Source organism: Benincasa hispida, chromosome 8 (assembly GCF_027475165.1).
Source record: "Benincasa hispida cultivar pf3 chromosome 8, pf3_genome.v1.1, whole genome shotgun sequence".
NCBI classification, from domain to species: domain Eukaryota; kingdom Viridiplantae; phylum Streptophyta; class Magnoliopsida; order Cucurbitales; family Cucurbitaceae; genus Benincasa; species Benincasa hispida.
Window position 1 is genome coordinate 16903083 of NC_143485.1, and position 72089 is coordinate 16975171.

At 32.1% G+C, this 72089-nt stretch overlaps 5 protein-coding genes and 2 long non-coding RNA genes across 9 annotated transcripts; 2 read left to right on the plus strand and 5 right to left on the minus strand.

Moving 5' to 3' along the window:
* The first annotated feature begins 1701 nt into the window (after nucleotides 1-1701).
* On the plus strand, nucleotides 1702-2164 carry LOC120084241 (uncharacterized). Its single transcript, XR_005483598.2, has 2 exons — nucleotides 1702-1778; nucleotides 1887-2164. It is a non-coding gene; the product is annotated as an uncharacterized LOC120084241 (long non-coding RNA).
* Nucleotides 2165-2587: 423 nt separating this feature from the next.
* On the minus strand, nucleotides 2588-6406 carry LOC120084240 (CHUP1-like protein). The gene is made up of 5 exons (XM_039040141.2): nucleotides 5677-6406; nucleotides 5058-5374; nucleotides 4842-4953; nucleotides 3240-3371; nucleotides 2588-3163 (listed from the first exon to the last, which is right to left on the minus strand). Exons 1-5 carry the CDS (start codon nucleotides 6238-6240, stop codon nucleotides 3083-3085), a joined length of 1206 nt encoding a protein of 401 aa, XP_038896069.1. The 5' UTR covers nucleotides 6241-6406; the 3' UTR covers nucleotides 2588-3082.
* Nucleotides 6407-11212: 4806 nt separating this feature from the next.
* Nucleotides 11213-15104, minus strand: LOC120083537 (pyruvate decarboxylase 2-like). The gene is made up of 6 exons (XM_039039332.2): nucleotides 14562-15104; nucleotides 13810-13973; nucleotides 12862-13512; nucleotides 12609-12726; nucleotides 11781-11969; nucleotides 11213-11652 (listed from the first exon to the last, which is right to left on the minus strand). The coding sequence occupies exons 1-6, from the start codon at nucleotides 15069-15071 to the stop codon at nucleotides 11482-11484; spliced, it is 1803 nt and encodes a 600-aa protein (XP_038895260.2). The 5' UTR covers nucleotides 15072-15104; the 3' UTR covers nucleotides 11213-11481.
* A 3085-nt stretch (nucleotides 15105-18189) lies between these two features.
* On the minus strand, nucleotides 18190-24261 carry LOC120083038 (potassium transporter 1). Of its 3 annotated transcripts, XM_039038538.2 has the most exons (10): nucleotides 24049-24261; nucleotides 22973-23025; nucleotides 21461-21704; nucleotides 20689-20934; nucleotides 20433-20483; nucleotides 20086-20346; nucleotides 19944-19996; nucleotides 19736-19850; nucleotides 19398-19652; nucleotides 18190-19309 (listed from the first exon to the last, which is right to left on the minus strand). In XM_039038538.2, the coding sequence occupies exons 2-10, from the start codon at nucleotides 23021-23023 to the stop codon at nucleotides 18312-18314; spliced, it is 2274 nt and encodes a 757-aa protein (XP_038894466.2). In that variant the 5' UTR covers nucleotides 23024-23025; nucleotides 24049-24261; the 3' UTR covers nucleotides 18190-18311. The 3 variants fall into 3 exon arrangements, with proteins under 3 accessions (XP_038894466.2, XP_038894465.2, XP_038894469.2); XM_039038537.2 differs by lacking the exon at nucleotides 24049-24261 and having other exon boundaries at nucleotides 22973-23218; XM_039038541.2 differs by lacking the exon at nucleotides 24049-24261 and having other exon boundaries at nucleotides 20689-20830; nucleotides 22973-23091.
* LOC120083039 (uncharacterized) lies at nucleotides 24025-25505 on the plus strand. The gene is made up of 3 exons (XR_005483358.2): nucleotides 24025-24285; nucleotides 24514-24581; nucleotides 24887-25505. It is a non-coding gene; the product is annotated as an uncharacterized LOC120083039 (long non-coding RNA).
* Nucleotides 25506-52714: 27209 nt separating this feature from the next.
* LOC120083297 (Pleckstrin homology (PH) domain superfamily protein) lies at nucleotides 52715-56144 on the minus strand. The gene is made up of 4 exons (XM_039038984.2): nucleotides 55829-56144; nucleotides 55568-55719; nucleotides 55351-55476; nucleotides 52715-53439 (listed from the first exon to the last, which is right to left on the minus strand). Exons 1-4 carry the CDS (start codon nucleotides 55975-55977, stop codon nucleotides 53213-53215), a joined length of 654 nt encoding a protein of 217 aa, XP_038894912.2. The 5' UTR covers nucleotides 55978-56144; the 3' UTR covers nucleotides 52715-53212.
* Nucleotides 56145-59974: 3830 nt separating this feature from the next.
* On the minus strand, nucleotides 59975-63475 carry SIRANBP (Pleckstrin homology (PH) domain superfamily protein). Its single transcript, XM_039038948.2, has 4 exons — nucleotides 63085-63475; nucleotides 62839-62990; nucleotides 62581-62706; nucleotides 59975-60685 (listed from the first exon to the last, which is right to left on the minus strand). Exons 1-4 carry the CDS (start codon nucleotides 63231-63233, stop codon nucleotides 60468-60470), a joined length of 645 nt encoding a protein of 214 aa, XP_038894876.1. The 5' UTR covers nucleotides 63234-63475; the 3' UTR covers nucleotides 59975-60467.
* Between the last annotated feature and the right edge of the window lie 8614 nt (nucleotides 63476-72089).

The window sequence follows — 72089 nt, forward strand, 5'->3', positions numbered from 1 at the left end:
ATCTATTCGAAAAAATATAATTGGTAAATTCATTTAGAAATTTAGAAATTCATATAATGATGAAACAAAAATTGACTTAAATTTACATAAGAATTGAATATATTATTCGGTAAAGATAACCGAATTTGGAGAAAATTTGAAAATATATAAGATTTGGATAAATTGTCTAATATTTGAAAAAAAATTACTAAAATATGGATGTCGATGTACACCCAAAGAGTAAAAATAATCGATAAGTTAGAAAAAGTAAAATTTTTAAAATCTGGGTGGTCGATCTCGTTCGCGATCCAACTAGTTTAACGATTTTTCAAAAAAGCGTGTTAATTTTGAAAGATGAAAAGTTGAATGTGTTATTTCTGACAATTTTATATTAAAACTCAATAAAGAAATTAAAGACCAAAAACTCGAGAGACAATGAATTCTAGGTTCCTTAGAAATACAATTAGTTAAGAAATTGGGACTTGTATGAGCGACGAACCAAACTTCCTCGAAAGAGCTCGCCATATCCCAAATCTCCGTCGACCAGCTCAAACTTTTATTAAGTGAAGAAGAGACTTTGTTACTACATTTATCGCTTTTTCCAAGCATTCTAATTCAAAGATAACCTTCGTGAGCTGAATGTTTTTGCTATACGAATTCACTCCTTTAAAGCCAATTTTAGCTAGTGTCGGGATCATGAGACAACCGCCAAAAGGGGAACAATTTTTTTTGTTCGTTTTTCCACCATTAAAGAATTTGAATAAAACTTCTTGGAATTCATAATTTCAGCTTCCTAACCATGAATTCATCGATTTTAAGCGTTTTGACGAGGTGTCTTTTGATCCTTACGATCCTTCTTCTGAGGAGGAAGGTCGTGGCGTCTGTTGGAATGTTGTTTACTTTAGTTGGGTATCCTCTATTTTTCATGGAGATTTTTTTTTTTGTGGCTGCTTTCTAACTTTAATGATGTTTGTTTGTTTGTTTTTCTTTTTAATCTTAAATATTCTAATGTACTTCTTCAAATCCTTTAGTTTGTATGGAAGAAAATTCAGGAGAGAAAATTAAGAAATTCTATTCATCACATGTTTCTCCATAACTCCAAGGAAAACATAAAAGAAAGGCCCACAACTGGGAAGCTTCTTATGTCACCCCAACATGTGCACATATAGTGTAAAATTATACAAACAAACAATAAAGAAATTGCAAATGTAGACAAAAAATGGACTCAGAACTTAGGACATATTAGTGTCACGTCGGTCAATAGACTATGAATCGACCACAATGATATAAATGAAAAGAAACCAATATTAATTTCTTATAAACAAAAAAAACAGATACGAGATAAGTTCATAAGGGCACGCACTCTTGACCCCAACATAGATCCGCCCCTTTAAATTAAGTAAAAAATAAATAAAAAATTAAAACAATTATCAAATGAAAATTCAAGAATCAAAACTTAGTTATCTTATATTTTAAAAGTTTGGTGAATAAAATGAGCTTTAATCTTATAATTTGTCCAAATTAGTACCAAATTTTTACAATAAATTGTCTTGCTAGTAGCTAAATATCTCAATAGTGAATAATATTTACTAAACACTTAATGGGCCGGATTCTTCAATCTGTTTGCAATTTTCGGCCCAATTAGATTTAGGGTTTGCATATAAATATAGCATTATCTCATTTCATAAGTTGATTCTACTGTCTCCAGCTTCTTCCCTCTGCCGTTCGTCTGAATTTGGAGACGCTCACTTGACAGAGAGCACTCGAACTTTTTTCGCAGCGTCGCCATGAGAGCTAAGGTAATTGTTGTCAAGATTCATTAATAGATTCAGCTTGTTTTCAGCTTCAACATCTTTTTCGAGATGCTTCATTGGCTCTAACATTTTGGGATTTTCGTTTTCTGTCAGTGGAAGAAGAAGAGAATGAGGAGGTTGAAGAGAAAGCGCCGAAAGATGAGGCAGAGATCTAAGTAGTGGCCGTTTTCTGAGGGATGGTTTCGGACCTAGGGTTTTGGTTACTGTTTAGATTTCTTTATGTTATCTTAGTTATTTTTCTTGCGTAACCGTTTTGAATTGTTTCTAAATTGCTCTGTGATCGATACATTTTGTTGTCTTTAATCCAGAACTGGTTTTCCAGCTTTACAGTTTTTATCTAGTGATTTTTATATGCTATATATTTGTTCTAATGATGGCCATGTCAAAGCATTCATTCATTAAATTCTGCTGCAATAGTCTGATTAATTAGCTTTTGCCTTCCTGAATGAATACCGTTGCTTAGCTTTCTCGGTTATCTTTAAACCTGAGCCATTGTTCATCTTCTGGATGTGTTTAAATTTAGAAGTGTAGTTGGTGATTAGGAGCTGTATGACAGATAAACTTCCCATTAATAAACCTTCTAGATGGGTTTCCTTTTCTCAATGATTCTTTATTGCATCGCCCTGCATTTTGATTCTAATATTTTCTTTTGTGATTTTGTGGAAACATCAAGTTGATTTACCTAGCTTTTCTTGTTTTCGAGAAAGGAATCGTTGCCCAACTATTAAATTCTCGAGACCCAATTTGTTTGTGGTCATGATTATTAAGAATCAAGATTATGATAAGAGGGCAGGGAGTGAAAAAGAGGGTTGGATTCAAAACATAGGGGAATGTAATAGTGATTACATGAAAACCAGGCCCAAAGCCCCCTCAATCTAAACGTAGGCTTGGAATTACAACTCATTACAAACCCATTACAGCCTTCCAAACAGATCCTAAAAGAAAATAGGCATTAGGATGCTTGGATATTTGGGGGTTGAATCCCAATACCACATTATAGAATAATCTAGAACTTTGTTCTAATGAAAACTTGCCTCTTCATGTTTTGGTTAGGACCCATTGAATGGTTTCTCTAGGTGTTTAATTACTTCTTTTTGATAGAGCCAAGTCTAGTTATGCCGATCCGCCCTGTCCTTGCTATGGTTTATATAAACTGCAATAGAATTGATGATTATGTATATATAGAACACCCATTCAAGCATTTGTATTACATCATCTAGCTGAATGTGCTCCATTGGAGTTGGCAACAGCTGATAAAAGATTCATTCTCTATAATTTATCATAAGATCCTATTTTCTTTGACTGCTCAGCCCAGCTTTCTTCAGTTCTTCAAAAACCACTGTAGCCTCCGAATCGAAACCACCTGCAAACTGAATTTGGTTCGGGTGGTTAGTCATGGTCGAATAGTTATGTGACCAGCAGGTTAAGTTTATCATTCTGCTTTACCTGATGGACCCTGTAAGCGAAGCGAACCCCTTGAAGGAAAAGGTTTTCTGCTTGTGGGGTTTCGATTGATCGAATTTCTCTTGTTATCCTTAGCATGCATTCCTTTCCCAGCCTCAATGAGCTCAACTTCATCTGCAACAACGCCGAGTTGGGCCTTTTTATTGGTCTCATATATTACAATATAGGTTACTGATGTTGTGTTTTGAATTTTTACCCTAAATGAGTGTAATCTTTTGGTGTATTGATGATTTTTCAGATATTGTATTAGCTTTATTATTAATTTAATATTGAAATTTGATAATTGGCTTTTATTTTAAGAAAATTCAATTAGTTTTTATGGTTACCACTCACTATCAATCTGGTGGTTGCCCCGATTAGTCCAAAATTGACTTTAATTTCAATTTAGTTTGAATTTTGGAGTTTTTTTTATGCCTTTAAGCTTAATAATTAAAAAAAAAAAAATTTCGTTGCGTCTAGTTTAAGATTTGAACCCTTAATTTAATTTTTTGGTTAAAATAGATATTTGTATCTATTTCATTTTTTTTTGTACTTTGGGTTGAACAATTTGATTTTGTCTTGAAAGGTTTTGGCGATTGTGAAAATTTTAAAAATGAACTGATGCATTATTTATAATTTTAAATTGTATATCTAAGCTTTTATTGACCAAAATGACACAAATTTCAACTATTGAATTTATAATTTAGACTTCTTTCTGCTCTAGCTTTTAAAATAATCATCGGTAATTATTCTTTTAGTAAAATTAACTGAATCAGTGTTTGGTAAATTAGCGTACAAGACAACAGGTTGGTTATTTTACATATGTTAACTAAAATGGACTTATTATATAATTTATAATTCTTAAAATTTGATTAAAATAGATTCATGAAATAAATTTTAACTTAAATTCATAAATTTAGAAATTAAAATGTATTAAATATTGTATATACTTTTAAGGGTGAAACATGTGATTTAGAAGTGATTCTGGTGGAAATGAAAATGGTTAAATTTTGTTACAAATGTCGGCTTTAATTGTAGACAAAGATTAAAGGGTTGATAATTAGTGTTTTATTCCATGGGTTATGTTCGTGTACTCATTAATATATATAACATAAACAATAATGTTGGTTGTTTAAAAAATATAAAATAATCATTTATTAATATGAATTTTTACTTTTTATAATTTTTTTTAAAAAAATACTATTTAAATCTAGTTTATGTTTGGTCACTAAGTTTTAAAATGGTAAACATTTGGTTCTTAAGCTTTTAGTCATATTTCAATTTAAAGTTTCAAAAAGTTATATAATTTCATTATTGATATCTGAGCTTTGTTTCAATCTGGTCCCAAAACTTCAAAATTTTACATTTTTAACTTAAATTTTTCATTAAATGCCCACTTTCAATCATTAACATGAAGTTTTATAATTAAAAATAATAAAGAAGTGAAATTCTAAATTTAATTTTAAAAGTGAAACTAAATTAATTATAATTCTTTTATTAACATAAATTAAGAATAAAGATGGAAAAGAATATTTAGTGTATAATGGAAATTAAGAATGTAAATGTTAAAACATATGGATGAAAGGGAAAGATTTTGTGGCGTACCTGAGCCGGCAAAGCGGAATCAAACATCCATTGTGAGGGGATTTGAAAACGTTGATACTTCTTAGAATTGAACTCCCTGGTCTTCTCCAGGTTGCTCACACTCTGCTCCACCCTGCACAATTTCAATAAAAAAAAAAGGAACCTTCTCATAATAATTTATCATTCAAACCAACTTACTAAAACAAATAATACAACACATTGATTGTACATTCTCGCCTGTCTTGCAATGCTTGAGCTCTCTTCAACACAACATTCACCTCCTCCTTTGCATTGTCTCTAAACATACACACTTCATTCTCCAGCCTCTTCAGGTCTCTATAGCTGAATGCCGCCTCCCGCAATGCATCCGCTTTCGCCTCTGGCCACCGCGGGAAGTGCTTCAACACTGCCCTCTCGTCCACCAGCGACCCCAACTTCACGTCCACCCACTTCACAAACCTCTCCACCTCTGATATGTCTCTTGGTGCTGCAGCTTCTACTTCTTTGATCAACCAGTTCACAAACTCTCCATGTGTTTCCACTTCTGATTTTATCTGTCATTTGTTTTGTCTCTAATCTTTTACTCACTTCTCATTTTTTGGTCTTTGATCTTAATTTTCGATCAAGTCTTTTAATTAAAACTTTAACTAAAGATAAAACTCTTCTAAATTTGAACCACCTGAACTTTTAAGTTATTAAAATTTTCGTTAAACTTCAAGTTATGTCTCTATTTATAAAATCATACACCAATAATATATACCTACACCAGTACAACTCTATGAAATATAAAATTCAATTTGCTATTTAGATTTTTTGTATGTCATACCATAAACATCCCTAAATTATAAATGCATACCGCCGATAGATAGGCTGATCGGTTTTCGATTTCGCCAATCATGTTTTTGGTGAACGCCACCGTCGGAACTCCGCCGTGTGTGGCCTTATTTTCCTTCTGTGCATCCCTTTTCGTCAGCGTACGGTACAACTCCAACACTTCCGGAACTCGCCTCACTGCCTTTGATCCTCCGAGCAGCTTCGTCGGAAGTGGCGGCGGAGGCGGCGGCGCCAATGCCGGTGCCACCATCATTCTCTGATTCTCTTTCACATCACCCCAACTACTCTGTTTCTGCGATTTGGTCGTCTCCCGTTTCTCTCCCGCCGCCGCTGCCGGACTAGGCGGCCGCGAGTCAGCTCCGGCGACGGCGACGTCCATGGAAGAATGAAATTTCTTCCAGAGAATGGATTTTCTCTCATTGTTGTGAGCTTTCAAAGACTGAATCTGGGATTTCAATCGACCCAATTCTTGTCTGAGTTCTTGATTTTCATTCTCGAGAAAATTTGATTTTTGTAGAGAAATTTCCAATTCTTTTTTCAAGTAATTGATCTCCATAGCCAATTCTTCATCTTCTTCCTTTGGCATTCTCCTTTGATTTTGAGATTTTTTTAATAAATGGGCTAAAGGAGAAGCCAAAGCTATTACAAATTGCTCGATTTTTTGGGCTCATTTATTATTTCAAGTTCTTCTTCTTGCTTACATTGTAAGAATGGCATATATATATATTCCATGTACTGCCCTTTAGTAAAATGTTTTACTCAAAGTTTAATATGTAGATATATTAGTAGAAATCTCAATACAAATATTATGGAAACAACTTACATACAAAAATTCAAATAGTAATAATACTATAATAAACAAACCTTGTTTATTTTCTATGTTTAATGTATTTTTCTTACCAATGAAATGGCGATTCACTTCTTGTGTTAATGACATTTGTAATCATTTGTCAAATTTACTGAAATATAGAAATATCAATGAAAATGTTAATATTTTGATAGAAATAATACGTTAGTATTATTTTTTATCACAATTTACCGTCAAGGAAAAGAGAGATTTTTTTAAAAAATTATTATTATTATTATTTTCTTTTTTTATGAGAGTGTTTTCGACATTGTAAATCTATGTTTAATCATGGCTATTTACCCCTTCATGATTTGGTTACGTTAGAAAGAATCCTCTTTTAAAGGTTTTTTAAGTACTGAAATGTAGGAGATCAAATCCCTGCCCTCAAGAGAGAAGCATTATATCAATTACGATTGAGTTAAACTTATTTTAACGTCTAGAAAATTTATTCCAATTGAAATTTTGTACACATAGATAGATAACAAAGGGAAGTCTATATAAACTTTAATCCTTTATGTATAAGCATCTAATAATATGATCTATGAGTTTTATTTTTGTGTATAATAAAATAAAAAAAAACTAAATTTAAGGATATATGAGAAACTTTAAAATCATTTGATAAAACCCCGAAACTTTAAAGCTTGTAATCTAAAATTAAGAATTCAAGGTAACTGAAAATCTAATAGGTATCTTTCTTTTTTTCTTTCTTTTTTCTTTTTTAATAGAATAGGTATCTCATTATTTTTTAATCTTTTTGTTAATAGGTTTTTAAACCAAATATTGTTTAATAAATCTTACATGCTTTTTAAAAGTTTAAGATTTTTCTTTAGTTCAATCATATATAGAGTGAAAAAAATCTAAGAATCGAAAATATATGTACGTATTTTGAAAATTTATATATGGTACTTTTACTTTTGGACGTGTTAATTAAAAATAGTAATTTAAACAAATAATTACCACATAGTTGTAATAGTTTTATGAAGATAATAAACATAAAAAAAAAAAAACCTATGCTACCTAATCAAATTTCCTAGGAGCCCCGAAGGCTAAGTTAGAACAAATGTGTTATAAAATTTGTGTTTTTAAGAAATGTTAACAAAATAAGATTTTTTATTTACCCTCAAGATAAATTATCCTAAGAGTTATTTCTCAAGAATAGACAGTTTATCTTAAATTGAGAAATAGAAATAATAATAATAATAATATATATATTAAAAAAACTCTAATTTTGAAGTTTCAATGCATGGGCATTGTAGGTGACAAGTTCCCTACCCTTTATGGCATGCCATAAAAGTGATGGTTGTCTTTAACAAGACATGTTAAGTTAGGTACAACATTTATAACATTTTAACCTATGTTTTCATTTACCCTAAAATTACTCAAGTTCCTCCCTCAAGTCTAATATATCTTTCGTCGCATTCGTTGATGAGTTGCGTGGATGGTTAGAAATATTCAGGAAAAAAACGTTTTGAAGACTTCGTTAAAGATAGTTGCAAGTAATTGAAAGTTTGTATTTAAAGTGCAGTTTAGAAAATATTATAATATAGGTATAAAGGTGCGAATTTGAGGGAATAGATATGGGTATGCTTATAAGATTACTTAGTCGTATTTGGGGCAAAGAGTGTAGCTATGACGTATGGAGAATTTTGACGTTGTGGGGCCTATAGAGTCAATAAAACATAAAATTGATGTTTGTTAATCGTGAGGTTCACACATTCTTTAGACCAAACAAGGAGTGGAGCTGACAACCTTACTCAACCTTACTCTGACAACTTTTTGACTCCGACCACTTGGGATAAACAATCCTATAAATTTATCTTACAAACTTTTGGTGACAAATTTATATGTAGAACAAACATACATGAATGTTTAAATGCCATTTAAAGTAGTTTTGAAATGCTTATAAACATATATAAAGTATATAATATATATTATATATATATATATATATATATATATATATATATATAGGAAATTTGGTCGGTTTTGTAGGTCATGTTTGAGGCACTTTATGAAATTGAGTTTTTTGAAGATTTTTATTTTATTTTTAAGCAAAGGGGAAAAAGGAAGAAAGTAAGAGAACAAAGTTTGAATGGCACATAAATTGTTGATAGTGAAATATCAATGTAAAAGAAAAGGATTTGGGATAATTACATGTCACCAAAATAATTAATTCAACTCCTTAATTCACATTTTCTTATTAAACCTTTTTTTCCCCAAAATGGTTTGATATTCAAAAAGTTAAATGTTGTGTTTCCTCACATCTCAAGTTGTATACACAATTAATAAGATATATATTTATTTACACAAACTCAAATTTATATTTATATGCATACTCTTGACAAACTATAAATCTAGTGATCAAATTATATGATACACAAATCTTTTGTTGTTTTCTCGAGTAAAAGAAAAGTAGTATGTCTTTTATATCTATCGCTTACTCGAATGGTGTAGTTTAATTCTCTTGATAATTCATATGATATATATATTTTTCTCGCCATAGGGTTTTTGTTAAAAAAATTAAATTGCATATAGTTATTTTATATCTAATGAATAATCTAGAACAAACAAAATATAAATTAAATCGAAAACCTATAAAATTATAAACAATTCTTAAAAAATTGAAAATTATTATAAAAATAGCCATGAAAATTTGATGTTCTCCTTACTTTAGTTATTAGAACTAAGATCATAACAATTTAATATTCATTTATCAAATAAGGTAAAGTGCTTTATTTTTATTATTTTTAAGTTTGTCCAAGGCTAGTTTACTTAATATTAACCGTTTTTTTTTCTAAAATATATTTACCATAAATTATTTTAAAAAGTACATCCATTTCTAATTTATGTCTTACTTTAATTGTTTTTTTTTTAATATACATAATTTTTATGGAAAAAGAAAGACATAAATTCAAACTTTACTAATATATACCAGTGAATAATTTTTTTTGAATAGACAGGAGATTGAACTTTAGACTTTTAGAAAAGGAGATTATATCGATTAATATTGTGATAAACTCATTTTAACCAGAATAAATAGTTGAACGATTATTAAAAAAGAAAGATTTATTTTGAGACATATCATAATTTAATTAATTTGGTGCCATGGGCTTAAATGGCTTTTGAAGAAGCTAGTTGAGCATAGATATTGTTGTAGAGAGGTTGCTTTGCTTTGTTGGAGGGCACATGGGCATTGAAAGTGCCATTTTTTTGGGTCTTGGTTTGATTTCCCCATCAATTAGGGAAAGCTCATAATCATTAAATGTTGAAGGTTTATTTTTAATAATAATACATTTTTGAAGGTTGTGATGTATGAATAATCAAACCAAGAAAATCAACAAAATTTTATTGGTGGGTGGTGTTACATTTATTCTAGTATGTCCCATAAACATAACAAACCTCACACAATATTATATTTCATATATTAAATAATTGAATTAGCTACTTTTCTACATGAACCACTTATTTATTTATTTATTTTTATGTATTCTATTTTATTGAATTACAAATGGCTAAATATATCAAATACTCCATATACTTTATGGTAATTTTCAATCTAGTCTTTAATCTTTAAACAACTAAAGTATATATTGATTTTTTTTTTTAATAAAAAAATTAACAACTAATGTATATTTAAATTATTATTTTGTTAATGTATTTGAACATGTGGACATACATGCTTAGAAGAGATGAATTTTGATGATGTACTAGTTCTTTTTCATGTAGCATGAGAATAACATATCCATATGTCAAATATGTTATTAAAGCAATAATTCAATAATCTATCAACCTTTTGATAACAAGTTAAAATAAACATAATTCAAATGACTTATAATATTATGGGTTAGTGACCCAGAAGTGTTAGAATCCCTCATTCTTATTATTTTTGTTTTTTTTTGTTTTGTTTTTTTTTAAGACATGTACTTTCGTTTTTGTAAGAGTTCCAAACACAATCTAAATTTTTAGACCTCTTTTAATGATTATTTAGGTTTCGTTTGATAATCATTTTATTTTTTTGAAAATTAATCTTATTTCCTCTCTATTTCTTAGAATGATTTACATATTTCTTAATTACAATGGTTGAATTCTTAGTCAAATTAAAAAACAAAACAAATTTTTAAAACATATTTTTTTAGTTTTCAAATTTTGACTTGGTTGTTTAAACTATTGGGAAAGAGTAGATAACAAATGAAGAAATTTGAAGGTGAAAGTAGTGTATACAAGCTTAGTTAAAAAAAAAAAAATTCAAATTGTACTAAACAGGGCTTTAGTTTTTCTAAATTAAATTTATATACATTACTTCTATCTATCAACTTCTTTATTTATTTATTATTTATTTTATAAGAACGTTTTTAAAAATCAAGTCAAGTTTTGAAATTAAAAATACTTTTTAGAAACTTATTTGTCTTTAAAATTTGACTAAGAATACTAATTATTAGGGAAAAAAAAATGAAAATCACAGAAAATAAATTGTAAAATAAAAAGAAGTCTATTTTTCAAAAATCAAATAGTATCCAACATGATGTTAATTTTTTTTCTCTTCTATTTATGGGAGAATTTATCTCTTAGTTGGCTTTCTCCTTTTATTTTTGGGAGATCCTGGGCTGTGCCTTTTGGGCATATCTTATTTCTAGTTTTGTTTGTTTTTTTAATAAAAAAAATATTGTTGTAATGATACTTTTATTAGTCTTTCACCACAATAAATAAAAGATGCATAAAAATAAATATATTGCATGTAATTATATAAATAAGACAATGTAAAAATGTTACATATTACTAACCACATAATCACTTTCAATTATATTAATTAACTTTCATAACATAAACTTCACCAAATTTTTCCGATTAAATTGAATGAGTAAACTCATTAAAAAAAAAAAAAAACAGAAAAAACTCATTCAAATTCACTTATATTTCTTTAATCTTAATCCATTATTATTCAATTTCTTCACTAGGACTCTCATTATCTAGGCTTATCATTCATTGAGGATTTGGAAGACGACTGTTTGCAGCACAAACTCTTGATCCCCACTCGAGCAACTCTTTACTTGTATCATCTTTATGAACAACAACTTCAATAAAACACAAAGAATCACTCTTCTTTTCCGTCGCAATACTGATCGCTTCAATGAGTTCTTCCTCAGTACGCACCTAATAATCAAAGGGCATGAATGAAAAAATTGAAAAGTTTAGAGACGTACTAAACACTTTTTAAAGTTTAGAGATTAAATAGATAAAAATTTAAAAAGTTGAAGGAGTAAAGTTGTAAATTCAATTACGTTTGTAGTCCAACATTTGCCTTCACCATTGTGGATTGCATCGACTAAGGCAGTGTAATTCCAATTCTTGATAACGTTGTAAGGTCCATCATGAATTTCGACTTCAATAGTGTAACCTCCATTGTTGATTAAGAAGATTATGGTCTTTTGTTGACACCTAATCATGGTTGATACATCTTGTGCTGTCACCTAAATACCCAAATTTAACGCCAATTAATATAAGTGAAGGTTTTGAATAAGTTTTTCAACAAAAGCTATAAATATGTAAATAAAAATGGTTAATCCATGGCTAAATTATAAAAAAAAGAAAAAAAAGTGATTTTTCTATAAATATGTAAATAAAGATTGTTAATCCTAATTTTTCTCGATGTTACGTACTCTTTTCTTGAGAATACACAATAGATATACACTATTGGAGAAACACTTTTTCCGACGTTAACTTTTAAAAGCATCGGGTTTTCAGTGCTTTTGAACCTATAGCTTCAACGATTCTCTATTTTCATATGGTGTACTCGTATTCTGTCAAAAGTTTGTAATTATCCTTGATAGACTTTATTTTGTAAAACTACATTTAAAGTAGATATCAATTAGAATGTTGGACAAAAATTAAGACTTGAAATATAAATTGGAGACCCAAACACGAGTATTATATTATTCATGATCATTTTCACATTATTTTTAGGTTTCGATTTTACTTTAAAATTCTAAAGGATTTTTAGAGTGGTTTTGAAACTTTAGGACAAAGGTGACATGCCTAAACTTTTGAATTCATATCTAGTTGAGAAGGTATAAATTTAAGCATAGAGGATAGCTAAAGGTGTAGAAAACCTGAAAGCTTCCATCGCCAATGCACGCAATTACACGCTTATTCGGAACAGATTGAGCATATCCCAACGTCGCACCGACAGACCATCCAATCGAACCATACTGCATCTGAAATTCATATCTGCAATAATCAAATCCACAAAACTTTTTAGAATTTACTTTTTCTCTCATACATGCAACAATTGCATTGCATGCATATAAACTCGTTAGCCACATTGTTTTAGTCATCTCAAATAATTTCTCGTCGCCCACTTACCCGCATCCTTTTGGCAGCTTCAACTTCTGACAATTGAACCACGAGTCTCCCGTCTCCGCGATCACCGCCATCTCCTCCGACAACATCTTCTGTATATGCTGAAACAAAATGTTGACTCTCAAAGGCTCATTGGGCTTGCATTTCAACGGCTGGCCGTCCGGCACATAGATCCGGTGGTAATTCTCGTAAGCTGTTGTGTTTTTCTTAAGTCTTTTTGCAAGTTCTCTGAGAAAATCCTTCATTAGAATACAACCAAATGTTGGGCCATTAGCTATCATCACACGGTCAGGCTCCACAATGATGGCTTTCTCTTTTTTCAAAAGGAGGGAGTAGCCGACGGAGCTGTAGTCGTTGAAGATCGGACCAACGAATAGATATGCGTCAGCTGATTCCACGATTTCGCCGCAGAAGGCGGTCCCAACCGATCCCCAATAAGTTCCAATGAAGTGAGGGTGGTATTCTGGGACCAAGCCTTTTGCTGATGGCATCACGGCGAGCGCGTAGCCACATGCATCAGCCAACTCAACAAATTCGTTGCAAGCCTTGGCCACTCGGAGCTTTGGCCCACCGACCATCACCGGCTTCACCGCCTTGTCGAGGAACGACACTGTGGCCTCTACTGCTGCTTCGAGCCCCATCTTGTTACTCACCCTGAAAGAAATAGATTATGGTAAATTTAATTTAAGAGTCAGAAAGAAGAGCTTTTAATTTTGTCTTCTTACATTTTTTAAACTTTAGAGAATACTTAATGAGTTGTTGAACTTTCAATTCTGTGTTCAATACATCTATGAATTTTTTTATTCTCTCAAATATGTCCATAACCTTTTCAACAACATATAAAAATATAGTAATAGTTTCGTAATATACACAAAATTAAACATTTAGAAACGCATTAGACATAAAAATTCTTCATTTAAACAAACATGTAGGGACAAAACACTAATTTACCTTGGAGATATAGCAAATGGGATGGGGTCTCTGCTGAAAGTTGGGTGAGGGATACCAGGTAAGTTGCAACTGATGCTGAGGTACACAGGTTTGCTTTCAATCAGTGCAGTTGATATGGCTTTGTCAATTTGAGCATGAGCTTCTTCTATATTGTTTATCACAGCCTATATCATCATCGTCAATTCGTCATCGTCGTTATCGTCATCAACAACAATATATTGTATATGATATTCTATATAAAATCTTTGTATGTTAAATACTATCCAATAAAATAATGACGTGACATGTCAATTGAATGATAATGTTTACTATTTTACATGACCAATAATAGATTGTGATGAGGTCTCTTTAGCTTTCATCCGTTGTGAGATATCCTCAACATTAACATATGCATGCCCATTATTAAAAATAGCATTTCTAATATAACACAAGCAAACCAAATTGTATGATCAAATCTCATTTAGAAATCGTGTCAATCTAGTTGTCTAGCTAATATCATTCATAGGCTACGTTTATTCTAGGGAAAATGTGGTAAATCAAGTGCAATATGAAAAGTGGGTCCATTTGTTTACGTCCGTTATGTTTCATACTCATAATGAAATATGGGGTTCACTTCCAAGTCTGTAATCGAGGAACGCTGTCCAATTGAGATGGGAGGGTGATTAATCCGATTGCGTTTCAAAATTACAATTATGTCAATTTTTATTACGGATTGGTAAGCATGTCCTTAGTTCTAAAGAAAGAAAACTCACTTGAAAACATGTCACAGTTTGAAAGCATCTGAGTTCTTGACTGAAATCAGACAATCCAATAGTGTGATGAAGAATCCTACTGGTTCCATAGTCATTGGTATTTGGGCCACCAACAACACAAATCACAGGAAGATTTTCACTATAAGCACCAGCAATGGCGTTCAACACACTTAGCCCTCCAACAGTGAATGTGACAACGCATGCACCAACCCCACGACGCCTCGCATAGCCATCGGCTGCATAGCCAGCATTGAGTTCATTGCAACAGCCAATGTTGGTGAGTCCAGGCTCGGCAATGAGATGGTCGAGTAGCGTTAGATTGAAGTCACCGGGAACGGAGAATACATCACTAATTCCAATTTGGACCAGGCGTCGCGCGAGGTGACGACCGAGCGTGGCGTCTGAGGATACGATGCCGGAGGGCGGGGACTGAGAACCATTTTGAGGCAGGGATGCTAAGTCGTTGTTGAAAGGCTTGCATGAATCAAGAGCTGCAATGACGGTATCCATAAGTTGTTTTGATATGGGGGAGAGAAAGATGGATCTATGAGAGGAAAGTGTGGAAATTGAAATGAGGAGAGTGTGTTATATAAGGGTATTTTGTAGGGGAAATAGTTGCTGTGGTTTGCTTGGGGAAGACCAATTCTCTTCCATGTTTTATTGGGAATACTCAAGTGTGTGGCAATAGTACAAGAATAGAATTTCAATCTTGAATTCAAACTGTATTTTCATGGCTGCCAATGCCTCTTGGTAACTACAACCAATGGCAAATCTTTCTAATTTTGAATCGATTCTTGTATGTATTGGGATGTGTTCTTGGTGATGCCAATTTGCCTTGAGAGAGATAGTGGGATGTCTAATCAAACTCTAAATTTAATTCGCTTTCTATCTTTTTTAAATTATCATTTCACACAAAACCTTAAATTCATGGTTGAAGAGAATCAATATTAATTAGAGAAAATAATATTGTAGAGGGTTGAACATAGTATCTTCTGAACCACTTACTCTGATACCATCTGAATCACCAATTGACCAAAAAATTTAAACTCATAGGTGAAGACAAATTTAATATTATATCATCCAATATTTTTTTTGTTTTTTTTTTTAAACTTAGTTTTCATTTATATTCTCGTCTCTAGTTCGGTGGAGTTGTAATGAATTTGTTTTCAATGGGATGAAACTAGTCACTGAAGGAGTAAAAGAAAATTAACACAATAAATTATTAGTGGTTGCACCTAAATTAAATTCCAAAAGTCTAAAGTATTGGTAATAATGTAAAATTAATTGACTAACTTTCAATTTATTTCAAGAATAGATGATAGACTAGTTTATTTTGATTTAGTTAACATTAATCAAGTTGTTAATTTTCGGTTAATTTATTTTTTTTTTATTGATTTGTTAATGAGTTTTTTAGAATTGATCAGCCTATTTTCATTTAGGATTATAGCCAATCTCTCTTTATTTTTAATAGCTAGTTTTTTAGTCATTATTAGTGTTGGAATTCTTGAATATGTTTTCCGAATGACCAAGCACAGGTGTTTGCTAACCAGGTGAGAGTTCGGGAACAACACCCTTGAAATCTAAGTTGTATTCGTAATTATGTTATTTATAATTTTGATCCTAAGGTTTAGAAGAGTGTGCTATATAAACTCTTTAACTCTACTGGCACATTTAAATCTGTGATCTAATATTGTTTTCTCCAACAATAAATTATTTCTCCTCTCGTAGATGTAGCTAACACACTCGTAGCGAATGGAAAACATTAAAAAAAATGCTTTCTTAGGACTATATTTTGGTTAGCTTTATTTCTTAAATGCATTCGTTGATGTTTTACTTGTATAACTTGTAGGAATCGAGACTTTAGACCAAAACGGACTAATAGGAGTGGAATAACAAACCTCGACGTTATTGAAGAAATTTACCTGCAGCATCATGATGTTGCGAGGTGCCTCATGGCGCTGGGGCCAAATGGTATATTGTTGTACCGACGCTTTGACGAAATTTAGGCTATTTAATTAGTCATTCGTCATTTGTTGAGGGAGACCGATTAGAGTTTCACCGTGGGCTTTCCATAAAGGCTAAGGGTTGCTATTCAAAGAGATTCCAATGCTTAATGTTGGACTTGATAAAAGTTAGATTGAAATGAAGACGTTGATGCGGTGCCAATGACAAATTGAGATTGATGACTAAATTTCTTCTCTTGTTTTCCTCTTTAGATTTATGTATAACATGTTATTGATGGATGTTAAGAACATAAGTGACTAATTTATTCATAGTTCTAGGGTTAGGTAGATTTCAGAAATGTTTGTGGATTGATTTGCAATAATTTGATTAACTGAATTCTATTAACTTTTTATCATGCTTGCATTTTACAATTGAACGTCTGATCACCATTTGATTGATTTAAGGTTTTAAATTTTGCTTGAGAAAGAGAATTTTAAACTAAAACTAGCATGCTAGACTAGTATAAGATTGTTCATGAGAATGACAGAAAAATATTAGAGATCGTTGTGAATGTTTATTGCTTTCTTTATTTTCATTTTTACAATACCACCATCACTTTTCAAATCCCTAAATAAAACTGAGATAGTTTTTTGATAGCTAGTAGAACTGGAAAACTAATTCTTAGAGGACAATGCTCGGTCTCAGGACCATTCCATACTGAACTCGACATAGACACTTGTCTGTGGTAGTGAACCAGATAAATATCTGTTATTTCTCTACTGCTTACATTTTTTTTTTGTCATCTTTGATTGTCGAGTTCATAACAAATTGGTATTAGAGTCATGCTCTGACTTAGCCATACTGGTAGAATCCTCGGTTGCCGAACAAAGAGGTGGAAAGCCTCACAAAATGTAGTCATGGTGGTATCCATCCATGGTTGAGCTTTCAAACAAGCAGTGTGCTCAAGTGTAATTTGGATGGATGACTACTCCATGGTTGAGCTTGCAGTCCGCTCAAGTATAATTCGGAGATCAGATGACTATTTGAAGGAAGAATCAGTGGTCCTTTATTAAAGGAGATGATTATTGGGAATCCGATCCAAGTCCCACATTGACTAGATAAGAGGATGAGCATGAGTTTATAAAGGTATGATTACTACCTTCAATGGGATGGGACATTTTGGGTGAAACCAAAATCAAAACTATAAGGCTTATGCTCAAAAGAGGAGAATATCATACCATTGTGAAGATATTTAAACCTTATTTCCCTTTAACAAAGAAAATGCATCTCTTTCCTAAAGAGATTTTTGTGTTGTTTTGCCTGAAATTAACTTAATAGCAAGTCAACTTCATCAATGAATAAATCAAATATATGTTAAGCTACCTAACCAAACTTAACTCAAAATAAATCACACCTTACCCAACAATAAACCAAACCAATGGACTTTTTCCACGTTTCAAAGTCCAGCCATTCAAGATGTGTTTACTTCTTAACTACTTTTATTTACATATGAACTACAATATCTGTCCTTTACACATACGAGCTATTCGAAATATCGAAAAAATATTTGTGGATTGAAAGCATATTTATTTATTTATTTATTTATTTTTAATATAATTGTGGAATGGGAGAATCAAACCTCTAACTTCAATATTGATAGTTCAAACATTAGGCCAAATGGGCATGAAAGAATTTGAAACTATTATTTTCATTTCTGATAATTATTTAGATAAAAGTATAAAAGAAAGCTACATGTTCATATAAAAACATGAGATGAAGCTTCTAAAATTATTTTGTTGGTTGAAACTATACATAATATACCATTCCAACTTCCAAGAGAGAAGTGTGAGGCACATTCAGTAAAACCTCAGGCTCTCTACAATTCTGTTTCAAAAAAGCATACACAATATCAATGGCTAACTTCTTGAAAATGGGAGATGATTTCTTGGCCTTGACTGAACAATGTCCAAAGATGTACGTAATTCCCGATTCTTTTGCTCTCAATATCTGCATTGCTTCCTCATTATGTATAGACTTTTCCCGATCGTCGACTGCCGTATCCGTTGCTTGATATTTGTTTGAAGACTGCAACATATTTGAGCTTGTAAAAGCCTGCTCCACTGGTTCATATTCACAAGGTTCTTCTGAATTTTCACACCCTCTAGAGACTTGTGTCAATGGTTTCCAAAAGTGATCTTCTGTTTCAACATAATGCACTAAAGAAAACACCAATCTGTTCTCAAAATTGTAGTTCTCTTGTAGCAAATCCCTGTAACCGTACCGCACAATGCACCGAAACATGTTGCATTCTTCTGGCCCCACCCTCGTAATGAGCAAACGATCTTCTTCGTCGATATGAGGAACTTGAACGTATTTTATACAAACAAATACAAGAACTTGATGAAATGCAGGCAAAGTGGTTACAAAGTGACCAAAAACAGCAGGAACACCAGCGACCAGATTAGTGTATATGAGTCCAATTCCGGGCACACGCACTATGCCGAGGCTAGGCCCTGAAGAAAGTATCCTATTCATCGACACTTTGTTCTCGTCGTCATATTCATGTTTCTTCATCGTCCCGTAGTACCATGTATACATCGAACACATAAAGATAGTAGAAAGCACGAGAGGGATCCAACCGCCTTCATGAACTTTGATGATTGATGCAGAGATGTAAAGTAGTTCGACTGACCCGAAAAACATGAAAAACGCTACGGCATTGATCAACCTTTTCTTCCAAACAATTATTATCACAAGTGTCATCAAGCAAGTTGAGACAAACATAACAATGGTGACTGCCAGCCCTACAAATCCATAAAAAACGATCAGATTTCTTTCTCATGTGATTGAAAATTTAAGCCCACAGACAATGCTAAATGTTAAGACTTGTACCATATGCATGCCCTATCATGTTTGTGTCTCTCAAGCCAATTGTCACAGCTAAACAAAGGCACATTAACATCCAATTAACTTCTGGGATATAAATCTGCCCATATATCTGGTTTGAAGTGTGCATAGTTTTCACATGAGGGAAACAATTCAGAGCACAGCACTGGTTTACGAGGGAGAATGTAGCCGAAATCACGGCCTGACTTCCTACGACAGAAGCAAAAGTTGCCACGATGAACACCGGCCAAAACACAGTTTCTACATTGACAAATAGTGTAATGTCATGACATGTTCAGACAGGGACACGTAAATATATAATCTCTGTATTTCTAACTTCTTACCAGGTATTGCTTTGTAGAAGCTTCTCTGAATATCTTCATGGTGCTTAGAGAGGAATGCAGCCTCACCCAAATAAGCAAGCATCAAGGAGGGATATACAAGAAATGTGAAGGCAATCTGTGATTTAAATGAGGAAGATTTTAACTTTCAAGCACATTAAGATCTTGATGAGTTTACCTTATTATTTTCAACCAAAGTGGTTACAGTTACCTTGATTGAAAGTGAAGAGAAGTGGCCTAAATCAGCAAACATCGCCTCCACACCTATGAGAATATCCCATAAGCAACTTGCTCCCGATGTTTTAAGGGACGAGAGAAAGCGTGAAATCATATGAATCAAGATGTACAAGTACCTGTTATCGAGAGAACGACTCCGCCTAATGAAATCCAACCTTCAATGCCTGTGCTTCGAAGGAACTTCAGCATATAAACTGGAGAGAGTGCATGATATATACTTGGGTTCCATTTGATAATATTATACATTCCGATAACGCTAATACTGACAAGCCACGCCGTGATGATTGGAGCAAACATGAAAGCAACCTTGTGCGTTCCACAATGCTGGAGGGAGAATAGTCCAACTAAGATGATGCATGAGATTAAAACAATATAATCTGAAAAGGGAAACACAAATTTTTGCATGTTTTAGTCTTTTTGTTATATATGGAAATGGAATAATAGAGGGGATGATGAAGCTTACTCTCATGGAGTCCAGTAATCTTATGTTTGACACCTGAGACTGCTGAAAGAACTGAAAGGACAAATATTTATAAATCATTACATGAATAAGAAAATGCAAGTTTTTATGTAGCCATCTTAGCTACTAATGCAATTTTGCACTTAAAATTCCAACATCATAGAACTAGTAGTGGCAAAAAAAAGTTTTACAAATTGAAATATTAAGATGATCTAAGGTACTGAATTGAAAAAGTAAAGGTAAAACGAAGGGACCTGACCTGATATTGCAGGAGTGAGCACTCCATCACCAATAGCCATGCAGGTTCCAAAGAGAACAAACAACAAAAAACCTCTTCGAAAAGACGGATGCAGTCGAAAAAAAGACTTTAGTGCAGCACTCGACTTGGTCTCCGAGATTCCCTTAATGTCATATGCAGATAACTTATCATCAGTAGGTTCTTGATTCGGTAGAATGCATAATCTAGCATGCCTGCAGAGGAGAGAGTACAGTGCAAATGTACCCCCTGCATCACAAGCAAATGGTGTGAAATAATCAGCTTTACCTTTCTTCCTATCTATTAAATCCTTTATAATTATAGATTTCCAAGATCTTGATAGAAAATCAAGCTCAAAAGAGAAGTGAATGTTAGGACAAAGAATCATATCTCCATATTGATGTAATATTTTCTATTTGGACTTGAGCCCATGTGAAGAACCATAGACCATTGCAAACATTATCCTTAAGAAAAATACTTGGACGATCCTGGGTTGCACCTATCTTTTTGTTATCTACCCAGTAGTCCAACCATAGTTTGCCATGTGGCAAACTCTTCTTTCTTCTTCTTTTAAATATTTTGAACTTTGTCTACTTTGTGGTTAGGATGGACTACAAAAATATATGTGTAGCACAGAATGCACCCAAGTATTACTTTTATCTATATATATTCCTTACTTCTAATCGATGTAACATGTGAAACTATCTTCCAAGTCTTTTAACAATCAAATCATCTTAACACTATCTATTGTGTTGGATGAGATGAAAAACTTTACCTTCGCCATTATCATCGGCTGACATGACAATGAAAACATATTTGAAGAGAGCAATGAGTGTAAATGTCCAAAAGATAAAGGATAGAACCCCATATATCTCTTCATCATTCTCATGGAGACTCAATTTGCCAGAGAAGGTAGTTTTGTAGACATAGAGAGGGGAGGTGCTGAGGTCCCCATAAACAACTCCTAGACTTTGGTAAGCCAACATAAGCACACTTCTGTAGGACTCATTCTTCACATTCTGATGAGAAACATATTAATCACATATTGGTGGCTATAATGATGATAAACAGAAATATTCCAACCTAAAATTTCAAAAGAAATTGGAAAGGGTATATCTGAAAAAATATACCAAATGCAAATGCATCAAGAATCTGAAAACATAAATGCATCAAGTTTGTATGGGAATGCTTATAAGTTATAACAATGAAAGAAGTGCTTTTAAATGTTTAGTAGGGCTGCAATTTAGAAGTATTTTAAAAAAAAGTACAAACTATAAATGGCATTTCTTTTGAAAGAAGCAATTGAGTTAAGTGTTTATACAAGTGCTTTTAGTTCAAACACTTTGATTACTCATTTTTATCAAAAACAACATTTTGATGATACTATCTTTTCTTTCCCTATTACTCTTTACACAAAATATCTCTTATTTACTTCTCTCTACACACATTTCACTAATCACTTCTCCAATTCTTGTTCAAACAAGGAAGAACTGAAAATGTTTATTCCTTCATGAAACCATGAACATATATGTTTTGACAAAGGTAACTAAGGATGTGTTGGAGAGAGATTTTGAAATCGTTAAAATCACTCGAGTCATGTTCAAAATAAACTAAAAAAGATGCCCCTAACAATTCAAAGTTAATTTGAATGTGATTTTCAAACCCAAATTAATTTTGAATGATTATAAGTATGTTTCAAAATGATTTTGACTATAAAAAAAGTGATTTTAATCATTTGAAAAATCTGTACACGTAGGATATGACTAAGGTGATGGATCAACATCCATCATATCAGAAAACAACAAAGTATTTTATCATTAAGATAGAACTGATTTTGATAAACAAACACTTTTTGAAAACAAAAACACTCAAGAACACAATCAAAAGAAACGCAAAAGCTTCTTTTCTCCCTGTTTTGCTTAGTTAAACAAGTTGGGTATAGCGTACAAGAACCTTAAAGCAAACCCATGTTTCCATCAAGATTCTCAAACATAAAAACTCCATTAATCGGAGCAGATAACAAAAATTCATCCCAAATTTCTTGCTGACAGAGAATTTCAGGGAATCCAAAACATCACGTAAAATGAAGTTTAAATGTCTAAGAAAAATCAATAAGTAAAACCAAAATGCATTTCACTCAAACCTAAACGGAAACCCAGTTCCGAGATAGAGCTATAAAACAAGAGAATCACACAGCAACTGAAATCTCTCAGCTCTGTGGGAGAAAGCAGAAATAAGAATCCATATAGAGTTTTTGAAGAAATTATAGGTTGGGATTTAAGAATACCTTTGGAGAGATGCCTTCTGTTTCAACATTTTCCTGTGATGGGCTGTTCATGGCTGCAGAGAGAAAGAGCAAAGAGAAAAACAGAAGAGGTAAAAATGGTGTGGAAGTGACTAAGCTACATGACCCTCCTCCTTCAAACCAACCAAATAACCATAATATTTGCCATTGCCAAGCAACCAAACAATAATAAATAATTGGTTCGTACTCTCTCTCTCTCTTTTGGGCTTGGGTTTAGAAAATATTTTTAAAAAGTTCAGATCATTTGAAGTAATTATAGGTTCAGCTTTGAAAATTATGTTTCCTTTCTTAGCTTTCTTTAAAAATATTTTTCTACCTTTTTTTCTGGTTAAAATCACATTTGAGTTTTAAAAATAATTCAGTGTATCTTACCAAATTGTCCTCTCATAATTTATCGTAAGACAAATTCTAATTACAATTTGTCATGTGATAAATTCTTCTTACTTCTTTTTTAAAATATTTTAATTATTTTTCTATGCGTATCATGAGAGTGAGATGCATAAAGATGGATTATACTTTGGATATACCTAAGTATTATCTTTAAGTTTTTAATCAAATTTAAAAACGATTTTTTAGGCTGATTTGGTCACAAGTTTATCTTTAATTTTTTTTTCATATGTTTCTTCACAATTTTTTTAATTATGATTTTTGTTTATATTAAATAAATATTTATATTTATATTCTCAAGCCAAATTTCAAAAATAAAAATTCAATTATATAAATGAAAATTGAACTTTCAATCTCTATTGAAAAAAGTCATGCTAGTAACTACTAACTACTAACTATAAAGTTAATGCCACTTTTAAAAATTTTATACCACGTTTAAATCTTATAAAAGAGAAGAACAGAAGGAAAACGGACTAAATGATATTTTATACGGAATTGAAGGACTTGAAATGGAAAGTTTTAAGAGATCAGGGACCAACATGAAATAAATAAAAATTTGAAGGCCAAAACAAAAAAAAGTTACTATTTATTTTTGTCGAAATTGCGACAAATTATTAGAAATTTACCAAAATAAGTAATGTATTTTTGGAAGAAGAAGAAAAATCCCTTACAATGATTGTTGAAACAGCAAAGACGAACCGATAAGCTTTCAAAACTGGATTACAAGAAAGCGATCCCGAGAAAGACAATTTGAAACGATGGATACCCAAATCAATTCAATCAAAATCATCCACACAGAAGAAGAAGAAGAAGAAGAAGAAGAAGAAGAAGAAGAAGAAGAAGAAGAAGAAGAAGAAGAAGAAGAAGAAGAAGAAGAAGAAGATGAAGAAGAAGAAGAAGAAGCAGATGTAAGTCTTTTTCTTTCATTACACTCCCATGGCCGAAGATTTCGCTATCGTTATCCTCCGTACAAGATTGACTGCTAAGGAGCTTTCAATCTGACAGCCAGCATTTAATCCAACTGGGGTCACATTCAAATTTTCATAACAGATTTCTAAATTACTGACACAGATGTTATACCTAATAATGCATAATCCTTCTCTGTTGTTGCTTTCAAATTTCAATCTGTGATGCAGTGTACTTGGGGGTAGAAGACGTGGTACGGTGGGAGAAATGGAACAATCAAAGATATGGTTGTTAGAAGGTAAGAATCTGACTTCTCAATTGGCTGTTCTGTTCCTGCCCATAATGTGTTTGTGATAATGCCTGAATGAATGGAACCCAGTAGTTTTAGCAGAGAGAATGTGAGAGTGTTGGATATGGTGGTTGGGGTTGATAATTGAACTCATTTTCAGCTTGCCCACTTAAGAAAATAACATCTCCCAAACTTGTAGATTAAGCCCTTTAGTCCTTCAGACATGTTCAAGCTTTTACTTCTAAGTTGTTGTAATTGTTCTTCTGCTTCTTCTCTTCTTTCATGGTTTTTTTAAGTTCACTTTCTGTCATTAGGATGTTCTGCAAACCATCAAATCAAAGCCATAAATTGGCATCCAATTCTCCCTCTTCTCCATGAATTTGCAGTGCCAAGCTGGTGGTGTGTTGAGAATTGGATTCTCCTCCACCTCATTGGGGAGTAATTCTGTTATGTTAATGGTTCTTAAAGATTAGATTGTTCAAGATGAGTGGGATAATTTTAATTCATTCTACTAAATAATGGAGACCTCCTGATGATATTGAGGCTTGAATTGAGCAGACACTGTGAATGAAGGTCATTATCAGGTGTGAGCTCGATCTCCTAGAGATTAAAATTTGAAAGGGCCAAACAAGTAAGATAGATGGAAGTTTCTTTTTCTTCTTCTTTTTCATTAAAAAAAAGAAAAGGAAAGGAAAGTGATGTGATATATTATGCAGCAATTATCAATGAAGCCTCCATAGCTGGTATGCCTCTGTTTTTCCAAGCTTCAGCAGCCATTCACTCTCTTTTCAATGCCCCAAATATAGGATCATATAGAAAAGGGAAAAATTTTAGTCACTATATTCTTATCCTTGTGATATTATTATTTGGGTTTATAATTGTCTTCATATTCTTATCTTTATATGAAATTATTTGGCTTTATAATTTTCTTTATATTCTTATCCTTACATGATTTTATTTGGCGTGATGTTGATGATTTAATCATTTTCATTCCTTGCTATTTTTTTTATTAACCGCTCAATTATTGTGTATGGCATAAGAAATATTAAATCATATTTTAGTCCTATTATATTTTTGGTTTTACACTTTGTTCTAAACTAAGCATTAAAAGAAACCGTTGGTTTAAGGCTTCGTTTGGAATTGTGGTAGTTTTTCAAATAATTGTTGCAGCTGTGCTTCTAAAAAACTAATTTAAAGATTTATTGAAAGTATGATGAACTAAAATTTGATATTTAAAAATAGAGGGATGGAAACGGAATGAAATTTAAAGTATAAAGATCAAAATGGTATTTTAACCTAAGATGAAAGAATGGGCCAAAATAATATATATTTGTATATATATTTTAATAATCAAAGATCGGAGATTGGAGCAGAATGTAAGCATAATAGTACAAATATTCATTTGAAAGGCATTTTCAACTACTAGACTAACATTGAAATTCCAAAATATAGACAAGGACTTGCAAATTGTAAATGAGTGTATTTATTATGGATGGCTTAGGCATGGCCTTACAGTCACTTCACCATGACAAACACATTTTAGGTCCCAAAATCAAATTTGTACATTGAAAAGTAATCTAGTGGTGGGTCAATTGAAAAAGTAGCTTTTTCAAATTATTAAAAAAAAAAAAAAAATAGCTAATGAGAAGAGGATTGGCATTCTCAATCTTCACCTTATTTGGTTGAATTATTACAATTTTTTTCTTAAATGATAATTACAAATTAGGCTTTTTTATAGTTTCATTATCTACACTAAAACATGTGTGTTTTAAAGATGGTTTTGATCCATAATAAATCTTTGTGGTTTTTGTTTTGGAAATTTTTTTACCTTTTGTCTCTTCATTTTTAAAAAGTTTTAAAATTTAAATCAATTGATGTGAAAATTGGGGACTATGTCTTTTTTTATTATAAAGGTTACTCATGTTTTGACCGATTGAGTTAGGAATATTTTTTAATATATATGTTAGGTATGATACAATATAATATTGAGGAAAAATTACCTTTTCAATCGTTGAGTTTTGAAGAATCGATGCATTTGGATTCTATATTTTCAAGATATAACTTTTTCGTTACTTTCAGTCCTTGAGTTCTTAAAAAATATGTTTAAGAGACTTCTAAAGTAATTTTTATGTAATAATTATATGACATTATAAATTAGAAAAAAAAAAAAAAGAGATGAGATAATTTTTTAAATTATTTTTCTAATTTAAAATGTCATTTAATTATTTAAAATAATGATACAGATTATTTGAAGAACTTTTTTAGTTTATTCTTAGAGATTCTTAGATGAAGAAGGTTCCTTTTGAACACTCACAAGGAGACTAAAGAGGTCATTTTTCTTATATTTAAAAGATTGGGAGACTAATTCATAATATTTAGAACTTTAAGAATGTATCCAATAGATCTCTAAAATAAATTATTTAATGGTTCATTGACTTCTTCGATAATTTTTACAAATTCACGTATCTACCTTACATAAATTTTAATTTTATATCTAATAGATGTATAGTTATAATCAATTGTTTTTTTTAAAAAAGAATGTTAATTGAATAGACTGGACACAAAATTTGAAGTTTGGGAACTTTTTAACACAATCAAAAGTCAAAAAAGCTCAGGGATGAACTAAAGAATATCTTGAGACAGTTGAAGACAAAGACGTGTGTTTCTTTCAATACCACATTTATGTTCGAATTTTCATTTATATAAAGAAAATTGTTGAAAGACGATGTAAATTAATAAAAAAGAGCAGACAATGGCTTAAAGAGGGTTGTTGAAACTCGAATCTTTTAGGTATTTTATTATGGACAAAGTTTTTTTTTTCTTTAAAAGAATTTTAAAAAATAAAATAAAAGAATTATAGTCTACAACTGTGAGAATTAGAAATATTTAAGTCCAGTTTGGTAACCATCTTGTTTTTTGTTTTTGAAAATTAAGCCTATGATACTACTTCCACCTCCAAATTTCTTTTTTTTTTTTTTTTTTTTTGTTATCTACTTTTCACCAATAGTTTAAAAAAGAAAGCCAAATTTTGAGAACTATAAAAAGTTGTTTTCAAAAAGTTGTTTTTGTTTTTGGAATTTAGTTAAAAATTCAACTATTGTACTTAAGAAAAATGTAAATCGTTATAAGAAATATAAATGAAATAGACTTAATTTTAAAAAACAAGAACAAAAAAATAAATGATTACCAAATGGAACCTTAACTATTAAACTTTTATTTTTTTTTAGACAATTTAACTACTAAATTAGGTTCAAATTGGCTAGAGTATTTTCGACTCTCTAATTAAGATGAGTGGTTTTCTTTTATGATGGAGAAACCAAAGCACTATTATTTATTAGATGGTAAAAAAAAAAAAACAAAACAAAACAAAACAAAAAAACAAAAAAACTTATATTTGTTTTAAAAAGAATTGTCGCAGCTATAACAATTATGCCAAAAGTATTAGCATATATAACACAATACAAAAGAAATAAAAAAGAATTTGTAAATATAGTAAAATTTAGATCTAATTTTCGAAGTTTATTGGTGATAGACTATATTGCTAAAGGAATCTAATAGAGTCTATCACCGTTAAATTTTGATATATCTATTAAAAAGTTGTTATACACTTTATAATTAGCCTTAAAAGTACTATGATTGTAATTACCCTTTTAGAGAACAAATTTTTTGTTTCAATTTGGTTGATAAATGTGCTTTTCAAATCATAATTAATTCGATATCTATTAAGAAATTAGAAGTCCATGTAAAGGTCTATTGTAAATGTTTGTGTAAATGTCGATGGGAGAACAAAGATTAAAAAAATGAAAAAAAAATAATTACAAAATAATATAAAGTCTAAGGAACATTTTGAAGGGAAATGATGTGAAAGAAACAAAACTCATATCAATACAATTTTGAGATAAAAGTGATGTGAAAATTTAAGAAAAAGGTTTGAAGAAGTTGAAACTAAACATAGGTTCTTTTTTTGTAGTTTTTTTTTTTTAAATTCAATTTTCTTTTGGAAGTTGGAAGTTTTGGATTGAAAATAAAGCTGAAAATTGAGAAAAAAAATAGTATATTACCAAAGTTTAATTTGAAATGATAATGGCATGTGATACATTGGCATATAGAACTATACATTGGCGTGTGAAACTATACAATTTTATGGATTTTTTTTTTAAAAAATAATATTATTTTAATATTTATTGAGAAAAATAGGATTAATGGTAAAATAAAAATTGAATCAAATTTCTAGCCACGAATTAAGGTTAAATCTATTTTTTTTTCACATTTTCTCCCTATCTCTTTTATTTTTTTTTTTTTGTGTTTTTTTTATTTTCAGAGAATCTTTTAATGTGAAATTCAGTAAAATAAAAATTGAATCGAATTTTTAACCACTTAGGTAGATTTGTTCTACTTTGTATCCACTTAAATCAAAAAGCAATAAAAAAATAATAAAAATATGGAACTCGGAACTCGTGTTCCACTTGGTAGGTGACATGGAGGTTTAACAAAAATCGTATATTTGTTACCCTATTTTTATCAATACTTTTTTCTTTCACCTTACTTTTGTAATTTTTGTACCATATTTTTGTCATTATTTTTAAAAAATACATTATTCTTGAATTTATCTATATAAAACTAAAAAGAAAAAGAAAAAACCTCAACGTAACTAATTCTAAAAAAAATTGAAATTTCCTCGAAATTAGTCCAATTTTCGTGGAAATGGGAAATCGAAATTCCCCACCAAAAGTTGGGGGAAAATTTTCCACCCTGCTTTTATTAAGAAATTTAATAAGTTCCATTTTATTTTTTAAAAAATCTTGTAAATCTCTAAAGTTAAGCGAGGTCTAGGTTTAAAAAACTTGTAGTTGGAGTGCACGTGTCTAAGCTTGGGATGAAGTTTAGATTTAAAAATTTGAGTGGTTAAATATTTTCTTATATTTAATCCGTAGTTAGATTTTTCTAATTTAATATTTTAATTATTTTAATATAGTTAAGTTTACAATAAACTTAAAAATTAGAAGAATTTTTGTTTTTTTTTCGAATTTTGATATAAAAATTGGACAAAAATTATAGGTTTATTTAATTTATTATTTTAATAATTTGATATTTTGATTTTATTAAGTTTTGAAATAAAAGAATATAGACTTTTGTCACTTTAACTAATTTGAAAATGATCGATTTTTTTATCACAATATGCTAACTTCAGATTGAAATAAACGAGTATTTTAATCTTAAATTCAATTATTGAAAAATTATAATTTTTTTTTATCAAACTACATTTGAGGAATAACAAAAATCATAAAGTTTGAATTTTAATTATTATTTGGGCTAAGTTGTTTCAAACATTAATCATTTACTTTTAAAAATGTTTCTAAATCTTTGAGCTAGTTAAATTGACCAACGATTTTTTTTTTTAAATGTTATCAAATTAAATTAGGACTTTTTACACATATGGCCTAAATAAATATACCTAATCACACAATTGCAATATAATCGGCTATTATTATTATTATTATATATCAACAGAAGCATGTAAGGAAAGTTTCTCCAAAAATTTGAAAATTGTTATCCTCATAAATGAAAGCAAGAGTTGATAAGAAGTTTTGAACGAGATAATGAGGTATATTCGATATATATAGCACTAAATATTTGAATTTCCTATAAATAAATCAGTATATATTTGACAAGTGCATGAACTATACAATTCATACAATATATTATCTTATATTGAATAATATGTTTGATGTATATTTACATCTTTAGTACATTTGTAGAACATCAAAAAATAAACCATGATATATGTGATGTATATTTACATTTTGCACTATATTAACATTATATTCGACATTGAAATCTCAATAGATAGATGATTGATTTTAAGCTAGAAAAAATAAAAAATAAACAAAATCCCCTATAATGAAGGAAATATTAATTTTAAACAAAGAAGGGAAGAGAGAAAATTAAAAAGATGATCTAATAGTAATAATTTTTTTTAAAAAAAAAACTCCAAAAGAAAATAGAATTAGAAGAAAGAGAAAGTGTATTTTAAAAAATAATTAAGCTAAGGGCCTATTTAGAATGACTTAGAAAAATTGTTTTTAAAAATTTATTTTTATTTAAACACTTTTAATAAAAACTCTTTAAAATAAAAATACACGTGTTTGACATCTCTTTCTTAAAAGTATTTTTAGATACAAGTTTATTTAGTTTGTGATATACTAAAAATATTTTTATTAATATTTTTCAAGGTTGAATGGTGGCAACCGGAGATTGACCAACGACGATCACGAGAGCTGGTGGTCAGATGTTCATCGGTCGGATCACCGAAAATGATGGCTGAAGGTTGGCCAGTGGTAGTCATCAAAAATGGTGTCTGAAAGTTGGCTGATGAATTTCCTAGATTAATTTAGGGAAAGAAAAGAAGAGTAACCGATGAGTTTGAATAGGGTTTGAATAGTGTTTACTATTCAAACCTATGGAAAAAGAGTAGGAAGCTAGACTTCCTAAATCCTTCCCCCGAATAAGAGTTGGGCTTACCAGGCCTAGGGGCCTGCATAAAATCGAAAAAATTGATGAACCGAGCCGAATCGGACCGAACCGATTGGTTCAGTATGGTTATTTTTAAAAATTGATTTTTCGATTTAAATAGTGAAAAAACCGCTACATTTGGTTTGATTCAAGATTCAATTGTTTAAAACCAAAAAAACTGAACCAAACCGATATAAAGTTATTCAGATTAATTTTGTATTAAAGCCCATTGGATAAGCCCATCATAGTCACCTTCTCTTTTTTCCTCTCTCTTTACTACCACCGACCGCTTCCATGTTCCCATTTTCTTTTTCATTTCTCTCTTTCCTACCCCCAAACCCGTTGTTGTCGCCATGGCCATCCACTTCCTCCATCTTCTTTCTTCATTTCTCTCTTTCCTCTCTCCCGTCTTCTTCTCCCATCAAGACCTTGAAGGAACTGTGAACATCCGTAGTGGAAGCGGGGATCGACCCAATTTTCAATTTTTTCTCAGAATACAAATTTTATAGAAACAAACCAGAAAATTATGCATTCATTCTAAATTTACAACATGCGATTAAAGAGTAAAAGGGATAATAAATTTACATACCCTTGAAGATCACAAATCTTCACGAATCCTCTTCTCCTAGTCGATCATGAACACTTCAATGAGGGCACCACCACGATATCTTCCTCTATATTCTCTATAGAAGATAAGAATAACAGGAGTGTGTGGGCTCTGTGTTCTTTTGGGAAGAGGGAGAGTGATTTTTTAGAGAATAAAATCTTTTGTGTTTTTTTGGAGAATCCCAGAGAGAGAGCTTTTTTTTCCCAAATCAATCTTCTGAGAAGAAGCAAAATATGAGAGATACTGGAAAAACCACCTGACACCCACTTCCCATTCTCCACGTGGATTATATGTTCTAAAACTCGCAGTTTGTAAATATTAAACAAATTCTATTTGCAATAAAGATGTTATTAAGGTTTATTCCATAAAACTGTTAAAACTGTTACTGAATATGTAAATTAAACTTGTAAAGACTAAATCCAATAAAGTAAGATCCAAGGCTATTATATGAATACTAGGACTTTATGTGGAGACATAAAGATGGATCAAGTTCAAGTAAATAGCCAAAACAGTCTATAATATATGAATAAGGTTGTGTACCTTATTCTAATAACAATATCGGATGCGGTCCACTTTGTATTTAGTACAAACGATGTGATCTAGAATCGTTCATATGGAGACATGCAAGTAGAGGTGTCCTATGCAATGAGTTTGCATAAGACCAAGACCAAGAAATAAGTCATTTTTACTCTATAACAATGTTTACTTTTTAAGACTGACTATTTCAAATCGACGACCTAGGTAGCTCGATCTTAATCCTGAGCTTATTATGAACTCTTGTTTATTAGGGATTATCCTTAGATTTGCATAGGTGAAGGTTGGCTCAACAGCGTCGACTCAATAAGCCTCTCATTTCAGGGGTAACACTAGGTAGATAGCTAGGGACATAGGGTGCAAGATGGAACTTACTTCTACCCACTTTTTGGAGTTAGTAAGAGGTTGTTCTTTTATATACTGATTCCAGGTCTTGAATAAGGGTTTCACCCTCTCATTGACCTAAGAGAGACTTGGTGTAATGATTGGATCACAAACCAATTGTGCATTAAAGGATCAGTGGAAGTTGAGCAAAATGTAATCTCGGAGGTAAAACGACATTTGAACCAATCGTTATTCTGAACAACCTGTGAAGGATCGACTTACTGATTATGGTTAAATCAAGTGGACAGAAATATATCTACAGTAAGGGAGTGTAACTACTGGGCTTTAGTAGAGTGACCTGGTAGTTAATGAATGTTGATTATTTCAGTTTAAAGAGTTTAGCTAATTAATCTCGGACCGTTGGAACCCATGATTTGTAGGTCCATTAGATCCCCTACTAGCTCATAAACGGATTAAACCTTAGAATAGAGTGATGAGTTTAATTTGAAAAGTTCAAATTCGAATTAAAGAAATTAGTAATTATATATGATATAATTACACGTTTGATTATCGAATTAAACGAAATTGAAGAATTGATTAATGTTTAAATTCGATTTAAATATTAATTACATGAATAGAGATTTATGATTGTGGAATTTGTGTTTTATTAATTTAATATTGGATATTAAATTATTTAAATTAATTAAATTATTTAATTAACTAATTAAATTTTATTTAAAATTAATTTTATTTGAATTTTTGAAAAAATCAAATATTAAATTCAATTTTTAATTTTAATTTAATATTTTTGAAAATTTAATTAAAGAAAATTGAATTTAAAATTGAAAATTGAAAAACCCAAGCTAGTGGGATTTTTCCACCTTATATTCACAATTCCACTTGATAATTGAAGTAGGTGGTGGCAAGTTTTAAGGTCATAAGATTGCATGATGGATCGGATAAAAACCTGTGTTATTCAACTGAGATTTCAGCCATGCAATTTTTTTTTCCTGGTTTTTAGTTGAAGAAGGTGTTTTTCATCACTTGAGCACAAAAATCACTAAAACCAGATTTTCTTCCCTCAAAATTCCCTTCAATTCAAGCTCATTTTGGATCCCACAATCAAATCTAAAGTTCTAGAGAATAGTAGGAAATTATAGTGGTGCTCTACTACAAATTTCTGAGGAGATTGAAGTTGGATTTGATGTTCTAAATCTTCAAAGGTGAGTTTTTATGAAACTTTTTTTTTCTTATATGAACATGCTTGATTAGTTGCTAAAATTAATGAATTAGAGTACTTAATGGTCCTGAATTCTTCCGTTAATTGCTTGCTAACTCCATCAATTGATATTAGAGTGTGATTTAAGCACTCAATTCGAGTTAATTTTAATTTGGTGGATGTTTTTCATAGGATGTACGAAAATGGTGGACTGATATGGTTTTTTTTCCAAATTTGACATTAAATTCTCTTCAATTATGTTGCAATTATTGTAATTGGCTCTTGGTTGATGGGCCTTAATGTTTGTTTAAGTGTTTGTAAATTTATTAGAGTCAATAGAGTTGCAATTAGGTTGTATTTGAAGAAAAAAGCAAAAAAGGTTAGCAGCAGAAAACTGTTTTTGAAGCCACTGCCAGGCAGCATTGTAACGTTGCCCTTCATTCAACCCAAATTTGAAGAAGCCAACCCGTGGCATTGCAACGCTGGGATGGAGTGTCGCAACACTGCTCATCCCAGTGCAGAAAGCATGCAACCTGAAGTTCAAGTGAACAGGTTCTGTCGGTTCGAGTCTAGGAGGTCTGGTTCAACCTCTTTATGGTCGGTTCAACCTATTTTAAAGCTTTGAAGGTCCGATTCAGGTCAATTCGAGTGATTTAGAAGCATATTGAAGCCATTTTTAATTATTATTGTAATAATTTAGGCTGTTTGTTTGCTTAAAATGCCAAAACTGGTATGTATCAATGTATGTTTAATTATTTATGCATTATAAAAGTATGTTATAATTAAATAAATCTAGTATGTGCATATAGTATACCATGTAGATTTAAAATCCTACCATTGGAAGCATGTTGCATGCATTGAAAGTATGTTATAAAGAGTTATAATATATAGTATGCATGTTTAGGGTTTCAAGTGTTTAATATGAGGTGTTCTATTAAATCCTGTAATGCTTGATGATTGTTATGGATACAAAGCATGTCTTTTTTTTTTCTTTTTTTTCTTTTTTTTTTTTTTTTTTATAAAAACTAGATTAGATTTTTAAAATCCATAACAAAGATAAGATGTACGCTCACCTAGGTCAAGAAATAACAACTTGTTTTAATAGTTAAAATAGATCGTTATCTTGTAAACTTTTGGTTACAAACTCAACCGATCTATAATCCTGTCTAAGGCTTGAGGTATTTAAGTTAACGGTCTATGGAACACCTCCTACCTGGGGATTATAATCGTATAATTGAGCATTGTTCACCTGGTTTTATGAGAATGCGTGAGTGGTGTGAGGTTTTAAAACTGGTTTATCGCCTAGACATCGTAGGTTAAATCCAAATATAGACATCATACTTGGATGATGACCTAGACTTAGGTTGTTTTAATTAGCTAGAACATACCTAAACAAATATTTACCCCAAAAAAAAAATAGAACACTTCAATGGGAGATTAATAACATATACAATATGTTGTTCTTAGCTCTCAGATCCTAAGAGTTCACCATGAGATTCATGCTTAGCTTCGTGTCACCCTGGAAATGACCTCCATTCAGAAAGTGTTTGCATGAGTGAATAGCAAGGTGAATGGAGGAAGTAGTTCATATAAATGGGTGAAAGATGTATCTCAACATGTCATGTAGTCTCTTCCATTAGTTTAGACTGTGAGACTTCTATGTTGCGTTTGCTTGTCGACTTTATGTGACATATGCTAGTCGTTTTATGACGGTTATCCCCTAGGAAGGTTGTAACATGGGATTCAGACTAATTCAAACTCCATAAATTGATAGGATTTCTTAGATTGATTCCTAACCTTGACTTTCTAATTCGGTAGCATCGTTGGGGCTAACCTTCGAGGTCTGAAAATGGAAGGTTACACTTACAAGAATTACCAAGTTTTAGTAAGTTCTTGACCGAAACTGGTAACTAAATGACTATAGGAATAAGATTTATTTTGGAGATAGTATTTACTTAAGATTGTATTGCTTCAGTGAAGGAGTATTTGACTGCCCCTCGGTAGCATCTATTCTGACTCAGTAAAGTATCGTTGCAAATTAACAATGAATTTGGGTATGTTATTACTTTTGCTAAACTTGAATTGGATTTAAAATCAATTTACTAATTAGAATTTTTTTTAAACTTCATCCGGCTAATTGTTCTCGTATAGCACCAGCTCCGGTAGAAATTTCTCGACGCTTCCACTATGTTTAACGATCTTAATTATTCAACATGAAAATCAAATATACTAGCAGATGATGATTTTAAATTTTTTTTTAATAGAGAAATGTCCTCTATCTCCCAACTCATCTACAAATCAAAAGGTTTTGAATGTCATAGATGAGGAAACAAAAGAAGCACAATAAAGTAAATACGATTTGCTTGTCATTGAGACATGTTTAGTGGAAAATGATAAATTAACCTGAATAATAGATTCAGGTGCCGTTAATCATATCTATGCTTTCGCTCAGGAAACTAGTTCTTGGAGACAACTTACAGAAGGTGAGATAACCTTTAAAGTAGGGACTAGGGAAATTGTTTCAGCTAAAGCAATGGGAGATATGAAGTTATTTCTTGAAGATAGATTCTTTTTTCTTGAAAATGTTTATTACAATCCTTCCATGAGAAGAAATTTAATATATATCTCATGTTTACTAGAACAAAATTATAGCGTATTTTTTGAAAATAATGAAGTGTTCATTCTTTTGAAAGGTATTAAGATATGTTCTGTAAATCTGGAAAATAACTTATATGTGTTAAAAATTGATTGAGGTAAAAGTTGTTTTGAACATAGAGATGTTTAAAACAAGTGAAACTCAAAACAAGAAACGGAAAATTTCTCCTATTACCTATCTTTGACACTTAAGACTGGGTCACATTAATCTCAATAGGATTTGGAGGTTGGTTAAGAGTTGACTTCTAAATCAGTTAGAAGATAACTCTCTACCACCATGTGAGTCTTGCTGAGAGGGTAAGATGACCAACAAATCTTTTATAGGAGAAGGTCTTAAAGCAAAAGAACCCTTAGAGCTAGTACATTCAGATCTCTGTGGTCCGATGAATGTTAAAGCTCGAAGAGGGTATGAATATTTCATCAGCTTAATAGATGATTATTCAAGATATGGCTATATTTACCTAATGCATGATAAGTCTGAAACACTTGAAAAGTTCGAGGAATATAAGGTAGAGGTTGAGAACCAATTAAGTAAAAAGATTAAAACACTCTGATAAGATCGAGGTGGTGAGTATATGGCTTAAAATTATAGGACTATTTAATAGAACACGGAACTCAGACTCAACTCACAGCCCTTAGTACACCTCAATAGAATGGTGTAGCAGAAAGGAGAAATAGAACCCTGTTAGACATGGTTTGTTCAATGATGAGTTATGCTCAGTTGCCAAATTCTTTTCGGAGACATGCAGTAGGGAGTGTTGTATATATTTTGAACATGGTTCCCTCGAAAAGTGTTTCAGAAACACCTTAAGAGTTATGGAGAGGATGTAAAGATAGTTTACATCACTTCAAGATTTGGGGATGCCCACCACATGTGTTGGTCCAAAACCTAAAGAAAATGGAACGCCTTCAAAATATATGTCTATTTATAGGCTATCCTAAAGAGACAAAAGGTGGTTATTTTTATGACCCCCAGGAAGATAAAGTATTTGTATTGAAAAATGCAACATTTCTAGAGGAGGACCACATAAAGAATCATCAACCACGCAATAAGCTAGTATTAAACAAAATGTCCATAGAAACTACAGATAAATCAACAAGAGATATTGATCAAGTTCGTTCTTCAACAAGAGTTGTTGATGAAACTGATATTTCACATCCTTCTCAAGAGGTTAGAATAACTCAACGTTGTGGGAGAGATTCATCAGCCTAACCGTTACATGGGTTTAATGGAAATTCAGTTCGTCATACTTGATAATGACTTAGATGATCCATTGACTTTTAAATAGGCAATGAAACATGTGGATAAATACAAATGGATAAAAGCCATGGGCCTTAAAATGGAGCCAATATACTTCAATTTAGTCTGGAAACTTGTACATCAACCAGAAGGGGTAAAACCTATTGTTTGCAAATGGATTTACAAGAGAAAACGAAACCAAGCTGGTAAGACACAAACCTACAAGGCTAGACCCGTGGCAAAAGGGTTTATTCAAAGAGATGAAGTAGACTATGAAGAAACCTTCTCTCCGGTTGCCATAATCAAGTCTATTAGAATACTCTTGTCTATCGCTGCATTTTATGATTATGAAATTTGGAAAATGGATGTCAAGATAGCTTTTCTAAATGATTATCTTGGAGAGAGTACCTATATGTCTCAACTAGAGAGGTTTATCGAACAAGGTCAAGAGCAAAAGATTTGCAAGCTTAAAAGATCCATTTATGGATTAAAACAAGTATCTCAATCCTGGAATATGAGATTTGATACTACGATAAATCTTATGGCTTTGAAAAGAATGTTGACAAACCTTGTGTTTACAAGAAGATTGTCAACAAAATTGTAGCTTTTTTGGTTCTATATGTTGATGATATTCTACTCATTGGAAATGAAGTAGAATTTTTAGCTGACATTAAGAGATGGCTAGCTATGCAATTCGAAATGAAGGATTTGGGAGAAGCGCAATATGTTCTTGGGATCTAAATAGTTTAGAACCGCAAGAACAGAACATTAGCATTATCTAGGTATCTTATATAAACAAGATGTTGTCTAGATATAAAATGCAAAATTTCAAGAGGGGTTTGTTACCTTTCAGGCATGGAATTCATTTATCTAAGGAACAATGTGTTAGGGTTGATGATCTAAACTCTCGTTGGGTCCTGTAGTTTGTAAACACTGTATTGAATAAACGCTTGTGATGTAATAATATATGATATTTTCTTCATTGTTGTCTATGAAACCTGGGATATTTTATTTGCTTTACCACAAACCAAAGCATATATGTGGAGACATACAAGTGGATCATGCCTTAAGTGATAACCAAAATGGTCTGTAGTATATAGATATATGAGGGAAATCTTATCCTAGTGACGCTACGGATGCGGCCTGCTTTGTAGAATAGTTACAAGTGTTGTGACTTACTAAAAATGGTCTGATCCTGATCATTCATGTGGAAACATGCGAGCGGGGGTGTCCTATACAAAGGAGTTTGTATAAGACCGGACCACGAAGTGTTATAGTCTTATTATATAATGTTGTTCATGATAGAGACTTCACTTCACTAGGATGACCATAGGTAACATGACCTCAATCCTAAGTAAGTTGGGAACTCCTGCCTTTGAGGGCGGTCCTTTGATTTGCATGGATGCGAGTGGCCAGATTGCCGACTTAAACCTACCACTTTGAGGATTCGTCTGATTAGGGAGCTGGGAACTCAGCTACACAAAATGAAATTCACTTTTTTCCTGAAGCAAGGGTAAGTAGATAGATTATTTCTTTAAGGGTTGATTTCGGAGCTTGAACGATGTGGCACCACACACCTTCTCATTGCCTGAGAGGTGTCCACACCTTTTAAGACTATGTTGTATTGATCATTAGAGGGATCAGTGGTACTTAAGGAGTTAGATGTAATTACAGGGGCAAAACGGTAAATTAGTCCAACTGTACTTACGAGCATCTATGAAGGGTTATCGTACTATTGACTAGTTATATTCGATGGACACATAAATAATAAATTGGTCCAATTGTACTTACGAGCATCTGTGATATGATTAAACTGGTCAATTATATATGATATAGTTGACATGATGTATGAGATACATTAATTGGAAGAAAATGATATAAATATGATTTATATCTAGTAGAGGAGAAAAGAACTATAGTTTATATGTTGCATATGATGTGAATTTAAACTATAGGTTATAAATATAATATGATTATATTTATTTTAATTAAACAATTATGAGATAATTGTTGGTGTTTTATCTCCATAACCGTATGAGATAGTGGGAGGTTGCATTCAGTTTTTGCAACTGAAGGATAAAATAAAAATAGTTTTCATTTTTCAAAGAGATTGGATAATCGCTTCACAATTAGTACACTGTTCATCGTCTAACTAACGAGAGTATACACGATAGCTCAAGTTTTCCTAAATGATCATGTACACCCACAAATTATCTAAACAATCGTATAGCTTTTTCTAAACGATCGCGTGCGAGAGCGAGATTTCCTAAACGATCAGTCCCCCTTTTACTAAACAGTCGTGCACCCTTTGCTAGACGATCAAGCACCCGTCTATACGATAGATACAAAATCTCTTTCACTTACTTGGTCGTTGTAAACTATCGTAGTTTCCTCCTCCCCTCTACCAAATCCAACAGAGCCCACACCTCTTGGATTTTCACTCCGAGAATACCGAGGTTACTGAGTGGTGGTGTCTTCCTTGCTGCCTGTTCATGTAGAAGACCATTCGGTGGTGAGCAATAGCGAGATTTGGTAGACGATAGCCTTGACGATCACCGCGACAGCGAGACTTGCTGGTTCTGATGAGAGGAGAGATCAAAGAAGAAAAGTTCTTTAAGAGGTATATCTCTCGGTCTTTTTTTACTTAATTGTGTAAAACATGCTATAATTTATTAGTAAATGCATAACTTGTATGTTTTTTTGTGAATGTGGTATTTCTGTCACAGTGAATTTGGAACGATCTTGCTTCCGCTCGTAGATCCTCTTTGATAAGAGTTCTTTCATAATGTCCTAAGACACCTCAAAAGGTTGAGGTTATAGAATGAATTCTGATACATCAGTAGTCGGGAGCTTGATGTATGCCATGTTATGTACACGCCCCGACATATACTACGCAGTTGGAATTGTCAACAAATATCAGTTTAATCCTAGATATGATAATTGAAATGCCGTTAAAAATATCCTCAAGTATCTTCAGAGAATGAGAGACTATATGCTCGTGTATGGTGCTAAGGATCTTATCCTTATAGGATACACTGATTCTAATTTTCAGACCGATGTGAATTCTAGGAAATCAACTTCAAAATCAATATTCAGTCTAAATGAAGAAGTTATAGTGTAGAGGAGTATTAAACAAAGTTTTATTATTGACTCCACCATGAAAGCTGAGTATGTAGCTGCATGTGAAGTAACTAAAGAAGCAGTATGGCTCAGAAAGTTCTTTACCTATTTGGAAGTTGTTCCAAATATACATCTTCCCATCACCCTCTATTGTGACAACAGTGGAGCACTTACAAATTTCAAAGAATCTAGAAGTCATAAACAAGGAAAGCACATTGAACGCCAATACCATCTCATCAGAGAGAATATACACCGAGGAGACATGATCGTCACGTAGACAGTCTCATAAGACAACTTAGTTGATCCATTTACAAAGGCCCTCCCGGCTAAAGTGTTCGAGGGTCACCTAGTGGGATTAAGACTATAAGATAGATAAATCTTGGACAAGTGAGAGAATTATCGGGTGTCTGATGCCCTAGTTTATTGTATTTATTCTCTCGTTATTCAACATTGAATCCACTGGAGTTTTTAGTCCAAGTGGGAGTTTGTTGGGTTATATGTACTAAAACTCACAAATTGTTAATATTAAATATATTCTACTTGCAATAAATATGTTATTGAGGTTTATTAAATAAAACTGTTATTGAATATGTAAATTGCAATTGTAAAGACTAAATCCAATAAAATAAGATCCATGGCTATTAACTCGTAAACATTCATCAACGCCATCCACAAACGCATTTAACAATTAAACGTAATGCAGAAAACCCACCACGATTGTGAAAGAAATTCAAAACAAAAGTGAAATTTGGAATATCAGAACAACCTGTCTCTGATACCAATTCAAGGAAATCGGACATGAGCAGTGAAATTATCGTTCCAAATTCCATTCGTATTTAAACATACACAATTACAATCACGAAATGGAAACATACAAGCTATGCACAATACAAAATTACAGCATGCTTTTAATAAGATCAAGGGAAAAATTACACATATCTTTGAAGACTTATGTTCAAACACCCTCGATCTCGAACGCTCATACAATCAGTAAGACAGCAATCACGAACGCTCGAACACTACGACCACAACACGACACGATCACAACAACCACGAACTCAGCGAAAAACCTCCAAGAACCTCGAACTATGTCGAGTTAAGTACGACATCACTACAATGGCTACCTTAGAATTCTCAGTGTGAGAATCCAGACGTGTGGGCTCTGTGTGAACTTGGTTAGAGGAAGAGACCGGAGGAACAATCATATAAACAATTGAGCAAGTGAGAGATGACAAGGTCTATCGAGACGATGCCCAACCATTTAACAAAAGCTATGCAATCGTTTAGCAAAAGCTCCGCGATCGTTTAGCTATCGGTCAGCTGAGTGACTATCGTATAGTGTCATTCCACGATTGTATAGTCTCTTCTTCAGCTATCGTTTAGTGAATCCTATTCACTTGATAGCCACCATGAGTCTTTTCCAAGAATGAAAAATCTCAACCATCAACTACTAAATTTAGGAAACATTTTTCCTTTTTATCTCACGGTTACCATGAAACCAATAATAACCTCCCACTCAATTGGTTACTAGAGAAAAAAATTAATTATCAAATAATTAATATTATTATAAATATACAAGATAACCAACTTATCATATTATATTTATAACCTATAGTTTTAATATTTCATCTCATGAAACATATAAACCATAGCGCTTTTTCTATTCCATGGTCCTTAATGTAAATCTCATTTACATTAATCTTAATGTATCTCATACACCATTACTTCTTTTCAATTTGAACATTTAAAATCAACACCAAGAACTGATTATCAACTTGAATCCATTGAATAACTGTAGCTCGAAGCTCCAATGTACATGAATAACTGACTAAACTCTTTAGTCACGGGATCCACCATTCGTTGATTGTCAAACACTCCATTAATGATCGGCAGCTAAATTCTTCTTACTACAGATATATTATGTTTCCATATCAACCAATCAACAGTGCGATAACCCTTCACAGATCACTCGTAAGTATAGCTGGGCCAATAACCATTATACCTCTGTAGTTACATCTAACTCCTTAAGTACCATTGATCCCTCTAATGAACATAAGTCATAGTCTTACTATGATTGAGTCCTCTCCCTAAAGAGAAACTGTGGCCAATATGTTCAAGCCTTGGAATCAACTCTTAAGGGAGCAATCTATCTACTTACTCCTACTTCAGGGAATGAGTGAATTCTATCTTGTGTAACTAAATTTTCAGCTCCCAAATCAGACAAGTCCCCACAAAGGTAGGCATATTGAGTTGGCAATCTGGCCACTCTCACCCATACTAATTAAAGAATCGCCCTCAAAGGCAAGAGTTCCCAAAACACTCAGGATTGAGGTCATGTCACCTATGGTCGTTTAGGTGAGATGTAAGTCTCCAGTATCAACGGCATTATATACAGAGATGAATCATCTTGTGGTCCGGTCTTATACAAACTCTTTGTATAGGACACCTCCTCTCACATGTCTCCACATGAATGGTCAGAATCTACCATCTGTAGTAGTTCACAACACTTGCAAACCTCTACAAAGCGGGTCGTATCCGTAGTGTCACCAGGATCAGGTACACCTCCTTAATCTTTATACTACAAACCTATTTAGGTTATCACTTAAAGCATGATCCACTTGTATATCTCATATACATACTTAAGTTTTCATACAATAACCATGAAGCTTTGTTTATTGGATATGAGTAAATGTCAGATAAAATAACTCTTATTTTATTCCTAACAATGTGTATAAATTACAAACTACAAAACTCCGGGAGAATTAGGATACCAATCCCAACAGTTGGTATTAGGTTTAAAGAGTTTAGCTAATTACAAACTAAATGACACGGTAGTTAGTGAATGTTAATTAATTTGGTTTAAAGAGTTTAGCTAATTAATCTTGAATCGTTGGAGCGCATGATCTGTAGGTCTATTAGGTCTTCTTACTTGCTCACAAACGGATTAAACCTTAGAATAGAGTGATGAGTTTAATTTGAAACGTTCAAATTCGAATTAAAGGAATTAGTAATTATATATGATATAATTAAACGTTTAATTATCAAATTAAACGAAATTGGAGAATTGATTAATGTTAAAATTCGATTTAAATATTAATTACGTGAATAGAGATTCATGATTGTGGAATTTGTATTTTATTAATTTCATATTGGATATTAAATCATTTAATTAATTATTTGAATTAATTTTATTTAAAATTAGAAATTTGAATTTTTGAAAAATTCAAATATTAAATTCAATTTTAATTTTATTTAATATTTTTGAAAATTTAATTAAAGAAAATTGAATTTAAAATTAAAAATTGAAAAACCCAAGCTAGTGGGTTTTTCCCACCTTATACTCACAATTCTACTTGATAATTGAAAGGTGGTGGCAAGTTTTTGTGCAATAAGATTGTATGACGAATGGGATAAAAACAAGTGTTATTCAACTGAGATTTCAGCCATGCAAATGTTTTTTCCTGGTTTTTAGTTGAAAAATGTGCTCTTCATCACTTGAGCACAAAAACCACCAAAACCAGATTTTCTTCTCTCAAAATTCCCTTCAATTCAAGCTCATTTTGGATCTCACAATTCAATCTAAAGTCCTAGAGAATGGTAGGAAAGATCAAATGGTGGTTTATTACAAATTTTTTAGGAGACTGAAGTTGGATTTGAAGTTCTAAATCTTCAAAGGTAAGTTTTTATGAAACCCTCCTTTTCTGATATGAACATGCTTGATTAGTTACTAAAATTGATGAATTAGAGTGCTTAATGATCCTGAATTCTTTTGCTAATTGCTTGCTAACTCCAACAATACAATCATTTCACACATTCATAAATATACATAATGATAAAATCCCACCAAGAAACTGTAAAAATCATCTAAAAAATTGGAAAAATTTGGGCCAAAACCCACGCTCTGATACCATTTGAAGAAACTAGTGAAAGTTTGTAGTGGAAGCGAGAATCGGTCCCAAATCTCAATTTTTACAGAACAAGCATATTTCACAGAATAATACAGAAGATTATGCATTATTCAACAAATTACAACATGCTAAATGTGAAATTGAGAAAAGAGATAGGCAGAATACTAATCCTTGAAGATCCGATCTTCACGTATGATTCATCCTCTCCAAAAATGCAACGAACTTGAAATCCTAATTTGGTCACCACCATGAAAGCTTCATCTGTATTCTCAAGGATGAGAATTCAAGAAATTGTGGGCTCTTGGTATTTTAGAAGAGAGAGAAATTGAGAGGAATGAGTATGTAAAAGCCTGAGAACTTTTCTTAGAGAAATTTCTGCGTGTTTTGTGTATTTTTCTCTCAGAGCTTGTCTGTAAAAACTCAAGATGAAGAAGGAGATTACAACTCCTTTGCACATCTTTCCAAACACACACGTACTAGAGAGAAAAAATGGGAGTTGTCACTCCCTCCCAAAATCAAAATTAAATAAACGGAAATTTATTTTAATAAACTATATATTTATATGATAACCACTTTATCATATAATATATATTAAACTTTATGTTATATCAAATATAACATATAACCTATAATTTAATACTGTATCAAATACAATATAACCTATATTTTCATTCTCTCATTAATTCATGTATTTAATATAAATCCCATTAATATTAAATTTAATTATATGAATCCAATTCACATAATTAATATTTGAATCATACTCAAATATTTACTTCCTTTCAAATAAACTTTATATTATAATGTATCAAATACATTATAGTAATTATATAATATATAATTAAATTAAATTAATTATATCACATATAATTAATCCCCTCAATTAATTTGAACAATTGAAATTAGTCCAAAATTGATTCTCATTTAATCCTTGTTGAGTTACAAAGGGGATTCATGAACCTGTAGCTTAAAGCTCCAATGGTACTCGAATAGTTAATTAAACTTCTTTAATTAAATTATTCAACATCCATTAACTGTCGGGCACTGCACTAAAGACCGACAGTTGCATTCTTCGTACTACAACTATATTTCTATGTCCAATGGATACAATCAGTCAACAGTGCGATGACCCTTCACAAATCACTTGTAAGTACAACTAGGCTAAAATTACCATTTTGCCCTTATAGTTACATATAACTCCTTAAGTATCGTTGATCCATCTAATGAACAATAAGTCATAGTCTAACTATGACCGAACCCCTCTCAGGCCAAGAGATGGTGTGGCACCAATCAGACGAATACCCAAAATGGTAGGCTTGTTGAGTCAATGATCTGACCACTCTCACCCATAAAAATCAAAGGACCGCCTTCATAGGCAAGAGTTTACAACTCATTCAGGATTCAGGTCATGTCACCTATAGTCATCCTGGTAAAATGTAAATCTCTATTATGAACGGTGTTATATAATGAGACTAGTCATTTCGTGGTCCGATCTTATACAAACTCCTTTGTATAGAATATTCCCGCTCACATGTCTCTACATGAATGATCAGGATCAAATCGTTTGTAGCACTTTATAACAATTGTAACATCTACAAAGCGGGCCATATTCGTAGTGTTACCAGAATAAAGTATCCAACCTTATCTATCTACTACAGACTATTTAGGTTATCACTTAAACATGATCCACCTGTATGTCTCTACATACATGTTTAAGCTACAGATGAAAACCTTGGATGTTAGTTTATTGGTTTGTGGGTTTAATGCTACTAAATGTCAAATAAAACATCTCATATTTTATTAAGTAAATAAAATGTTTGTACAATACAAATACAAACTATAAGACCCTACAAAATTTAGGACATCAACCCCAACAGGGATACAATTCCACGTTCTATCAAATAGTCTTAGAATTTTAAATCCAAATGCTCTCCACCTCGATCAGATCGAAATGTTTTAATAGTCTTATTTAATGCGTGTTCAACTTTAGTCTTGTACTCCTTGAACTTTTCAAAGGTTTCAGACTTATGTTGCATTAAATAAACATACTCATATCTAGATTAATCATCAGTAAAAGTGATGAAATATTAAAACTTTCCTCTTACCGATATTCAAACTCTCTTCTTGCTTTAACATTCATCGAATCACAGAGGTCTGAATGTACAAGTTCTAAGGGCTCTTTGGCCCTACGACCTTTTTCCAGTAAAAGATTTTTTAGTCATTTTGCCTTCAAGGCATGACTCATACACAGGTAAAGAATTGTTTTCTAACTCGCTTAGAAGTCCATTCTTGACCAGCCTCTCAATCCTATTGAGATTTATGTGTCCTAATCTCAGGTGCCAAAGATGGGCATTTTCTTTAGGATAAATTTGAAATCTTTTATTATGAGTTATTGTAATTTTAAATAGTTACAGTATTTAGGAGGGTTTTAGTTGTTAATAGTCTTAGCACATAAAGATTATTTTTCAACTTTGCAGAACAAAGTTCTATACCATTTTTATAAATAAACACTTTATTCATAGAAAAATGTACAAAATATTGTTGTTCAATTAAATACTTTGTAGAAATTAAGTTCCTCTTTAAATCAGGAACAAAAAATACATTTTTTAATAAAATATATCTATTCTATAAAGTAAGTCGAAGTCATCTCACTACCACAGCTGAGACGACGTGGCAAATTCCAACATGCATCATCATCTCCCCAGCCTCCAGTTGCCGCCAGGAACTAATTCACTAAAATAAAGAACAAACATGGTTAGTGGTGCCTGAATCTATTTATCCAAGCTGAATCATCATTCTCCACTAAACAAGTCTCCAAAACATGTATATCATATTTACCTTGTTTGGCCTTCTTCTTTTCTGCCAAGTATTTGGGACAATTCCTTTTTCAATGTCCCTCATGGTTGCAATGGAAGCAGTTTCCCTCTGGAGCCTTGGCCTTCTTGCCCCTCTGGGCAGCGGATGGTGGGTTAGCTTTCCCTTTTCCACCTTTCTTCTTCTTCCACTTTTTGGGGATGGAAAAAGAAGGTACAGACTTAGTTCCAAAGATCGAATCTCTGTAGAACTTCTTAGAGGATGAAGCAATATTTGCCTCATCCTTCTATTCCTTGGTTTTAATCAAGGATTGGAAAGTCTTTAGCTCATTGAGAAAAGTGGTCAGGTTGTAGTCAATCTTGTTCATAACAGCATTGCCACAGAATTGTAAGAAACTTTCCGATAAAGATTCCAGTATGAAACTAACCTGGCTAGCTTCATCAATGATAGACTCATTCATCTCTACCACATTGAAGTGGACCATCATATTGAGAACATGTTCTCTAACAGATGCCCCTTCTTGCATACAGGCATTGGAGATGTTTTTCAGAGCATCATGCTTGAGTTGTGCGGACGATTGTCCGAACATCCCTGCAGGGACTCCATATTCTCACGGGCATTGATCATGGGCTCATGCTTCTTGGCCAAGACTTCAGAAAGGTTTGCCAAGATATACGTTTGGGTCTTTTCATGTGTCCTTATCCAACGCTCATATGTCTCCCGAACATTTCGAGTAGCATTTTGAGCAGGAACAGGAGGACAATCCTCCATTAGGACAGACCTCAGGTCATCAATGATTAAAATTAGTGTTGATTTTGTTTTTTCAAGTTGTGTAGTCTTCGTCGGTAAGTTTGCCAACAGCGAGTATATTTAATGTTCTGAAAGTTATAATGAATTTGTTGAAACATACAAATTATTGACATTAGGATTCTAGCATTACCCATTTGAAAAACCAATCAAATTAGCAAAATAGTATAATGCACCCTATGTGACATCTATTTGGTAATAATGTTTCAGTAAGGTAGGGTAAAAGTCACCAGATGACCAGGTACTCCTCACCGAAATGAGACCATCTCAACTAATATACAGAACAACTTCTTGTTACTGTAAATATCAGTCACCATTGTTCGATCCAGAAACTGTTAACAATCTTAACATTTTCTTGTAAGTGTAATCCCTCATTTTAGATTCGAGAGTTCCGCCCCAATGAGCCAACCGAAAGAACAAACCGATGAAAAAAACTAAAGCAATGCAAATGTCATCCGTAGGGGGATACAAGCAAAGATGCTTCAAGGTTGAGTATAGATCTCATGGTGTGAACTTTTAGGGAGATACGTGAAAAGGAAAAATGAAGTATCATATACAATATTTTCCTCCCACTGAGTGTTTTACCTAGGGTTAATTTAATTTAGAAAAATACGGCTAATTATTTTACTAAGTGATTGTTTAAATTTGCCCAAAAATAACACTTACTTTGGATAGTTAAACAACTTTGATTAATGTTCATTAAACATTTTAATAAACCTCCTTAATCAATAATTGCATGCTTGTAGCAAATCTATCTAATTCATCTTTCCTGGTTAGTTCCCAAGTAAGGATGTTTCGTTTTCATTAGTTTAAATATCCCAGCCTAGACAGAACTAACCTTAGACAAAAGGTTCCTTATAAATATATTTGCTACAAATTTAATTTTTTTTATTAAAAAACAATCTAATCCTATTAAATTGTTTAAAAGATTAAACTAATTTCTAATCTCATTAGAAATGTGATCTTAGGTCTATGTGAGTCATGTTTTAAAACTATTTTAAAAAATGATTTTAACCTAAGGTTTGCATGTCATTCTGAATTGTTGATTTTAATTCTAATTTCATTTAATTATAACTTTTATAAAAGAAATGAAATAACTTAAAATCAATTATTGCATATGAACATATATTTAGGTAAATTATAACAATTATAAAATAACCTAAGGTAGTGGCATGTTTCATGCAATTCCATTTCATTACAACATACAAAACACTTCTATAATAAAGTAATGAAATTATTAATAACATACATCTTTCAATACATTCAAACTATAACCTTTATAATATAAATGATGCATGGCTATGTTATTAATGCATGCAACCATATATTATAACATTTATATTATATAATGCATGTGCATGCTATAAATTAAATCATGCAACTATATATTATAATATTTATAATATAAAATAATGTATGAATAATGCATAATCTATGATAGGATTAACTATATGGCATATATTATGACATATAAATTTATAAAATAAATCATACATCATATGCATAATTTAAAAAATAATTATTAGACCGAGATTGGACTCCTAAACAATTAATTAAATTAATATAACACTTATATTAATTAAATTAATAAAAAATATCTAACTATTACAAATTTAATAGTCAACCGGTTCAAAACAAGCAAATCGGGTCTTGAACCGCTCCGCCCAACACCCAAACTAACCATGAATACCTCGAACCAAGCGAACCGAACATGAACCGATCAAGCTACAAACCAAACCGCACACGAATCTGTTTGTTCTTTCCGTCTCGAAATGTTGTAACATTGTGACCTAGCATTGCAACGCTACGGAAAGAACATCTCGTTTCACCCATTAGCAGCGTTGCAACGCTAGGACACAACATTGCCATGCCCAAAACACAAACCCTTACGAATCAAAATTTGTAAAAAGAAAAAAAAAAGAATAAATAAAATAAAGCATAAAAACGAAGATCCCATCCCGTAAACATTCAAAATTGTGAACATTCACATTCATAATCAATCATTAAATGAAAAATATACCGAATGCTACCACCATTAGATCTATAAAATTAATTCTGAAAAAGTAAAAATTGGGACTAAAAACCTGTCTCTAATACCAATTAAAGGAACTGAAGTTCCGTAGTGGAAGCGGGGATCGAGCCAATTTTTAATTTTTTCTCAAAATACAAATATTACAGAAACAAACCATTCAATATAAATGTACAGCATGCAATTAAAGTGAAGAAAGGACAATAAATTTACATACCCTTGACGATCACAAATCTTCATGAATCCTCTTCTCCTAGTCGATCACAAACACATCAATGATGGCTCCACCACGAGATCTTCCCCTGTATTCTCTGTAGAGGATGAGAATAAAATGAGTGTGTGGGCTCTTGTTTCTTTTGGGAAGAAGGAAAGTGACTTTTGAGAAAATAAAATCTTTCTTTTCTTTTCTTTTTTTTGGAGAATCCCAAGAGAGCTTTTTTTCTTTTCTTTTTTTTTTTTTTTCCAAAATCAATCTTTTGAGAAAAGTAGATGATTAGAGATGCAGAGAAAACCACCTGACACCTACTTCTCACTCTCTATGTAGGATGAAGAGAGAATAAAGGGGAAGGAAATCTCTCCCTTTAAATTTAGAAATTAAAATTAAACTAAATTAATTTCATTTTAAATAAAATTATATATATATAATTATAATCATAAGAATAAATCTTGTTGAGCTATAGAAGAGATTTTATGGACCAATAGACGGATGGACCTTACATATCCATAAGGTCTGTAGCTCAACAACGATTATTGAGAATTAATTTTGGATTAATTTGAATTGTTCAAATCATTTGAGGGATTAATTATATATGATATAATTAATTTAAATTAATTATATGTGATATAATTACTATAATAAATTTGATACATTATAATATAAAGTTTATTTTGAGAGGAATTAAATATTTGAATATGATTCAAATACTAATTATATATATTTCATTCATATAATTAAATTTAATATAAATTTGATTTATATTAAATACCATAATTGATTGAGAGAATTAAAACTATAGATTATATTATATTTAATATAGTGTAAAATATAGGATATGTAATATATATATAAAATAAAATAAGTTAGTTATTTAGTAATATATGTTTTATTTATTAAATTAAATTTATTTTAATTTTAATATTTTAAATTAAAGGGAGGGAATTACAACTTCCCTCTCCTTAAAACTCTCAATAAAATTGTGGGAGTAGGAAGTTTTTATGAGATTTGTCTTCTTACTTGAAAATCACAAAAGATTCACCTTAGAGAAATCATCTCTCCCAAAATCAATAAGTCCACCTGAAGTTTTGGCTCTTGTAATTCTCAATCCCCTAAGGAGAATATAGAGGTTTTTTGGTGTTCATGTTGTGAGACTTGTTCGTGATCAATTGGGAAAGAAATTGGTGAAGACTTTTGGCTTCAAGGGTAAGTATTGATCTAACCTTCTCCTTTTAGATGTATACTATAAAATCTGAAATAATACATATTAAAATCATATTAATATTGTCTAAAATTTAAATATTGGAAACGATTCCTACTTCCGCATCCTTCAATCTACCTCTCGCCTTCTCCCACCGCCACTTTAATCTTACTGTCGCCAAATCAAATTTGCACTATGGTTGCATAAATCTCCTCCATCTACATCACTCATGGTAAAAGGTCGATTTTATACATTGATTTTTCACCTCATTCTCGATCTCGATCTCACTAGCCATTCACCCTTTGAACTTCATCCCTCTCTTTTTGTCTAAAATCACAAGGAAAAAAAAAAAGTAAAAACAAGAAAAACAAAATATCAATTAAAACCGGACATTGGAACCAAAACCAATTGGGCTAATTTTAGATGGAAACCAAACTTCCGATTTTTCCTATTCATAACATTTCCAAACAGATAGGTTCAATTTGGTCCGTGCGCACCTCTAAGCATGCCTAACCCATTCAATCTCAATCTTTGAAACAAATACCCCTTAAGTTCCTAGGTAATAAGCCCATTCTGAACAAACTGTAACGTTTTAAGTTATCCGGAAGAAATGGAATGACTAATGTGATGTGAAACCTCCGCAAAGAAAAAACTCCTTAGACTTCCTAAATTCTCTCCTTCCCCTTAAATCATCTTTGGCATTTAGGGAAGTAAAACCCTTTGATATGAGAAAAATCTAAATAATCCTACTCATTTTGACCTAAAAAAGTCTTTCCATATCAATAAACAATCGTCTTAATCATTGAAATCCTTTGATTTTTGTAGTTTTTCAGCTCAGATTTTGTGTTCTTCATTTGAATTCCCCTTTCAGGTCAGTTTCAAATTGAATACAAGATTACTTTCAGAACAAGCAATATAAAGAACAAATACAGTGCAAAAGTAAAAACGGCAACGCACTGCACAATAAAAGAGCTAAAACTTAAATAAAATACCACAAGACAAGACAAGACCAATCATATTTATTCATCATCCGGAAGGTAAAAAAAAAAAAAAAAAAAAAAAAACTCCGGCACTGAGCAAACCAAGAAAAATAAGTATGTGTATATGTCTTCACTACTAACCTCTTGCAGCATCTTCAGCTCAGGCTCTGCACGCACACAACTCCGTACTATCCTGAATTCTATAACTCTTTCAAGATTCACAAACCGCAAGACGCTCCGGCACACAACCACCCCTTTGACGACAACCGTGACTAGAAATCTCGTTTTTTTTTTTTTTAAGAAAGGAAAAAAATTGGAAAGGGACTCAATCAAAGTACAGTTTAGACGACTCCCACTCTCTTTCAGCCCAGAAGAAATTCAATCCAAGAACTGACTTTGTTGTTTAAATGCACCAAGACATGGATGGAAGAGAGGTCGACTTCGTATCAAAATCTCTGATAATATCATCAGCCAGCTACTCATCATTTTTCTTCTCTGCATCTGAATTTTCTGGCTCGCCCTCCTTGGGGTCATCCTCTTTCTTAGGTTTGGCGGGTTCCTCCCCAGCTTTATCTTCAGCCTTTTTTTCTTCAACACTCAGTTTCTCAAGTAATCCGGCTGCAGCAGATGCATCTTTATTCTCCACCTTCTTCTGTTGGGCCTCGGCAATTTCTTGGAACGTTTCCATGAAAGATTTGCAGTCTGAAGCAAACAGAATATTTGTTACCAAGGGGAATAACGCAACTAGTATTAGTTAATAAAGATCGATCTTCTTAAGATAGAACAAAGATGATAAGATGAACATTCAATAAATGATGCTCTAAGGATCTTAAGAGTTGAAGCAAGAATACGATGATACAAGTGCTGGATTTTTCTTACATTTTTTTAGTTCAATCACATACAAGGTGTGGGAACTCAAACCTCGGTAGATTTATGCCTTAACCACCTAAGCGTAGGCAGAATTTTTTACATTTTTTAAATCAAGAGATGCTCCAAAGATGAACCGAACAGTTTGAGAGAAATAAAGGAAATCATAAACTTGGAGAAATAATAAAAATGAGTGCCAAATCCCAAAAAAAGATTAAATAACCCTAAAAGTTGAGAAAAGAGGGTTAAAAATAAAATTAAGGAAAGGAAAAGTAATAAAAACAAGTTGAGCTGAGCAATGGAAAAGACAGGTATTTGTCCCCATTTTGAGCAATATAATGAGAAATTGAATAAAGAACACACAGTGTCTGAGCGGTTATATCTAAAAATGTAATCGTGCGTGCCAACATGCCTGTCTCCACGTTGCTTAATAATTTAGTGATTATACAGAACACAAATGAATGAAAAGTTACCTACAAGACCTTTAACTTGAGTTAGTTTAGAAGTTGAAGATTTCAAAGAAACTTGATTTCCTCTATCAGAGAGATGAAGTGATCACAAAGTAGATGCTTTAGAAAATTCAAAGGAGTACTACCACATCACCCCCAGAAGAAAAGAGAGAAGAAAAAGATCAAACCTTGATTAATCATTTATATAAGGTTCCTATCTTATTGAGAGAACTTCTGACAGACATTCATTGAAGACACGACAACAAAAGAGTATGATGGAGTGGACATGGACAATCTCCTACAACTAAAGACAAACAATTTAAACCAATAAAACCAGGAAATTAAATTAGATGTCAGAGAGATTGACTTTCATGTAATATGCTTCTTTAATTGGTCTAGAAATACAGTTTAAAACGATAGAATTATGCATATGATCATCCAAATTAAATCCGGTTTCTAATGCAAAGTGGTCAATCCCATGGAAGTGAGAGCATCCAATTGTATTCTTTCATTTCACCTTCCAATCCTCCTGGCTCCTACCCTTCCATTGCCACAATCTTCTCTTCACAATAGGTACTCCAATTCACCCAAACTATTGAATTCTATTCTTTGTATGCCTAAAATAAAATTTCAGCTAATACTCCCACCTATCTCCTGATTTGCCACCACCAAAATTTTCTCTGGTCATCATTAAAATTAATCTCCTGACTCCTCTTCACCCACTTTCTCTAATCAAACACTTCTTTTTCTTTTTTTGTTTTTGATTCAGCCAATCTCCTACTTTGCTACTGCCATAATGTCACACACAGAAAATCAGAATTTTCAGAATTATACAACAAGGATGAATCATGAATGTATGGACAATGAACTTTCCTTTTTCTTATTAGGAAAAGAAAAACCAAATATTAGTCAAAATGGAAATGAAAATTGTCAATGGTCCAGTTAAGAATCAGTATATATAATTTCTTTAAAGAAGAAGAAGAAGAAGAAATACGGTAAAAGCCCAATTGATAAAATCATCTAATGAAAAGTTAGAAACAGAATAATACTACGTGCTTGAATCGTTAATTGAACCAAGGATTACCATGTTTAAGTGAAACATTAGACTTAGATCCATATCATGATCGTAGATTATACTGTAGTTCCTTAAAGTGACAAACTGGAAAAACCATACCACATACATTGAAGCCATTCGGGTGCAAAAAGAAGGATGGGAATACAAAGCCTCAAAGAACCCATCAGACAGTCAAACCAACAGCCAAATCTCAGGGAAAAAGAATTAGAAAATTGTACTCACTCTCAATAGATGGGAATCTGATACAGAAAAGCTCATCTTTCAGTTCTCCATCAGCGAAGTCAGTCGCATGCCACACGCACGATTTATCATTTCCAGCGTGTTCTTGAACCGTCATTGATGGAAGAACTACAAAAGCACAACAATCAAACAATATACACTAAAGCACTCAAAAGAACTCAATTGTATGAGCATAAGGGGTAAATAATCAAGAACGAACCAAGATGATTAGCGCAGATCTTAAGCGTTTTAGACTGCCTCATAACAAGGCGAACCTTTCCAGTCTGCTTATGTTTCAAAAACTTAACAGTACCAGCACCCCTCTCCTTCCATTGGTTTCCATCTTTATCGAATCGATACAGTTTTGCCTTCCTAAAACAATGAATATTCAGAACGAAACAAGTCAAACTAACGAACCAAAACGTAGATCGAGGGGGGGGGGAAAGAGATTTAGAGAAAGAATTGTAGAGAAAAAGCCTACAGATCGAGAATAGCGTCCTCGTCTTCTTCACCGGTGGTAACGTCGACGGCCTCCAACCTGACGATCGGGGCGACTTGAGCTCCAGTGTCTTCATCTTCTCCGGCAGGAGCCTCATCGTCGTCTCTGCGTTCAGGATCGGTGCTGGCCATAGATGAAGCTTTGGTGTTTAAAGAAATGGATCGGAATCTGGGGGAAGCCAATGACAGAGTAGAGAACAAGAAAATTAGGGTTTTTATATTGAAGAAACAATATACTCCACGGCTGATAATTGAGAGCACTATGTATGTCTTCCGCTTGTTTTGAATTGAGTTGATAATAATTATTTAAATAATACATTTGAGTACATATTAATAATTGTCAATATTTTTAGTATATTTTGGTTTAGTAAATTTATATTTTGGGTGCATAATTATTGGGTTATAGATATTTGATTCACTTTTTTTTGTAACCTAAAAAATATGGTGTTTTTTTTCTTTTTTGTTACACCATTCCACTCGACATAATCTTCTAAATTCTTAACATTCATTTGTGATGCGAATTTTATAAATAAAAATATATTTTATAAACTTCTACATGTAATTATTGCATTTATTATAGACAATATACTATTATTTTATATAATCAACAATCTTACAATAAATAGTCGTGGAACATATGAGTTGAACATGTACAAAAAATAGAGTTATGGGTCATTTACATGTTCACAATATATATAAAAATTTGGCCACCAATTCTACGCAAACAAAAATATATTAACTAAAATAGTTAAGTTAGTCAGTCCTACCAAGTAGACACAAACAATACCCCTTCTTAAATTGTGATGAAACTCTTAAAAAGTGATTAGTCTTTTTTAATGTCCGTGAAAAGTAGATCTAGAAGAATGTCTTGATCATCCCTAGACAATCCCTCAATATCAAATTATCATAAAAGAAGATCATTAATCACTATAAACTAAATATTTTCAATTTTGTAATTCGAGTTATTTTTTTATTTTTTATTTTATTATATGATCGATTGAGTTGATCGTTAGAGTTAGTTGTTGAAGATAAACAACAGAGTTGGTGATTGAAGTTAGTAGTCCGATGTGATCATTAGAGTTGGCTGCTAGAGGTGGTCGTCACCAAAGTTGATCATTGGAGGTGGTATTCGCCAAAATTGGTCGCATGAGGTTAATGTTGGCGTTGGTCGTCAAAGATGTTTATCACTGATGTTAATCAATGGACGTGGTCTTCTCCAGAGTTGTTGTCAAAGATGGTTGTTGAAAGCCAAAGTTGGTCACCAAAGTTGAACGTGTGAAGATGGTCATCATAGTTAGTTGCTGGAATATGGCAGCAGCAATTGTCAACAGTGGACGATGAGTCGATCCACCAACTCAACCCCACCAACATTTATAAGTTAGTGAGTAAAACATCGAGTTTGTAATTTTAATCACCTTAAGCCATGATGAGCTAAACACCCCTCCAATGAGATGGAAAGATCAGTTTAGTAGGAAATTTGAAAATAAGGGATGTAATGAAAAATAAAGTTGTATTTCATGTTTTTAAATATGTGTAAGATGGTTAGTTTTTAACCTTACACAAGTGTTTTATATATTTTTATACGATATTTATAAATAATAAAAATAATTGCTAATACCTACTAAATATTAGGTTGATTATAAATTATTATAATCTATTAATTAATCTATGACTATATTTTATCTTACAAAATTTGTACAATAATTGTGTAATATTTCATATTTTATAATACATTACATAATACATATTTTAATTTTTAAAAAATAAATTGAGTATCTAACTTGACATTTTGTATTTCTAAACATTTTTATTTTTTTTATTAATATAATTCTGTCTTTTCAAATTTAAAATTCAAAATCTGAATACAGTGAAAATATAACAATGTTGTTTTCAAAATTTCAATATTTTGTTCACATAATCCAAAAATCGTTTTAACAAATAGATTATTTGTCAAACACATATTTGCTGAATTCAATAAATCTAAAACATAAAACAAAACCTGAATGGTAAATTTAGGAATATGAATCCATATTTTTAGTTAAAAGTACTTAATTCCTACTATATGATATTCCAAATCTTTTTCTCTCGAACCATTACTTGGTCATTTTTTAAATGGATAGCATTGCCAAATTTTCGTCAATTTTACTAAGTTATCTTTCGTCATTTCTAAAGGGGTCTCTTCTCATTTAATTTCAACGTATATTAATTAGATATACTTCAGAGTATAAAACCCCAAGAATTTAGAACATAATTTCAAAATATAAGAGACGTAATGTAAGACTGAAAATAAACAAAAAACTGAAAAGTAGATAATTGAAAGCACGTGGTGAAAAAAATGAGTTACTATAATTGCTTGTAAATTATACCATGGGGAATGTTGAATTTTATGAACTCATGGTTTAAGTAAAAAACACATTTCAAACTTTTTCTTCTAGGGCCATTGTTTGGTCATTTTTGTCAATTTTACAAGTTTACTTTTGCCCATTTCCGAAGGGTCCCTTCTCATTTTAATTTCTCTATATATTTACTTGACGAAAGAATCGCAACATAAAAAAAGAAACAAGAAATCGAAAAATAGACAATTTTGAGCATATAGTGAGGAAAAAAACGAAGTTACTATAATAATTTTTAAATTATAGTGTGGGGGATTTTAACTTTAGATGAATATGAATTCATGTTTTCAATAAAAAGATACATCCAAAACATTTTTTCTTGAATCATTATGTGATCCCTTCTAATTTCAATTTGTATATTGACTAGATATAGTTCATATTATAAGAGTTTTGTAAAATCTACAAAATCCAACCTTCTGCTTACGTCATAGCGCTAGAAATGATCGTGCATGTCTATCTTAGATCCAATGTGATAAATATCTTTATCGCGATCTTCATTTTTTTTTTTTTTGTTTGTTATGTTTTCCCTATTTTTCTCACAATTTGTTATGTTTTAGGGTGAGAAAAATGGAGATTGGGATAGAAGTGTTCATCAAGATAGAACTACACAATGATCATTACATGTAATATGTTACAAAATACGTACATTTGATCTTTCTCACAGTTTGTGCACCTGGATGGAAAAGAAAAAGTAGAGATCACGATAACAGAGATGCTTATCTTTATAGGATTACGATACATACAGTGAGGAGAGAGAGAGGGTAAAAACGCGATCAATCGTACAAAAAAAATACATTCCGAACTTTGTTTCTGGGGCCATTGGTTGGTCCATTTTTAAAGTAGAAGGTTACCATTGGTCATTTCCAAAAGGGCCCCCTCCCGTTTTAATTTATCTGTATTGATATAGTTCACAGTATAAAGTCCCAAGGATTTAAATACATAATTCCAATATATCAGAATCGTAACACCCAGAACACAATAAAAACCAAAAAATGGATAATTAAAAACACGTGGTGGAAGAAAAAACTTACTATAATCATTGTTAAATTGCACTGTGGAGTGTGAAATTTTGTTTGAATATAAACCCATGTTTTTGGGGAAATATACACATTCCTAACGTTTTTTTCTTCATTGCCAAATTTTCGTCGGATTTACAAGTTTCACAAACCCTTGGCCATATCTTAAGGTCTCTCCTAACATTAATTTCTTCGTATATTGATTAGATATAGTTCATAATATAAAGTCACAAACATATAAAACCTTAATACCAAAATATATGAGCCCGTAACACCGCAATTTTGGATGAATATGATTCTCATATTCCATCTTTTCCAGGATGAAACACCAAACAATTTTTGTAATGCAAAAGTCCAGGATTAAAAAAATAAAGATTTTTAACCCTTTTTTAACATTACTTAATATAATTTTGCATTACACTGAAACATAAAAGCATAATTTTGGTAATTTGCACGGATAAGGATCAAATCCAACCTCTAAGAAATTGCCAATTGTCGTTAAACTAAGCTCATTTTGGCTAAAAAACTATGCTTTTAATTTACTACTTCATATCTAGTAGTACACCTCAGAAAATTAATACGATCCTCACCCCTTAAAAACCAAAAAAGAAAAGAAGAAACTTCAATGGCTTCCCTTAAAGAAGCATTTTAAAATACACAACTACAAACCATATCAAGAAACAGAGGTAAATAGAAAGCAGTCCAAAAAAGAAAGCACACTGCACAATAGAATAGACCTAGAACTTAAATTATAAAATAAGACCACAAGACAACCAACCATGTTTTCCTTCAATCAAGCAAAAAGAAGTATATATGTCTGAAAATACTCTTGTTTGGCTACTAACCCAACCCATCCTCCTCTTGCAGCATCTTCAGCTCAGGCCCTGCACACAAACTTTATGGTTTCTAAAAATGCTATTCGACCTCCGACCTTTGAGGATTCACAAAGGGCCATCACCACACAACCAACCATTTGAAACTGACTACAAATCAACCTCATTTTGAAAGGAAAGGAGAACAATAGGAAAGGACTCCCCAACCGACCGACTGACCAACGAACATACAATTTAGATGACTCAACTTTCCAGCCCAGAAAAGTTACCCAATCCAAGAATTGATGTGTTTTAATGTACCAAGACATGGATGAATGAGATGTATCCAGTAGAGGAAGATCTATAACCTACCATGTATATCTGGCAGGGGCAACAGACCCCTACTCTTTCTTCTCTGCATCTGATTTCTTTGCCTCACCCTCAGGTTTATCCTCTTCCTTAGATTTTACAGGTGTTGTGTCCTCAGCTTTATCCTCAGATTTATCTTCAACACTCAATTTTTCAAGTAGACCAGCTGCTGCTGATGCATCTTTATTTTCCTCTTTCTTCTTTTGGGACTCCGCAACTTCTTGGAATGTTTCCATGAAGGTCTTGCAGTCTACAGTACAAAGAAAAAATTTAGTGTCCAATGGGGGAAAAAGGCTGTATTATTTTAATCGGGGCTGACTGGCATGGTTAACAAACTACTAAAAGGATAAGATAAAACATTCTCTATAAGCTCTACAGATGTTGGATGGAAAACAAGCATGCATAGACACATTTTTACTGTTGTCTTTCCAAACCTACCTCCATCCAATACACCCCATAGACATGCAAGACACTTCGGAATAAATAAATGAAATTAGGAATGTCTAGAGGTGAAACTGTTTTAGGCTAAACAAAACTACAGTGGAAATAAAATAAATAGAAAGATAATAAAATGAGCTGAAGGGCTGGGAAATACAAATGTTAACAGCATATTTTTCCCATTTCAAATACACTAGAAATGAAACAATGACGAACAATGTGCAGTGTGTCAAAGCTTCTAAAATCTAGAATTCAATGCATGTCACTTAGTGTCTTTTGTATGAATATCTAAGCTGCCAAATGCCTGTCTCCATGCTTTGTAAGTCAAAGATGAGCAGAAACTAATTCAATATCCTATGTTGTTAAGATTGATAATTTAGTATCTACAAAAACACAAATAAATAAGATTTCTGCAAGACCATTGACTTGAGTTAATTTAGAAGTCACAAATTGAGTTCCTAGCTGACACAAAGTTATGAATCCATGGCGGAGATGATAGATTAATTCAAAAGACTTCATCACTCACCACCCCCAAGAAAGGGAAAGAAAAGGACCACTCTGTTGGATGACGTTTATTTATCCAGGGTTTCCTACCTTATTGAGAGTTACAATGATATAGAACCTAATTCCTAGACAAATTTGGACTAATTAATAGTCATCATTGAAAGCTTGTGATGAATGGAAAGGGAGGCCTAAATAAAATTACAACTACCTAAGCTACATCAAATAGTTTTGACACATCTTGTGCAGAGAGGTCCACTGCATTTAAGGACGAAATCCCAGAACATATCCGAAGTATCAATTACACACCTCCAAGGGAAACACCAGCAACAGATAATTGTTAACTGGAAAACTTCCGGCCGTACCATTACTGTCTTCCAGCTTTTCTCTTCTAGGTATCATCACTTAAAATCCTCTAAAGTAAAATTACAACCGACTATTCACCAACGAAACCACTCACATTTCACCTACTTTTTTCTATCAAGTGTTATTAGCAAACTATCATTATATAAAATTGCAATTCTATATTATACTTCCTCTTTTCAGGCACCGACTCCAACTCTTCCATTGTCAAAACAACTGGCATACAATGTTAACATGTATAGAATTAGATAACTAAAGAAACTGTGCAGATTAACGGAGATGGATCTATGAATAGAGAACTTCCCATTTTATAAGTAGAGAAAACAAATGTTAATGAAAATAGAAAGAAAATATATTCGTGGATAGAGTCAATAATAAGTAAAAATAAGCAGAGAAGTAGAAGTTTCAAGGACAGAGTTACCATCATGAACGGATTGAAACTGTACTGTGAATTTTAAGAATAAGTCCCATTTAATCTTAATAGCACCAAGTATTGATAGACATCAGAAGAACATTCAACTTAAATCATACCACGACAGTACTGTTATTTCTTATGATGAAAAAATTGTACAAGACAACAAGAAAAAGAAAAAGATTAGATTGTCAGTGAAAACAATTATGCGAGTGATACTTCGTACCAGACACCATCACACAACTAGAGAGCTCTAACATATAATTTATTCGGAAGGGAAAATAAAACACAAAACGTGAAACAATATAAGATTCATTTTTAACACTAAGATTGCCCACTACGAGATATCAATATATCCAAAGTCTAGAAGAGTCTATCAGTCAATCTACAGTCAAGATTTAAAGAGAAAAGAAATTCATTTTTGTACTCACTTTCAATAGAAGGAAATCTGATACAAAAAAGCTCATCTTTTAATTCACCATCAGCAAAATCAGTCGCATGCCACACGCACGATTTCTCATTTCCAACGTGTTCTTGAACCGTCATTGATGGAAGTACTACAATCACGACAAATCAAACGATAAAATGGAAGAACTAAAGCTAAATCAAGAAGTAAGAAAGAAAATGAACATAAACTTAAAAAAGCTTGATATATACGCGAAGGAACAAACAGAGAACTGAGAAAGAACCTAGATGGTTAGCGCAGATCTTGAGGGTTTTAGACTGTCTCATAACCAGGCGAACCTTGCCAGTCTCCTTATGTTTCAAAAACTTAACAGTACCAGCACCCCTCTCCTTCCACTGATTTCCATCTTTATCGAATCGGTACAGTTTGGATTTCCTAAAACAACGAATACGAATAACCCACGTGAAAAAAAATGAGATTGAAACTTAAATTGAGCAGATCAAATAAAGAAGTAAAGAGAAAAGCATACAGATCGAGAATAGCATCCTCATTTTCTTCACCGGTGGTGACGGTGACCTCCTCCAACTTGACGATTGGGGCAACTTGAGCTCCAGTGTCTTCATCCTCTCCGGCCGGAGCCTCCTCCTCTTCTCTGCGTTCGGTATCGGTGCTCGCCATGAAAGAGGGTTTAGGGTTTGGTTAAGAATGTGGAAAGGTGAGATTGGAAATAATGGATCGGAGTTGGGAGAAATTAGGGTTTATATATGGGCGAAGAGGAAGTGGAAATGAGTGAGAATGAAAATGAACCTTCACTCTTAAGTAATATATAAAGATTTTTATTACCTCTTCTTTTAAACCCTAATTTCTAAAATTGGGTTTTCTTTAATTTTATAAGATATCTGTGTCAAGGGATCATGTCTAGTGTAGCCTTAATGTAATAATAATCTCTAACGATATAAAATATTTTTATTGTGAGAAAAATAAGAAAAATTACAATAAATTATACCCCATTTTATAACATATCGTATGAAGGATGACTATGTGTAGCCCTAACGCAATAGCCATCTCTATTACGATATTCACTTTTCTCATCCAAAAACATCCCAAACTGGGAAAATGAGAAATACATAACACAATTTTATTTTAGAGATGGTTATCACGTTAAACTATGAGAGACATGGTCATCTCTAAACCAATACGTTATAAAATGAAGTAGTGAGCTCGAACGTAAGCATAAGGTTATATTTCATATATCTGTGGGAGCGATCATTAATCATAAAGATACATATAAATGGATCATTCATACAAAAAAAAAAAGAAAAAAAGAAAAAAAAAATTACCAAGTAAGCTTGTTGTTTAGTTCAACTTCAACTAATAAAAACCTTGAAAGTAACATGTCGTGATTTAGCTAAGCTTCAACCGACAATATTAACTAGTGCTTGACAACTGACTTTAGTTGTTAATGGTAATTAGGATGTGAGGGAAATAAAGGATTTGTTCTCGCTATAGATGTAGAAATAAATCAACACATCTTCTTAATGGCATAGTTAAAGATGTCCAATTTTCCTATGGGGAGGAGATTCTCCGATTAAGTGGAGAATGAGGGAGGGAATGCGGGAAAAAAATTCCTCGTAAGCTAAACGAGGACGGGAATAGGGAATCCCGTTCCCCCGTCCTCACCTCGATTAGTTTTTACATATTTATTTAGTATAGTTATGTAATGTTATGTTATTATTATTATTGTATAAATATTACATTTAAATTTCAAATTTGATTATTTATTGGAAAATATAATGAAAATGTTTAAATTTAGATTATATATGTGAATAATTTGATTTATATTTATTTATTTATACTAAAAAATTGATTAGTTTTTTTAGGCCAAAATTTGAGTAATTTATCTTTAAATTCAAATTGTCACATAAAACTAACCACAATTTAATGATAAAGTTAATTATTTAATTAAAATTTGGTTACATTAGTGATTTAAATTAATTGACATTTTACAAAAAAAAAAAAAATGAAATGGAGAACGGGGATGGTGGACATCTCTAGGTATAGTAGAGTCATTGGCATTTGGTGAGGACATTACTAAGGCCCATGAAGGTAGCCTACATCCTTTATGGATGAAGATTGATTCTTTGATCATCTTAATATATTTTTATTTTTTTTTTATTTTTTTTGTGAATAAAGATTATTGTGCAAATGAACTTCGAATATTCGTGAAGAAGATTTAGACAAATCAAAGGTAACAATTAGTCAAAGATTCCACTCTCACCTTCCGTATAGTTATAATGTTGTTGTCTATGAACTCGTTTCTCATATCTTATGATACTCTTGGATCAGAGTTTATAAACGTGATTAAGAATGACTCTTGTTTTTATTAATTATTTGTTATAAGTTCTCTTATTTGTTTCTTTAATACTCAAAAAGAAAAATCATCTACATACTAGTTTGACAACATTCATATTTGTCAGTTTTTTCTGACCCTTTTTTGTTTCTTATTTCTAGAGGTAGAAAACAAAAAATTATTGTTTATCGTGTTATCATAATTGAAAAATAAACAGAAATAAAACTTTCTCATACCTAAAAAGTAATGGTTACCAAATGGAGCATTGATTTTTTTAATAGGCTCATAAAAACACATATATTTGATAACGTAATGAAAATTTTCAAATCAAAATAAACATATCTCAACTGGCATAAAGTTTGTACTTCCAACCTCGAGATAAAAGGTTCAGTTCTCCCATTTTTCACATATTATAATAAAAACAAATGACATTTGAAAAATGTTAAGGCAAGATAATAAGCATAAGGACATGAGAAACTCTAAACATTTGACAAAGTGAACTTAGATTAGTGGTTATAGACATAGTCTCTGTCTCTTAAGATTGAATGTTCAATACTACAACACTATAATTGTTGCTAATAAAAATAAATAAATGAAAACTCACATTATCCTACTAATAGTTAAGCTAAGAAAACATGGCTAAAGTATACTCAATCACTCAATGTGAGATAAATAACCTTTCTTCTTATTCTCGACACAAATGTTAAAACTTAACAATATGGTTGGTTTATAAAAATTGATCTCTTAACTACTTCTTTCTTTTTTTTGTCCCAATTGGTTGAAAGAAATTTTTTCAGTAACCCTACTTTTTTAGTAACCCCTAGTGATTGTTAGGTTTTCTTTTTTCCATTTTAAGTAAAAATTATCATAAGGAAAGAGAAAAGGTGGTCAACACTATGAGTCAATGTATCACATTTCTATTAGAATATTTGAGTAGTTGTTTGTATTCTGATTTTATTCTCCTTTAGTTACGATGTGAGACTTTATTCTGTTTTGAGCTTTTGCCAATTTATGGTTTGTATTAAAGGTATTCATGGGTTGGATTGGGTTTAAGGACTTTTTAAATCTAATCCAATTGTTCAAGTTGTAAATTTTTTTCAACTCAAATAACTCTTATTAAAAAATGAACCCAACCCAACCATGAAATATTTGGGTTGGGTTGGTTCGGGTTACTCGGGTCATTTATTTAAATGTTTATTCTAAAAAGAAGTAAAATGTTAATATGTAAAAAATTGATTTAATTATTTTCATATATTGAACTAAAATTCAAAACTCAATTTCAATTTATATAATGAAAAATTTCTTTCCAATGTGCTAAAGAACTATTTTTAAGAGTTGTTGGAGAATAAATTATCGGAATTAAATCAAACTATAAAATTAATGTATATATAATTGTACCATAAGTACAAAAAATTATACTTTTTAAAGTTAATGATAAGTTCGGGTTGGTTTGGGTTATTTAAGTGAACCCATGAACTAACCAACACATAAAGTTTGCATTTATTTGAACCCAACTCAACCCATAAATTGATAACCCGACCCAAACCGTACGGATTAGGTTGGGTTAATCGATCTTTTCGGATCATCAGGTTTTTTGAACACCCTTATTGAAGGAACTCATGTGAGGAGAACCTTGAGCGGAAGCGGATCGTCCAAATTCCATTAATTATCGAATGCTAAATTTACATATGCATTCAAAATTAAATTACAGCATGCTTTTAAAGGAAAAATGGTTGCAAAAAACCTCACCATCGAAAAACCTTTCTTTACGAATCCCTCGAATAGTCACAAACCTCTTGAAGACCTTCTTCAATGAACCTCGAATAGAAACCCAGACACAACCGTGGAGTCTTTGGTATTCTCGGGATGAGAACCCAGAGTGGTGGGCTCTGACTATTTTGGTTAGGAGGGATAAGTTTTGGTGGAGGAAGAAGAAGAAGATAGAGAGATTTCACAAACAAGGCAAACTCACATAACTTTTCTGCAACACTCTCTCAATCGTCCAATATCATCAATGTTTAGAAAGAAAGAAAAACAATTTTTCTTTTATTACTTTTACCATAAAAGAATAAACACCTCCACTAAAGTGGGTAGAGAAAAAAAGATGGGGAAGAGAGTTGTAACTACCTTCCATATTATTCAAATAATAATAATAATATAAATAAATATGATAACTAACTTATCATATTATATTAATATTAAATTATATGTTATATCAAATATAACATATAACCTATAATTTTAATATTGTATCACATACAATATAAATTATAGTTTCTTTTCCCTATTTTAAGACATTTAATATAAATCTCATTTATATTAAATTTAACAACTATGAATCACATTCATAGAAAAATATATTTGAATCTCATTCAAATATTTATTTTCTCCCATTAAGCTATAATGTATCGAATATATTATGACAATTATATCATATATAATTTAAACAATTTAATTATATCATATATAATTAAATCCCTCTATTAATTTGAACAATTTAATTTAACCCAAAAACTGATTTTCAACTAAATTTTTTTGAGCTATTAAGGGGACCTTATGGACCTGTAGCTTAAAGCTCCAACGGTACATGAATAATTAATTAAACTCTTTAATTACATTATTCACCATCCGTTAATTGTCGGACACTCCACTAAAGACCGACAACTACACTCTTTGCACTACATACATATTTTTGTGTCCATTGGATATAACCAATCAATAGTACGGTGATCCTTCACAAATTGCTCGTAAGTACAGTTGGGCCAAATTACTGTTTTGCTCCTGTAGTTACATCTAACTCCTTAAGTACCACTAATCCCTCTAATGAACAATAAATCATAGTCCTACTATGACTAAACCCCTCTCAGGCTAGGAGAGGGTGTGGCACTACATTGCTCAAGACTCAGAATCAGTCCTTAAGGGAACAATTTATCTACTTATCCCTGCTCGGGGAAGGAGTGAACTCCATCTTGTATAGTTGTGTTCCTAGCTCCCCAATTTGACGAATCCTCAAAATGGTAGGTTTGTTGAGTCAGAGACCTGGTCACTCTTACCCATACAAATTAAAGGATCGCCCTTATAGACAGGAGTTCACAACTCACTCAAGATTCAGGTCATGTTACCTGCGTCATCCTGGTGAAATGTAAGTATTTATTATGAACGGTGTTATATAATGAGACTAAACATTTCATGGTTCGGTCTTATACAAACTTCTTTGTATAGAATATCCACTACAAGAATTTTGGGCTTTAATGTCGATTGGAAAAAGTGAAACAGGATGTATAATGTCGGTTTTGTTTTTTTTAAAAAACGAATCTTTAATGTTGGTTTTAAACCGACATCATAGGTATACCTTTAATGTCGGTTTAAAACCGACAATAAAGATCCACTTTTCTTTTCTTTTTTTTTTTTTTAAAAAAAACCCATCCCCCCCCCTTTTTTTCATTTCTTTTCTAAACCCTATTTACCTCATCAGCCACCTCCTCCCTCCCATTACCAGCTACTCGTCGTTCTTGCTCGACTTTCATCGCCCCGCCGCTCGTCGTTCCTGCTCGACTTTCATTGCCCCGCCGCTCGCCATTCCTGCTCGCCGCTTGCCGATACATTCAAATTTGTTTTCATATGGTTTCAGGTTGGAGATATGTGATCCTAAGCCATCAATTTTAAGTTATTATAAGAATGAACATATATGTGGCCGCCCTTTGGGTCTCCGGTTTGACAAGAAGATAGGCGATTTATATATTGCAGATGCATACTTCGGGCTGATGAAAGTCGGATTGGAAGGAGGTCTGGCAACATCTCTTTCAACTGAAGCAAAATGATTGTCATTTAAGTTCACCAATGATCTAGACCTTGATGAAAAAGGGTATATGTACTTCACAGATAGCAGCACCAAATACCACCGAAGGTAAGCTATTGTGATTTTCTCTTGCTAATTATCAAAAGACTATAGAGCTTCCTAATAATATTATGGTGGTTTTCTTGTTGCTCACCACTTTATAGATGAGGGTTATGTGAAAATCAAAAGTAAAACTTGTTGATCAACAAGGACCAGGGGAATGGAAGATCTCTTTTATGTTCATCTGTAAAACTTGTGGTGTTGTTCTTATTCAAACAACATTGTATTCTATTCTTATAAACCAAAATATCAAGTTGTTATGATATTTAGTAATTTGGTTTAAAATCTAGATTAACTAGACTAATTCCGAGACCATTCAAAGGACTTTTTGGCCTTTGTGATTTTTTTTAGTTTTCTTGTTGCTTGTCTCTTAAGTCTGATTTCTAAGGCCAAAGAGTAGAAACCTTCTAAGAGTTCTTATACCTATATTTCTTATGCAGGAACTTCTTACAGGTAGTTTTTTCTATTGAGAACACTAGGAGAGTTTTGAAGTATAATGTTGCTATAGGAGAAACCACTATTCAATATTGTTTTGGTTGATGTTCGATATAATATTAATACAATTTAGGCATCTTTGCTCTTGGGCTGTTAACCCTATCTTAATTAAATATTTTCTTTTACAGTTCTGGATCGAGAGTCTTATTCAGTGGTCCCTATTGAGGACTTATTTAGCAACAATTCACTGATAGGATGCTACAGTTTGGGGTGGAGCATGTACCTTTAAATTTCAGTTCAATTTTTAAAATGTCCCAGAAATTCTAGAATAAATGTGAAAACGCTAGGTTAGCATATAACTAAAAATCATTACAAGTATGAATTTATGATGAATTTGTTCTACTGGCGTTCTTTAACATCCGATTTAAATAGTAAGTATCTAGCTCTGTAACAGAATCAATATTTCTATTACATTAGTAACATTTTTCATATTAAGATTCGATAAGCATCATTCTAATATTCGATTTAAATTATTTGATCATTCGATAAGAATCACTACAAGAATTTTGCCTTGAATATACCATTTATGTACATTCTCAATAAACATGGTTAGTTGAATATGATTTCTGATAATATTTTCACTTTCAATCCTTTGTCTTAAACCTTTTTTGTTTGTGTATTTTTTAGGTGTTTGGAAGGGGTGGGAAGGAGATGGATTTCTTGCAATAGCAAGGGATTCAGGTGAAAATTATTCCTGATAAGTGCATTTTTGAATGCTTACAGTTTTAAGCACAGTTTCTAAGTGTTTTCAAGTGACTCTAATGATATGAAAATTCCTGTTTGAGAAGTTATAGTGTGCTTATTTCTCTTTGGACCATATTGGATTAGAATGTAACACCCGTTTATGACTCATTGGTTGAGAACCTTGTGAACTTGTAAAGAAAATGTCTCGATGTTGGAGGCATGTTGTTACTTTATGTGTTTTGGCATGAAATTTTTGTTCTTATGTTTACGCCTCTCAACTGTTTGTGTAAATGTCTCAATGAAAGCCAGCTATGGTTTCACTCTAATATGTCTCTCTGCTCCTATATCTTGGCCTTTTTATGTGTCTATGGCCTTTGAAATTCGATTTGATTAATGGTTTTGTTGTATATGATACATTTATTGAATTACTTGAAGTTCTAGTGCATAATTACTCGTTACCTTCTGTAATAACATCCTTAAGAAAGGTAGGAATGAGAAGCTGAGCCTTTGCGGTCTGCCACCCTTAGAAAGGACCCTTCAATTGATAATGAGATGGCAACTAAAAATTTGGAACAATATTCTGATGATTCAGTAGGCTGTGAGGTAAATTTGTCCATGTTCCTTTATTTTCTCGTTTGACTTTGTGCTTTGGAGCTCTGGATTCGCTCTCTAATTGTGTCAGGTCCTTCATCATCTTCTCACCATTGAATCAACCCCTACTTCAATATCTACCAGCAAAATCAACCCCTGCTTAATTAATACCGTTTCTATCTTCCCCCTCCCCAAGGAAGAAAAAACTTATTTCTGTGCAATAAAAAAAATATTTAAGTGCATTTGTACATAAACATATGTGTTTATTGCTGTTAAATTATTTTCTATTATTTCAACCCTCAAGAAGATCAAAAGATGGCTACACGGTTGACGAATAAAATGTCCAACTCGCTGAAAGGAAGGCCTGTTTCATTTCGTTGTGGCTCTATTGTTTATGTACCAAAAAAGGAGGTTTGTGTTTCTATTGTTTTTTTCTAAGTAGAAGCTTTCATGAACATTGAGGCATATTATTATTCTTCTGCTTTTTATTTGAAGAGCTTATGGTTGTTAGCTGTTACCTATTAATGAAAAACAAGTTTTTAAATGTGCCATGTGTAATACAACTTGGACCGAAACTTTCTAAAAGATGAGGATGATATTCCAGCTGTTGTGTCATTATTGAGACGAACTTTTGATAGGACGAAGAGATTGCCAAGCATGAATTAATATTATGAATTTCTTATATATGAATCACTGGAATCTGTATATACAACTTACCTTCTGTGTCATTGAACATTCATTAATTCCTTTCAAGTCCTGTTGTTCAAAGATTTGGTATTGTGTGCCTTTTCAAATATAAGTTATTTATTTGCATTATGTGCGTAAGTTCATGCTGCATTGCTTTTAAGAAAATATTGGTCATGGGGATGGCTTGCTATACTTTAAATTAAAGTTTCTTGTGGGACCACAATTTTGTTTAGTCATTTACAGATTCATTTCCTTGTCCTTCCAATCCTTGGTTAACATGGTTGCCTTAGACTCATGCACTGATATAAAAAGTTGAAATCTCAAATATCCAAGGAAGCAAAGGAAGGGAAGGAAGGTACTTTTCTTTTGCTTATCTACTTAAAAAGACACTATTGACTTTATTATTTACCACTAAAATGTTAACATCCCCTATTTTTCTGTTGCTTATCTACTTAAAAGACACTATGACTTTATTATATTTACTACTAAAATGTTAACATCCCCTTGCTATTTATTTTCATAGTCAAAGAAATGGAATCAACAAAAGATACTAAAAGTATTGATAAGCTTGAAAAAGAGCAACACTCTGTATCAACCAGACATACCGACATAGATAAAAAGGAAAAGAGTGACAAAGGGGACAAAGGGAATACATCTGAGGGAAGGGAAAATGCAAATAGCACAAAACTTGAAAACAAGAATGCAGAAGAAAGAGGCAAGGAAGCTCAAAATGTCGAGAAACCAGATCAAGGAGAAGTAGCTGGTGGTACACAGTAAACTCATAATGTTTGTAAAATCATAATCTTTGTATTACTTGTAATTTGTGTTT

Bases quoted from the DNA above. Each gene is read 5' to 3' on its own strand.
- LOC120084240 (XM_039040141.2), bottom strand. From the start codon at position 6,240: ATGCCAAAGGAAGAAGATGAAGAATTGGCTATGGAGATCAATTACTTG. The intron at 4,954-5,057 runs GCGAGAATGTAC...GAAATTGTGCAG, and splicing joins GCTCAAGCATTGCAAGACAG to GGTGGAGCAGAGTGTGAGCA. The intron at 3,372-4,841 runs GTACGCCACAAA...GCGTTGTTGCAG, and splicing joins ATTCCGCTTTGCCGGCTCAG to ATGAAGTTGAGCTCATTGAG.
- LOC120083537 (XM_039039332.2), bottom strand. From the start codon at position 15,071: ATGGATACCGTCATTGCAGCTCTTGATTCATGCAAGCCTTTCAACAAC. The intron at 13,974-14,561 runs GTGAGTTTTCTT...ATGATGATATAG, and splicing joins AAACTGTGACATGTTTTCAA to GCTGTGATAAACAATATAGA. The intron at 12,727-12,861 runs GTAAGTGGGCGA...TGATTATTGCAG, and splicing joins AAGCTGCCAAAAGGATGCGG to ATATGAATTTCAGATGCAGT.
- LOC120083038 (XM_039038538.2), bottom strand. From the start codon at position 23,023: ATGAACAGCCCATCACAGGAAAATGTTGAAACAGAAGGCATCTCTCCA. The intron at 20,484-20,688 runs GTCAGGTCCCTT...TTGTCCTTTCAG, and splicing joins GCTCACTCCTGCAATATCAG to TTCTTTCAGCAGTCTCAGGT. The intron at 19,997-20,085 runs GTACTTGTACAT...ATATTCTCATAG, and splicing joins AGTCGTTCTCTCGATAACAG to GTGTGGAGGCGATGTTTGCT.
- LOC120083297 (XM_039038984.2), bottom strand. From the start codon at position 55,977: ATGGCCAGCACCGATCCTGAACGCAGAGACGACGATGAGGCTCCTGCC. The intron at 55,720-55,828 runs GTAGGCTTTTTC...TCATTGTTTTAG, and splicing joins GAGGACGCTATTCTCGATCT to GAAGGCAAAACTGTATCGAT. The intron at 53,440-55,350 runs GTGAGTACAATT...TGTTTGCTTCAG, and splicing joins CAGATTCCCATCTATTGAGA to ACTGCAAATCTTTCATGGAA.
- SIRANBP (XM_039038948.2), bottom strand. From the start codon at position 63,233: ATGGCGAGCACCGATACCGAACGCAGAGAAGAGGAGGAGGCTCCGGCC. The intron at 62,991-63,084 runs GTATGCTTTTCT...TCGTTGTTTTAG, and splicing joins GAGGATGCTATTCTCGATCT to GAAATCCAAACTGTACCGAT. The intron at 62,707-62,838 runs GTTCTTTCTCAG...TCGTGATTGTAG, and splicing joins GATCTGCGCTAACCATCTAG to TACTTCCATCAATGACGGTT.